Consider the following 72,089-nt stretch of genomic DNA (forward strand, 5'->3'; position numbering starts at 1 on the left):
TGACAATTTGGTAGCAGTGCTAGGTGTAGCTCTAATCACCATTAAAACTAGGGGCAATTTAATGTCCCAGTCTTTACCAGACTCCTTAACATACTTCTTCAGAATATTAACAATAGACTGGTTATATCGCAGCGCGGTATGCAATATGTAGCTTTTGTTTAACACCTAGAATGTTCCACATCCTAGCCACTACTTCGCTGGTAAAATGACTACCTCTGTCTGACTCAATTCTTTGAGGCAGACCGAACCTGGAAAAGACATGGTTAATCAACAAAGTGGCGCACACGGTACTCGTGTTCTCTTTACAAGGCAAACACTCTATCCACTTTGTGTACATACATGTAACGGTTAACATGTATTTGTTACCTCTTGAAGATCTTGTTACAGGACCTATAAAGTCAATTTGAATATCAGACCAGGGTAATGACACCCCCCTCTTCTGAAGTGGTGCACGATGGGTTGGACCATGGGGTTGATATTGCGGACAAATCAAGCATCCCTGACAGTATGCCTTAACATCTCTTAACATGTGTGGCCAATATGCATAATCACGCAATATCTTATATGTGATCTTATCACCACGATGCCCAGATGTAGGTGCATCATGTGTGTGTTGGAGCATTAACCCTCGGTATACAGTTCGGACTACCCATTGTTGAATACCATGTTTAGAAGTTCTGACCAGCAACCCATCCATGATACTAAATTGGACTTTATATCTCATCAAGATTCGTAAATCTTCATTATCTTTGCAATCATCATCTGTGATGGGATTGGCAGTAGGGTCTTCTATATGATCCCATGACGGGATCGTTCTTATAACTGGTAATCAGGTCCTCACTAGGAGCTTCTTGACTCCATTGCACGACATTTATCGGCATTATCTCTAGCTTGTCATCTAGTGATGGCTTCAACATGAATTGAACCCATAAGATCATCAATGTTTAGGGTTTCACGATTGATGGCTGCTTGTTTTGCCAGTGAATCGGCTAAGTCATTACCATCCTTGTCAATACCTTCTATTTTAGAATGGCCTTTGGTTTTCTTCCAATATATGGTTAAACCATTTTCCTTAACCAGTTCATCGATTTTAGAAAACAATTTCCCATGTTTAACAGGTTTGTTATTGCTTTTCAGCATTTGGTTAAGTTTCCAGCTAGGCAGATATTCGACAAAACTGTTGCGAACATAGTTGGAATCAGTTAAGATAACAAATTCTGTGATACCATATTCTATTGCCATTTGAACGGTCTTATATACTGCACAGAGTTCGGCTATCTGACTGCTTTTGGGACCAATATTGTATCCTATAGATTACTAATCTGTTTGTGACTAAGTGGCTACTAAAAAAGACTGGACATACCCCATTTGCAATACCTTGGGTTGTCTACTATTGCAAATGGTATGCCATCATAGGGGTAATTTTCATTCTTGGACTACCATAGGGTCTCAAAGGCAACGTAACCAATCTGGCGAATTTTAATGTGAAGAAAATGAAACACAAACCTTATATTTGACGCTGTAACTTTTGAAAACACCATAAAACCTGTACATGACGGGTACTGTTGTACTCGGGAGACTTCGCTGAACACGAATATTTGTGTTTCAAAACAGTAAAAAGTATCACAGCAATAATATTGTCCGTGTAAGTGCTGTTTGTGCGTGAAAAATGCAAAAAACTTCACTTTTACTGGCGATCTCATCGTTGTAATACATTTTACTGTTTTGAAACACTAATATTTGTGTTCAGTGAAGTCTCCCGGGTAAAACAGTACCCCCCATGTACAGGTTTTATGGTGTCTTGGAAAGTTATAGGGTTAAATATAGTGCTAGCAAATTAAATTCCCTATACTTTCGGCATGGGTTGTCAGGCAGGTCCCGCTAATTGTAATTAATTAAGATACCTAATTATGTAAAAATATTACATAAATATATATGTAGAAATAATATATGTATATATATACATATGTGTATATATATGTTTATATATATATATATATATATAAAATTTTTTTCAATATTTTTATTTATGTATACGTATATATATAGTGATATATATACGTATATATTTATGTATATAGATATATATATTATTTCGTTCTACGTGTATTTTGATATAAATATATATATATTAATATCACAATACAGTTAGAACGAAATAGCACACATCTATATATTTTTTAATTATTTATTTTTAATTATTTTTTTTATTTTATTTTTTAACATATTTACATTTTTTTATATATTACATATAGCAATAATTATATATATATATATATATATTTAATCAGTATCAGTCTATGTGTAATTTTATATTAATATATATATATATATATATATATATATATAATTATATATATATTAATAGTAAAATACACCTAGACAGTGTATGTGTGTATATATACTTAGATCATATATATATAATATATATGATTTAAGTATATAATTTTTTTTTTACACTTATTTTTACTTCATTTTTATTTTATTTCCAGCCAGCAGGGGCACTAACTGTCATTACAGGCAGTCCCCCTGCTGGCAATGCAGTAGCCAGCTAACCCGGCCATGTGATTGTGAGGTCCTCGCAAGGACCTCACTCTCACATGGCCGGGGGGTGGGGGGGGCGCAGGAGGAAGGATCTGCCGCAGGGGATTGGGAGTCCCCCCAACCGCGATTGCCAGCGTGGGATCGCCGGCGACCGGGTAAGTAAAAAAAAAAACGGAGGGCGTACTATTACGCCCTGCGGCGTTTAGAACCGCTTAGAATAGGGCGTAATAGTACGCCCTCCGGTTTTAAGGGGTTAAACCTGATGATCTCAGACAATCCAATGCTTTCCCATAGGATATCATTGAGAGGCTACTGTGCATGTGTAGCAAAAAGCTGTACGGCCAATCAGCATCTCCATGGTCAGCGTTCAGCGCCTCACTGCAGACTCAATCTAACACACTGCCACCTCCCCGCCTTCTAATACACTGCCCACAAATCCAATACATTGTCCCCAAATCCAATACACTGCCCCCCTCCCTCCACTCTAATACACTGCCCCCTCCACCCAATCTAATACACTGCCCCTTAATCTAATAAACTGCCCCTCCTTCGTCCACTCTAGTTGAATACATTGCCCTTTCTCCCAGCACTCTAATATAATACACTGCCCTCCCTCAGTTTAATACACTGCTGCCCTCCCCCCAATTTAATACACTGCCCTCCCCCAATTTAACATGCTGCCCGCCTCCCAACACTCTAATACACTGCCCCTCCCTTCCCCAAATGAATACACTGCCCTCCCCCCAATTTAACACACTGACCACCTTTCCCCCACTGTAGCACACTGACCCCCTTTCCCCCACTCTAGCACACTGCCCCCTCCCACCACTCTAACACACTGCCCCCTCTCCCTTCCCCAAATTAATACACTGCCCTCCCCCCAACTTATCACACTGCCTCCTCCCACCACTCTAATACACTGCCTTCCCCTCCCACCACTCTAATTCACTGCCCCCACTCCCCAATTTAATATGCCGGCCCACTACCTCTCCCAAATTAATTCAGTGCCCCCTCCCTAAAATTAATACACTGCCCACTCCCTCCCCCATTTAATGCACTGCCCCCCACCCCCTCAAATTAATACAATGCCCTCCTCCCCAATTTAATACACTGCACAGGAAGGTCCCCAAAGCCCCTATTCCCCTACCTTAAGATGAGCTGCCTGTCCTCCAGTTCCAGACCTGCTTTTCTTTGCTCAAGCACGCCAGTACTCCCCTGGCACTGTGAGTAGGAGGGAAGCAGGAGTGACTGGCCTGCAGGAGCACACGATCGGCCAAGGGAGGGAAGACAAGAATCATACAGGAAATATTTTTCCTGTCTTGCAGCTGGTCACAGTCAAACCACAAAGTGGACCCAGGCAGGGACGTGTGTATCGTGAGGCAAACAAGGCATCTGCTTTGGACAGCACTTTGCAGGGGGCGGCAAAAAAAGCCGTCCCCAAACGCCCAGGCAGATCCCTTGCTTGCCTCGTGTCCTGGGGGGCTCAAGAGCTGGCCGGCTGGCCACTTTTGAACCCCCCCAGAGGCTGGCAGCGGGCAGTGAGGGAGCATACTTACCTGAGCTCTTCCTGCTCAGCTCCCTCCGCGCCGCTTAATGAAGCCGGGAGCTGGAATATGACATCATACCGGCTCTCGGCTTTAGTAAGTGCCTCCTACTTAGCCTGTGCGCCCCCTGCCTGCCCGACCAGCAGTCCTACTAAACTGCAGGTAACAATCTCTCTTCCAGGGAGTCTGGGTGTATTTAAAATAAAATAAAATAAATATTAGTTTGTGAGTGTTGGAGGAAATGTCTGTGTGTGTGTGTCTGTGAGTGTGTATGTCTAAGTGAATGTGTGTGTGTGTGTGTGTCTGTGAGTGAATGTGTATGTGTGTCTGTAATTGTATGTGTGCATGTTTCTGTAATTGTCTGTATGTGTTTGTGTCTGTAAGTATGTCTGCAAGTGTCTGTAAGTGAATGTGTGTGTGTGTCTGTAAGTGTTTATGTGTGTGTCGGCCAGTGAGTTTGTATGTGTCGGTCAGTGAGTGTGTATGTGTCGGTCAGTGAGAGTGTGCGTCTGTCAGTGAGAGTGTGCGTCTGTCAGTGAGTGCGTGCGTCTGTCAGTTAGAGAGTGCATCTGTCAGTGAGTGCGTGCATCTGTCAGTGAGTGTGTGTGTCTGTCAGTGTGTGTCCAAGTAATAGTGTGTGTGTGTATGTAATTGTTTGTCAGTGTATATGAGAGTGTGCGTCTGTCAGTGAGTGAGCGTCTGTCAGTCAAAGTGCGGCCTTGACAGGAAGGGGTGGGGGAAATTTAAATTAGGGGGGAGGTGAGGGGGGGGGGTGCCCGAGCACCGTCCTGCCTAGGGCAGTACAAATCCTAAATACACCACTGGACCCAGGGCAGGTGGGCCGCAAATATATCCGTTATGCGGCCCGTGGGTGGCAAGTTTGACGTGCTTGCTCTAGAAGTTCCTTGTCAGTTCACCAAAGTAAATACTATTGAAGAATTTCCTGAAATGAATAATGCATTGAAGGTAGGTGAAAGAAACAAATATACCTCCGCTGCACTTCTGCATTTAGGGAAACTTTGCCACCCTGTAAGGCCACAGGTGCTATCATGCACTGCATGGGTTAATTAAATGAACATGCCATGCCAAGACAGCCAAGCATGCCTTATTAATTACAAATTAAAACAACTAAGAATTTTTGTAAAATAGGGAAACATTTAGCTAACTATTGGGATGTGCAGAAATTTTAGTAATGAAAGAGACTTTCTCATTAGTGAATTCAAAGGTGGCACTCTTAGACACCAGAACCAGCTAAATGTAGTGCTTCTGCGGCAAATAGCCTGTCCCTGCAGGATCACCATACTGCTTTTTATGAGAACATTGCTGTCTTTTGCCATTTATATTTACATTGCTGCCTTTTATCATTCAGAAATACACAATAAGGTCTTTCTGAATGCTGCTCTGCAAGAATTGCAGAACCAAAATGTGTCGTCTCCATGCAGAGCATGGAGGCTGAATGCTCCTCATAGTGATGCTAGTGCACAAGCCTACAAATGTTTCCCTATGGGGAAGAATTGGATTGGCAGAGATCATCATTAGTGATGGTTGGGCAAGATGCCAACCAAGTGAATGAAAGAAAGGACATTTATGAATACATAGGGGGAGTAATAATCTAAATAAAGTTATAATATCACTCTAGTGTTAGGAATACGTTTGTATCCCTAATGCTATATTGTTCATTTAAAGGAACAATATGCTTACCAGAACCACTACAGCTTATTGAAGTTGTTCTTGTGTCTATAGCATGTCCCTGCAGATTTTTTAAGGTAAACTGGAAAACCTCCAGTGGCAATCCATCAGATGGCTACAAAAGGTGCTTCCTAGGTCAGTGCTGCACATTATGCAGCACTAGCATTCAATGTATCCACACATTGCTATGAGGCGCTCAACGTTCCCCATAGAGATGCATTTATTCACCGCATTTCTATGCTGAGATGATGATAGGCACAGCGTGGAATGGGAAAACATTCAATTGGCTGAGCTAATCGTATTTTATGATTTCAGCCATGGAAATGCAGTGGTGAGACTGGCACGGTGTGGGAGAAAAGGTAAGTTTAAACACCTTTTTACTACACAGAAAGGGTGTTCCTTTAAGCATTATATAAATGTAACACATAATACATCCGTACATTGCTTATGTGACAGATATATGGATTGATATTTGAAAATAAAATAAATATATGTATGCCACATAAAATCTATTACAGAACGTACAATTGCATGTTCTGCAATATCCCTGAGTACTAAAATATTTGATAATTTATAGACCCTATTGTAGTCTACTTATCATAGCTGTTTTTTTTTTTTTATTTTTTTTTTTTACTCATCTCCACTCTTGGTTTGCTGTTCGTAGCAGATCCTGGTCATAGACTTCCCAGCCCATTTCTTGTCAGTGCCCTCCCCTTGTATCAAAGTCACCGACATCACAGAGCATCATGTTGCCACCACCCGTGAATCTGAATTGGCGAAGGAGCTGAGGAACAGCCCATTTCCCCGCCTCTTCTAAAGGGCAGAGACTCACGAAGTTAGAATCCCTCTTCCGCCCTGAATCCTGCACTGTCCTGTGTGGAGGCTGCTGTGGGTGAGTGGGTGGGTGCGGTTGGATGTCAGCTCTTGGGGTCAAAACGCATGTTCGCCTGGTGGAATTAGAATCATATAACTTCCGCAACTTTCATTCTCTCCCACAAAATTCTGTACTGCTGATGCCAGACTCAAAGTCATTTGCATTTTAGATCTTTTTTTAGGCGGGTGCAAGTTTATACATGCAAAGGTGCAATCCTTTAGTTTAGCCGTTCTTTCTGTGGATGTCTGACTATAGATTTGTTATTATTAATTTTGTTATATGAACATGTTTGATCCCAGCTGTGTTTCTACTAAGAATCTCCAATTCTCATGTTTCACTTTGTTTTTAATCAACCCTGCTCTAGATGCTGCCTCTTGTATATCAAGTAATCTGGCAGGTTAAAAACCCATCATAAACTATAAAAGTGAACGCCACTGTAGGTTGAATGTACGCAGAAGTCAAAATCTATTATGTGGTAAAACCAAATGAGCAGTTTGTAGAGGATACACAGCCCTCTGTAACTTGATACTTTAGTTTTACTATTGCAGGAAGTATAGTTTCTATAAGTTAGACCTAAATTGAACACTGAAACTAACTATATATATATATATATATATATATATATATATATATAACACTAAAACAATATAACAGAAAAATCCAGAAACATATCTAAAAATATATATATTTTAGAACAGTTGAACTGTTAATGCAATCAAACATTCTACAATGGTTAAAGTCCATCAGTTGTTCTCGTATAATTAACATAGTTGGTTCAGTTATGTTCTTATAACCCATTTCCATTAGGTAAAGGAAATTCCTGATTTATCGACAATGCTTAAAGACAGAGAAACGGCAAAACAGTGTCTACAAGATAAAGGCGTTTTACATGCGCAAATACATTTTTGTTCATGTCATGGGATGATATTGGCATTAACAGGAAGAGAGAGATATATTATAAAGAAGGATGTCGAGCAGAAATACCTTTGTTCTAATAAGTGCTTCACAATATGTGCTTCACAGCTGGTTAGGTTAGGTTAAAATACCAACAAATAGTGGATAGATTCCTTTATAGCTTTAGGTGACTGGAACTCCCAGTAAAGTAAAAAAAAAAAAAAAAAACATTAAAGGGACACTATTGTCACCTGAACAACTTCAGCTTAATGAGGTTGTTCAGGTGAGAACAATAGCTCCCTGCAGCCTTTCTCATGTAAACACAGTATTTTCTGAGAAGCTAGGAAGCTAGGAACACCCCCAGTGGCAGTTCCTCAGACAGCCACCAGAAGGACTTCCGAGTTCATGAATGCCTAATTCGCATTCATCACGTGTAATGGATCACCTGGCACCCCGACTGGGTACCTCCGTTCAAGGATGCTCCTAGCGCTTCCTGAGGACTCCAAGCACTGCAGCAGACACCACAACCACCGATCCGGAGAAGCATACGAATGCTCTCAAGCATATGAATGCTGTAAACAGCTGAACAGGAAAAGCATACAATCAGCTTACACTCCTGGCAATCAGCATACAATCCAATTCCCCCAATAACGGGACGACACTTCGTTTTGAGGTCAAGCAGAACTGACTGTACTGGCACAGCCTCTTTTATTTACAATCCACAAACATAGTACTGCTCACAGGGTTTCACAGAACAACCAATAACACGTACATTACAGAAAACACTCCCAGCAATTATACACAAAATCATCCCCTCTGCCTGTGATATAATTATGGTACACAATGGGTTAACATTAGTGATGTCCCGAACAGTTCGCTGGCGAACATAGCGTGATGTTTGGTCCGCCCCATATTCGTAATCATTGAGTAAACTTTGACCCTGTACCTCACAGTCAGCAGACACATTCCAGCCAATCAGCAGCAGACCCTCCCTCCCAGACCCTCCCACCTCCCACCTCACGACTGCAAACACGCTATGTTCGCCGGCGAACTGTTCGGGACATCACTAGTTAACATAATTATCACAAGCAGGAAAAATACAGTTTTTATACATGTACTATAACTTTAAAAATATACATCCATAAATATACATCTTCATAAGAATTACATATTCAGAATCAGCACACTTTAAACATAAACACTCTAAAAAATCAGACAAATCCATCCAGTAGATCAAAAGTTAGCTGGGAGTCCTTCATGACTATTTTACACAGAAAAATGACTAAGTCCCATTTGAATGCACGAACGGGGCCGTTCGTGAATTTAGCTTAGTATAGCAGTGAGTTCAAACTGCCGAACAGGACTTAGTCTCTGCAGCTGAAAACGGAGTGTAGGAGAAGGTAAGGGTCAGCGGTGTTCGTTGAAATGTGTAGCCGATTTTAGTTCCATGGATTTGGCTACACATACCGCTGACCTCGTTCGAATGAAAGATGGCCGCCGCCACGTGTTCCTTTGTCGAATGGCGGCCACTTCGACTACTTCGGCTGCATCCGAAGTGCCGATTTAAAGCTGCAGAACTGCTCCAATACAATTTAAAGGGGCAGCAAGTCTTTTAAAATCCAATCTGCTAAAATAGTCTTTAACAGGCAATATTTTCCAGGGGCCATATTCTTAAAGGGGCATTGTTCCCAAAAGTCACAGTATGTCCCCAGATGGTTCTTAAAGGGCCAGCAGCAGCATAATAAAATACAATATGCCCAAATACTGTATTTAAAGGGCCAAATCTCCAAGGGGCCATAGTCAGCAGGCAGGAGGCGGGCAAACCGGCTTCTCCAATGCCCAGTGGCGAGGTTGGTTTTGCCACATCACGTTTGACGTCTTCGCGCTTCACGGTGAAGAAACCAAACGTGCTATCAGGAGACAGGAGGCACTGTCCAAGAGAGTGTAGCAATATGCTCTTAAAAGAACAAGTGATTATAATCCCAGGGGAGTATAGTGATATAGCAATCCCCAGAGTAGATAAATCTGTTTCCCCCACACATGAGATGAGACTCTATGTTGAGGGTAAGCAGGAACACATTTATTGGCAGCCACAACTGGCCTTATGTGAAGGTCCCCATACAAGGGGCACTTCACCTGGACCTGAGAGTAGACTGCAGTAAAAACATACACACAATTACATTGGCTCTCAGGTCCAGGACACTCCCACATAAAACAAGATAATCCCTCCTCTGTGCCTGGGAGATAATTGAGTCAGGCACTGTATTAAACTCAGTTATCTCCAGGCACAGAAAACATAAATTTTTACAAAAAACAAAACAAATACCTTTAACCCCTTAAGGACACATGACATGTGTGACTTGTCATGATTCCCTTTTATTCCAGAAGTTTGGTCCTTAAGGGGTTAAACACACAACACCCACAAAAGTTACATCCCTTGATAGCCCCGATCTGGCTGACCAACATATTAAAAAATCACCCAGATCGGTTCAGGGGTTATGGAATTTCCTGGAAGTCATAATTTGACCGACCGCACGCATGGTCCCATGCCCAAAACAGTTCCAGAGAATCAGGGAGATCTAGTTCGGTAGTTTAAAAACTGAACAAACTACCGAACATAGTCAATGTTCTTACCCTGGAGCTTGTTCATCTTATTCGTGGAACGGTTCCACCGAACAGTGCCCTTCTAAGTTGTGTAGAACCGAACGCAGGCGATCCTGGAAGTCCAGCGGTGTTTGGGAGTTTCAGTGTCCGAAAACAGTTCCATAAACTCAACTACCAAACACCACTACCTGCGTTCGCGGGGACAAGATGGCCGCTTATGTTCATGGTCGTTCATGCGAACACTTAGAAAACTGTGGTAGAAAGTGTTACAAACTGTCAATTAGGCTTAAAAAGCTCCCGGGTGGTCTTTGGTTTGTGCGCCTGTTCGGTTCCTGAACCAATTATAAAATCCCATGAACCAAATCTGTTCACATAGTTTTTAAGGGGCCCATAGACCTTTGGCAGGAGTCTGGCAAGCAGGCCCCTCCAAGATCACAAGGCAGAGGCATTTCTGCCACAGTCTTTTCTTACTTTTCCTCTTTCAACTATCAAGTAGATAGATTTCCTAATTTGGTATCCTGATGTGGGTTTTCCCTACTTAGGATGCCAAATCTGGGCACTTTTTAGTAGATGGTGTGAAAAGTGCTGCTCATGGTGAAAACCGCAGCATTATTTATTATCTTTAAGCACATCAGTTTGCTTGCTTGGTTTTATTATTAGTTTTTTTGAAAAAGAAAAATCTTTTATACTGTTGTGCAGGACGTGAGAAGTGCAACTCTGTGGCTTTGAAAACCACTCTATCACCGTGGCAGCATTTGTGAAACCCTGCACAAACCTTTTCTAAATTATTTTGGTTTTTTTTGGAACTTTGTTTATGTGGTTGTGCAGGTTCGGATCTGACGTCGGCAGGAGGAGGAGAGTTCCCGGCGCTGGAGAAAGGTAAATGGCTGAAGGGGTTTAGCCCCTTCAGCCCAGCGGGAGTGGGATCCTGAGGTTGGGGGGGACCTAAAGACTCTATAGTGCCAGGAAAACGGGTTTGTTTTCCTGCCACTATAGTGGTCCTTTAATAATAAGCATTTAAAAACAACTTGTCCTACAAAGGTAAAAAAGAATCCGCATGCAAAATGTAGCGAAGTTAGCAAACAGTGTTGCGAGCGGGCAGAAATAAAAAAATATAGTATAAGTTGGTAAATGGGTATCAACATGAAATAAGCTAAAGTTGGATGCCCTCAATATGTGTATACTGCGGTATACTTTGTTACTGTTTGCAGGCTTATAAGAAGCTGGACTGGTCTGATATAGGTACACACCACCATGTGGCAGAATGAGGCACACACTTCTGTGGGTGTAATAGAATCTAAGACTGCACTTATGATCGGGTCTGATCAACTGAGAATATGTAGTTAAGCAAAATAGAAACAGGCACTGCTGTCTGCCTCCCACCTGGGCTGCTTTTCAACTGTTGTAGGTGTAATAAATCCCAGCTGAATAAACACGTTTATTCCACATTGTAGGGCTTATAAGAAGTAAAATAGCTCAGTTTAATAACCGTAAAAAGAATGGCCTGTTCTCCTGGTCTACATGTTTCGTCCATGTCATCGACTTTCTCAAGACCAAATCATTCTAAAGGCGACTTTCCTGGAAGTATCCTTATAAGAAACGATCCATCTCCCAATTAAAAAGAAATTGGGTTTCTTAAAGAAAAATAGCCACAAGAGAAGAGAAAATATTAAAAGGAAACCAACATACAAGTGAAGTATCAAATGAACAAATTAAAATCAAAGTGAAAGAACCATAATCAATATATATAAATATATTGTGTTTTAAAAATAATTACACTGAACAAATTGAATCAATAATTTTGTATTTCTTTATTGCTCTTATTTTCACTTTCATTAAAAAAAGATTTATAAAGAAAACAAAACAAAAGACCCCCAAAAATCTTATCAACAGGTAGTTAAATTGAGTTGCAAGACATTATATTATATAATTCTTAATTTAATCCTTTAGTTAGGTTATTATGCTCAGCAATCTCCTAATTTTATGTTGGGTACCAGAATCCTCTCCCTCCACACCATCAATAAGTAGAACCTCCAATCCTTTGGAGTCCAAATTATGCATGTGCTAAAAGTGCCAAGACAGGGATGTGTGGACTTAACACTTATCACCAAACTTCTATGTACCCTAAACCAGGACTTCAAGGGATCTCAATGTTTGTCCAACATACTGAGTCACCCAAGGGCATTTCAGCAATTATACAACATATGTACTTTCACATGTGAATCTTCATTGCATGTGGAATTAAGAGCCATTGCTTTGGGAAATAAATATGATACTGCCATGTTTATAATATTGTCAGGTTATACACCTGGTGTTTCCACATTTAAAACTGGTCACAGGATAAATTGCAATACTTCTTTCATAGTTTATTTACAGAGATGTTCATGTGGGTTGCAGTATGTTGGGAACGCCACCTAGCTATTTTGCGCAATGATAGAAAATCATCTGTCACGTATCATTTTAGACTAGCGCATAGCTGTGATCCCAAAAGATTACTGTTGAAGTGATGCATCTAGTGTTATAAACATTATCTTTACTTAACCCCTAAGGCCCAAACTTCTGGAATAAAAGGGAATCATGACATGTCACACATGTCATGTGTCCTTAAGGTGTTAAACTAGGTCTTAATCTCATGGAAGCCAATGTATTTTTAAGATTCATGGCTCTGGTGATTGTAACTTTTTGGGTTGTTGACTAACGCATAGCTGTGATCCAAAAAAAGATTATTGGTTGAAGTGATGCATTTAGTGTTATAAACATTATCTTTAACTTTTGGGATTGTTGTTAACATATATATATATATATATATATATATATATATATATATATATATATACAGCAAGGTTGTACAAAAGAGTAACAGCATTTTTACCAAGCTTGTTGCATTACAATGTTGGTCTTCATCATATAAGGAAGGTATACAGTGGATTCTTGTACAACATTGACACATTGCATATTAGTACACAATAAAGTTTAGTATGCTGGTACAATGTGCACCCATTTTAGTGGATTAGGTCCAGAGGGAGTAACTGGGGGGTGAACAAAATGGGTAAGTGGGAAGGACAGGTGGGAGGGAGGGGGCGAGGGAGGAGTGCGCTATGTAACATGTGTGCATTCTTTAACGGCATAGCTTATGCTTATTTGTTATTTTCACTCAGTAATCTGGGTTGACACACCACAATCTCCCTGCAACCTGGTCTATCCATACCTACGCTGCCTCTGGTGATCATGAAGGAGTGGTTTACTAACCAATGTGACTTGGTGGTATAGGCTATGGCACACCGTTGAGAGCTATCCCACCTACCTCATGATGTGTGACCCTGGTGGTCCTGGGGGCGATGCAATCTCCGTAGATCATATTTGTCAGACATTAGTGGATTCACTTTTTTGGGTGGGTGGGGTGGCATGAGTGCTCCGGGTCTGTTCTCCAGGTTGTTAGGATGGGGCCTCAGACCTATGTTGTCAATGCCCGTCCTGGAGAAGTCTGCTTGGGCATATCAGTTTGCCGTTTCAGCCAACACTTAAATGTAGTGATCATTTCACGTCTATGCCAACATCCCATTCCCAGCAGTTGATAGACACAGCAATTTGATGGGCGCAGCTGCCGGACTCGGTCGATGTATAATGTGATGTTCAAGAATGTGGTATCAGTACCTCATGCACCATTGAGTGGCTATCTTAGGGTAGAATAGACGTGGGAGTCCAAAGGTCCCAAGCCTCTTTACAAAAATGTTTGAGTGGTTTGGCTTTCCTGGCCATGACTTCATATAGCTTTGACGTATTGACAATCTGGGTGCATGTTGTAATATTGGGGGTGTTATTCTCCAACCAGGCTTTGCTAAAGGTGGTTAGGGCTGCTATGAGAATGTGGTAGATCAAGTATTGTTTGTATTTTGGCATATCATTTGGGATGAGTTGCAGCAAATATATCTCTGGGTCTTTTGGTACGTTTACCTGTGTAGAATTCAAAATTAGTGCTGCAACCTTGTCCCAATACGGTTTAAGCTTAAGACACGTCCACCACATATGGTATATTGTGCAAGACTGCGTCAGGCATCTCCAACATGTGCTGGACGAGTACCGTCCCATATGTTTCAATCTGGCGGGCACAAGGTACCAGCGAAATAGGATTTTCCTGGATAATTTGATCTGTGATGTGCATAAAGTGAACATTTTGTTTGCCAGGAAAACTGTTCTCACACGCATTTACCCTTAAACAGTGCTTTTTTTGATAAAGATTATCCTCCAACATCCATAAAGCAAGCATATACTAGGGCAAGTGAGATGAATAGAAATTACATAATACACCCACCTGGGGTAGAGGATACTGATGTTTTTTCAGTCAGTGGTCATTCACTCACATTTTTGGGCCTGTTGGTATCATCCCAGAGGGGAATCAAATCCAGGTATCATATTAGTACTAGGAATCTACTACATATGTGTAGTATAGTATATCTACTATATATGTCCGATATGTGACATGCTTTAATTGTTGTTTTGATAAGATTATTGATATCCTTCTTAAGCATTTTAAAACTTGATTCCTGGCTTGGTTTTAGTATTCTTGAAAGCCCTAGGGTTACTTTTAAAAGAAGTAGGAATTTTTAAAAGATTCTAAATTAATTAAATAAAAATTCCTATCTCTTGGTGTTATCAAAATTGGGAATGTTCATTGTGGAGGTACTCTTTGTCTTACATGTCTCATGGTTACATAGCTGAAAAGAGACATGCGTCCATCAAGTTCAGCCTTTCTCACATTTGTTTTTGCTGTTGATCCAAACAAAGGAAATAAAAAAAAAAAGTTTGAAGCGCATCCAATTTTGCAATACACTATGAAAAAATTTCTTCTTGACCCCAGAATGGCAGTCAGATATCTCCTTGGATCAAGAAGCGATTACCCCACTAATTAAATATTATATCCATGTATATTTTGTTTTTGCAAGTATTTATTCAATTGCTCTTTAAACATCTGTATAAACTCTGATGAAACCAACTCTTCAGACAGAGAATTCCACATCCTTGTTCTTACTATAAAAACCCTTTCCTTTGCCTTAGACTAAATCTTTTTTTTTTCTAGCCTACATGTGTAACCTTGTGTCCCATGTATAGTCATATTTATAAACAAATTTCTAGAGAATGTTTTGTATTGGCCCCAAATATATTTGTATAATGCTATCATATCCCCTCTAAGGTGCCATTTTTCCAAACTAATTTAAACTTGTTTATCTTTATTCAACTGCTCCATTCCTTTGATCAATTTTGTAGTCTGCCTCTGTACTTTTTCTAGTGCCATAATATCCTTCTTTAGAACAAGTTCCTCAAAATTGCAAAGCATATTCAAGGTGTAGTTTCATTTGCCATGGGAATGTGTGCATTGGACCTTTAGTAGAGGATGCCATATATGCTGCAGCCCACAGGATAAATGTTGGCAAAGCCATCTAGCTATTTTTCGCAATAGATTGAAAATAATCTGTCACGTATCATTTTAGGCTAGCGCATTGCTGTGATCCCTTTTCCATTTTGGTTATGGGTATTGAGTGGAACCCCCCAAAAGGGGATATAGCTAAAAAAACAAAAAAAAACAGAACCATGTATGCTGCAGAATCCAGTTGGATCATTAAATTAAATAAATACACTCATTACCAATGGCCTTAAAGAAGAGGAGATGGATACAATGTATGTATACCAGGGGTTCCCAATTATTTTTAACCCACCCCCCTAAAAAAATTTGTGCCGTGACACAAACCTTTTACACCCCCGACCCCCCCCCCCCCCCCCCCCCACAAATTTAGTTTTTTGGTATATATACAATTATTTCTACAGATAGCAAACAGATTGTAGTACTTAGGAGCAAGTGTGCTTTTGTGTGTAGAGTTGGTGTTTGTATGCATTTGCGTGTAGGTGTGATTGGATTTAGTGTTAGCTTTTAAATGCATGTGTGTAATATTGGTGATTGAGTGAAGGGTGCGTTTGTATATAATGTTCGGGATCGTGCACTGAGACCTACACCCATGTGGAAAAGAGTCAGCCTTCTTATCTATGTTTGAATAACCCCATCGGGTAAAGTGTGCATGAGGCTGATTAATTCATACAGTTCAAATGGAATCCACTGGGGTTTAATAACTCTTAATGTTCTGTGGCTATGCCGGCTCAGAGAGGGACATAAACCTTGAGATGGTTTGTAACTAAGAAGCAATATAGTGCCTATTTGTAATGATGCTACATCTGGTCTCTATGTAGCTAGTGCACGGATTGCTAAAGTTACTTATTATATGCAGTAAAGATAACGTGGATTCAACCACACTCATAGAATGAAATCAACCCTTTTATCTGTGCTTAAATAACCCCATCGGGTGAAGTATACAGATAGCTGGTTACCTCCTGTGTGGTTCGGGGAAATCCACTTAAACTTGAACTTAGTAACCCTTAATATCCTATAGCTAAAACAGCCCAGATTGGACCCAAAAGACACCCTGCAGTGGACCCTAAAGACATTCTCCAAAATCCCTCAGTAATCCTCAATGCTAATCCCTAAGACTCCTGTTAACACCTTAAAAGCATACTAAAAAGCATACATGTTCTAAACTAAAGCTCACTCTTAAAAAGCATAACTGTCTCTCTCAGTCCCAATTGTCATAACCAACTAACGAAAATATAAATCAAAATTAAGCAATAAGGGACGGGTCTAAATACCCATCTTGTGCTTAAGTAGTGCTCTGTGATAAACAAGGTGAAAAAATTAAAATTAAATTATGGAAGTTCTTAACATGTCTGGAGATTGGAGTCTCTATATGTCTTACAGTTTTTACAGAATTTACATGTTCCAATATTCTTCTCCTGAAGGGACGAAATGTTTTCGCCACATACAGCATCATGCATTGACAGGTAATCAAATAGACTACGGTAATCCCTTGGAGCTGCATTTAAAGAAGGAATGAGTGTCAAAAGTCAAACAGTTTGAGCTATTTTTGAAAATTTTGGACAATTTTTTTTGAATAAATCACAGGCTTTGCATCTACCACACCTGTAGGTTCCTTTCAGACTATTTGATAACCAGTGGGTAGGTGCTGTGGTTCTTTAGAAATGATTGTGTACAAGGGAATCCTTAAGATTCCTTCCTCTTCTGGCTACTAAGCATGCCTTTGACAGTATAATGTCTTTTAATTGTTCATCCTGTTTTAACAGGGGCCAGAACCTGTTCATAATGGATCTAACTCATACATAGTTACATAGCTGTTACATAGCATCAAGTTCAGCCTTCCTCACATATGTTTTTGCTGTTGAGCCAAAAGAAGGCAAAAAACCCAGTCTGAAGTGCCTCCAATTTTGCAACAAACTAGGAAAAAATTCCTTCTTGACCCCAAAATAGCAGTCATATGTCTCCTTGGATCAACCAGCTATTACCCCACTAATTAGAAATTATATCCCTGTATGTTATGTTTTTGCAAGTATTTAGCTAATTTCAGTTTAAACATCTGTATAGACTCTGACAAAACCACCTCTTCGGGCAAAGAATTCCATATCCTTATTGCTCTTACTGTAAAAAAAAACTTTTCTTTGCCTTAGATGAAATCTCATTTCTTCCAGCCTAAATGTGTGACCTCGTGTTCTATGTATAGCCCTGTTTATGAATAGATTTCCAGATAATGGTTTGTACTGGCCCCGAATATATTTGTATAATGTTATCATATCCCCTCTCAGGTGCAGTTTTTTCAAACTAAAATTTTTTAACCTTTCTTCATAACTAAAATGCTCCATTCCTTTTATCAATTTTGTAGCTCGTCTCTGCACTTTTTCTAGTGCCATGATATCTTTCTTTAGAATAGGTGCCCAAAATTGCACAGCATATTCAAGGTGTGGTCTTACCAGCGATTTATAAAGAGGCAAAATTATATTTTCATCACGAGAATTTATGCCCCTATTTATACATGACAAAACCTTACTGGCCTTAGCAACGGCAGATTGACATTGCATATTGCTGCCTAATTTGTTGTCTATAACAATTCTCAAATCCTTCTCATGTGTGGTTATCCCTAGTTCACTACCATTTAGGGTGTAAATTGCTTGTGCATTCTTAACCTCGAAGTGCATAACTTTGCATTTCTCTACGTTAAATTTAATCTGCCATTTTAGTGCCCAGTCCCCCAATCTATCCAAATCCCTCTTCAGCAAGGCAATATCCTGCTCACATTTTATTACTTTACAAAGTTTTGTGTCATCTGCAAACACTGATACATGGCTTTCAATGCCCATTTCAAGATCATTTATAAATATGTTAAATAGAAACTGTCCCAAAACAGAACCCTTAAGGACACCACTTACCACTTTTGTCCAGCTTGAAAATTTACCATTAATGACAACTTGTTGTACTCTATCCTTAAGCCAATGTTCTACCCAAGAACAAGAATATTCATCTAGACCAATTTATTTTAGTTTGAAGACTAACCTATTGTGAGGAACCGTATCAAGTGCCTTGACAAAATCCAAGTAGATCACATCCACTGCAACACCCTGATCTATACTTCTACTTACTTTTTCATAGAATGCAATTAGGTTAGTTTGACATGACCTGTTTCATAACTCCATGCTGATTATTGCTAATAACACAGTTCTTCCCAATGAATTCCTGAATATTATCCTTTTTTTTTAATTCCTTTTTATTGAGTTTTTCTTATTTTTACAAAACATTAAGTATTAACAATTATACTTAATCAATAAAACATGATTCTGTTATGAATCCAACATGCATTACATTACCATACAATTATAACCTAGCCATATAATTTTTTCATCTATATACACAAAAAGAGACTATAAGAGAAAATATTGAAAAAAATAAGTTATTGCTAATTATATTTGTTGTCTCTTAACTATGGTTAGTTTATCTACATTCATACCAACCAGCATATATTTAAATATCTTAATATCTCCCATGTAGAATGGGTAATCTCTATTTCATTATGACAATGGACCACGTCTATTCTATTCGTGTTATGTCTGTTATGAGAGAGTTATATGTTTCTCTTAGTAGGTTTTGTTTTTTGTTATCGTTATACCAGGTTGTTCCTTTTTCCATCTCTAGTTGGTTCAGAATTTGTTCTTTTATATGTTGTAGGTCAGGGATATCCGTATTTTTCCATAATCTTGCAATCAACAGCTTTAGAGCCATAAAACAGTGAATGACTAATATTTAATTTTTTTTGTTTAATTCGTTATTATATATATATGTAGTAAGGCAGTTTCTGGTGTAAAGTTTAACTGTATATTACTTATCTGTGTTATTATATTATATATAAGCTCCCATATTGGTTGAATTCTTGGGCAGCTCCACCATATATGTAGCATAGAGCCGTCTAAATTAAAGCATCTCCAACAATTTGGAGGGTTAGTATGGCAGATTTTGTTTAGTCTCTTTGGAACCATGTACCATCTATAGCAGACTTTTATAAAGTTTTCCAATATGTTTAGGGAATGGAGATTTTTTTTAATTTTTTGGAAAGCTTTGCACCATGAAATAAAGTCAATTTTGCTATTCAATTCTCTTTCCCATTTTTTGAAGATCACAGGAATATTTGGTTGATTTATGAGATTAAGTAGCTCTATTATTGTGGAGTATTTTTTATTCGTGGTGTCTTTAGTTAAGATCTTTCTAGTTAATTTTCCTATATCCCCATTGTATTTTATCAGGTGCTTCTTTAAGAAGCTTTTGATGCGTAAATAGCTAAAAATTTCCCTAGATGGTAGGTCTAATCTTGTTTTTATGGTCGGGTAATCTTCTATCTGATCATTTCTATATAAATCCTTAATACATATGTCGAAATTTTTATACCAGTTTTCCATATTTATATCCTCCATAATATTTTCTACCATATTTATAGATATAGTGTCTGGGATTTGATCCGCTATTCCCAATTTTTTTTTTATTATATACCATTCATTTATTGTTTGTGAAATAATTTTACTTTTGGTTTCTGGTAAGCATACCCTTTTGTTTATGTTGGCCCAAAGTAATGTTTCTAAATTTGTAACCTCCTCTCTGTATACTTCTATTTTGTACCATGCTTGTTCTTTGCAATCTATAGCTTGTAAATTTAGGGCATGTGTTGTCATAATTGCATGATAGGTATTAATTATTAATGGGTACCCCAGGCCCCCCCGATGAGTTTTGTTCGCTAATGTTAATGAATTAATTCTGGGTTTCTTGCCCCTCCATATGAAGTCTGTGAAGCATTTTTGTATTATATTTAGCCAATGAATTGAGATCTTGAGAGGTATCATACGGAACAGGTAAATCTATTTTGGGACTATATAGGCTCTAATCGTGTTTATCCGGCCCCACCATGAGATTTCGTAGCGTCTCCATTCCCTCAAAAGTCTATTCATTTCTTTTAATTGATTCATAAAATTAATTTCCATTAAACTGTCTACGTCTGATGTTAACAGAATACCTAAATATGGTAACTTTGTAATTGACCAGTTAAACTGATAGTTTTGTCTTAATCTTTGTAACTGTGTTTTATTTATGTTTGTGGTTAGAGCTGAGGTTTTATTGATGTTCATTTTAAAATTAGAGACCTCTCCATATTGCGTTATCTCATATAACAACTGTGGTAACGAGTTTTCTGGGTCTGTAATGGTCAGTATTACGTCGTCTGCGTAGAGACATATTTTGAGTTGTTCATCGGGAATTTTAATTCCTATTATGCCTGTATTTTGTCTAATACTGCATGCCAGGGGTTCCACAGAAATGACGTATAGCAGCGGAGAGAGTGGACAGCCCTGTCTCGTGCCGTTGAGAATTGTAAACCATTCTGATCTTAAGTCTCTACCTACAATTCTGGCAGACGGCACTGAGTACAGGGCCTCCACTGCCCCCGTAAACCAGCCTTCAAAACCCATTTTATGCATAGTTTGTTTTAGGAAATCCCAGCTGACCCTGTCAAACGCTTTTTCGGCGTCAATAGACAGGGTCAGCTGGGGCATCCCACTATTCTGAGCCCAGTCCAGTATCTCTATCATTCTTCTGGTGTTATTATTAGATTGTCTTCCGGCCACAAAGCCTATCTGGTCTTTGTGTATAATTTCTGGCATTACTAGTTGAAGTCTCTTCGCCAAAATTGCTGAGTAGAGTTTTACGTCAGCGTTTATTAATGATATTGGGCGGTAATTTGATATTTCTGTCGGGGATTTACCCGGTTTTAGTATTGGAGTAATATGTGCTCTCAAGAAATCAATAGAAGCTTGGCCTTTGTTTGATATTTCATTGAATGTGTCTGTTAGCACTGGAATGATTTGAGATTTGAATTTCTTATAAAATTGATTAGTGTATCCGTCCGGGCCAGGGGCCTTATTTTTTGCTAAGTTCTTTATTGCCCATTCTAATTCTTCTGTGGAAAATGGTTTATTTAACTTCCTTTTTTGGTCTATAGTAATTTTTGGCATTTTTATCTTTGCTAGGTATCTTTCCATATCTTTTATTGGAGGATTTAAATGTAGATTATATAATTTGCCATAGAATTTCTTAAAAGCCTCGGCTATGTCCTCCGGTTTTATAATATTCTCATCTCCTACTATTAACTTATAGATTTTTCTTTCTAGTTTTTGTTTTTTTAGTCTATTTGTTAGTATGGAATCTACTTTATTATTTTTGTAATAAAATTTTATTTTCAATTTTTTAAGATTTCGTTGAATTCTGACCTCGATTACCGTATATACTCGAGTATAAGCCGACCCGAATATAAGCCGAGGCCCCTAATTTTATCCCAAAAAACTGGGAAAACTTATTGACTCGAGTATAAGACTAGGGTGGGAAATGCAGCAGCTACTGGTAAATTTCTAAATAAAATTAGATCCTAAAAAAAATATATTAATTGAATATTTATTTACAGTGTGTGTATAATGAATGCAGTGTGTGCGTGTGTGTGTGTATGAGTGCAGTGTGTGTGTGCGTGTGTATGAATGCAGTGTGTGAATGCAGTGTGTGCAGGGCCGGTGCAAGGATATTTGCCGCCGTAGGCAAAACATTTTTTGCCGCCCCCTCCCCCCCATATGTCCTGACTTCCCCTCCTCCTCCCTCAGTGGTCCTTACCTCCCCACCCCCGTGTTCCTTCACCCCCCCCCCCCCAGTGGTCCTGACTCACCCCTCCCCTAGTGGTCCTTACCCTCCCCTCCCCTAGTGGTCCTTACTTCCCCCTCCCCTCCCATAGTGGTCCTTATCCCACCCCCTCACTCCCATAGTGGTCCTTATCCCCCTTCTCCCTCCCATAGTGTTCCTTATCCCCCCCATGCCTCCCATAGTGGTCCATATACCCCCCCTCCCTCCCATAGTGGTCCATATACCCCCCTCCCTCCCATAGTGGTCCTTATCCCACCCCCTCCCACCCATAGTGGTCCTTATCCCACCCCCTCCCACCCATAGTGGTCCTTATCCCCCCCCCTCCCTCCCATAGTGGTCCTTATCCCCCCCCTCCCTCCCATAGTGGTCCTTATCCCCCCCTCCCTCCCATAGTGGTCCTTATCCCCCCCCTCCCTCCCATAGTGGTCCTTATCCCCCCCCTCCCTCCCATAGTGGTCCTTATCCCCCCTCCCTCCCATAGTGGTCCTTATCCCCCCCTCCCTCCCATAGTGGTCCTTATCCCCCCCTCCCTCCCATAGTGGTCCTTATCCCCCCCTCCCTCCCATAGTGGTCCTTATCCCCCCCCTCCCTCCCATAGTGGTCCTTAACCCACCCCCACCCTCCCATAGTGGTCCTTATACCCCCCCCCCCCCTCCCATAATGGTCCTTATATCCCCCCCCTCCCATAGTGGTCCTTATACCCCTTTTTTTTTTTTATTACTATTTTTTTTATTATTATTTATTTCTTCTTATTTTATTTATATTTTTTTTTTTTCGTCCCCCCTCCCTGCTTGATACATGGCAGGGAGGGGGGCTCTCCTTCCCTGGTGGTCCAGTGGCAGTTCAGTGGGGGGGAGAGGGGGGCTGGCAGAGCTGTAACTTACCTGTTCTGCAGCTCCTGTCAGCTCTCTCCTCCTCTGCGCCGTCCGTTCTGCTCTTCTGTCAGCTCACATTGTAAGTCTCGCGAGAGCCGCGGCTCTCGCGAGACTTACACTGGGAGCTGACCGAGGTGCTGACCGGACGGCGCAGAGGAGGAGAGAGCTGACAGGAGCTGCAGGAAAGGTAAGTTACAGCTCTGCCAGCCCCCCTCTCCCCCCAGTCTGTATTATGGCAATGTAAATTGCCATAATACAGACTCTGACTCGAGTATAAGCCGAGTTGGGGTTTTTCAGCCCAAAAAATGGGCTGAAAAACTCGGCTTATACTCGAGTATATACGGTAACTTGTTTATATTTGCTTCGCAGGTCTTGATCATTTTTTGTCTTTCTATTGAAAAATTATTTTTATTCAAAGTTACTAAGTTGTAATATTCAATGTACATATCTGATATATTTGCCTCTCTGTTTTTTGTTGACTTGCCAGCTTAATCCAGTACCCTCTTATTACCGCTTTAAAGGTACACCAAAGACAATCTTTGGTGGTCTCTACCATTGTGTTTTCTTTAAAGAAAAATTCCATCATATTACTCATATAATCTATATTTTTCTTTTCTTCCAAGAGACTATTGTAACGGATCGCCTGGCACTCCGACTGAGTACCTCCGTTAATGGATGCTCCTAGTGCTTCCTGAGGACTCCAAGCACTCTGGCAGACACCACAATCACCGAATCCGAGAAACCTTTAAATCCACCCAAGCATATGAATGCTGTAGACCATTGAATAGGAACCATACGAATAGGCTTGTACTCCTAGCAGTCAACTGGAACAGCATGCAATAAATCCTTCCCCCAATAATGAGACGACACATCACTTTGAGGGTAAAACAGGAACTCTGGACTGGCTCATCCAGCCTGGCTTTTATTTCCAACTCACACATACAGGCCCCACCCAGGGGGAGGCATAAAAGAACCAATGACATAGATGTTACCTCCCACACCCCCCCCTCTTAGTGTGACACATAATCCCATTATGCATACAGTGTAAAATATACTTTTACACAACTTTCATAACTTTAAAACCATACATCACATTCACATAAAAATACATATCCACAATCAATCCATTCAGGGGAACAACATATTAAAAAAATGGCATGAATCCGACCAGGGGTTCAAAAGTTACTAAAAGTATCTTTTGTTCCTTTCTGGCTGGCAGAAAAACATCCCCACAATGCACCCTGGTTTCCTCCCTTCTGCCCTGGAGTTAATTGGAGAAGTAATCCAATTACCCAGGACTAAAGGCAGACTCCATTAACCACATGGTTGCAAAACAACATAAAACACTTTAAAATACATAAAGTCACATTTACACATAACACACAGACATTTCACATTTCACCTATCCCCAGATAGCTGGGATCTGCACGCACAAAACTACCGAATAGCGCGCAGATCCTACTCACACAGTACAATTGCCATGGAGCTAAAGGCTTTCCCATAGTCTTTCATTATATGAATAGGCTCCATGGTATGGCTATCTGGGGTATCACATTCCCATAAAGTCTGGTCCATAGTCCAAAGGCAAGAGGCGGGCAATCGGCCCCCTCCAAGGACACGTGGCGAGGTCGATTTCGCCACACTTCTCCCCTTTACCCCCCAGACTAACAGGGTACTTGACCTCCTGCCGGTCAGTGCCCTTGTTAGTCCAGCAGCCCACCCACAAGACAGAAACAGCAGAGCAGCCCACCCACAATAAACAGTTACTACACCTGGGTGAGGGAGAATCTTGTCCAGGTTCAGGTGCCTCACCACGGCTGTGTGGGGGACTGGTAGGCTGCCTTGGTAGGTTGCTGAGGGGGCAGAGACCAGCGGTACTCTGTCCTGTTGCCAGCACTACCACGGGAGTAGTCTGGTTGGAGCCTGGTTGCTGGAGACCGACTGTCTCCCCTTTAAATACACCGCTCTGCTGCTGGAGACCGACTGTCTCCCCTTTAAATACACCGCTCTGCTGCTGGAGACCGACTGTCTCCCCTTGAGTTACACCGCTCTGCTGCTGGAGACCGACTGTCTCCCCTTGAGTTACACAGCTCTGCTGCTGGAGACCGACTGTCTCCCCTTTAGTTACACAGCTCTGCTGCTGGAGACAGACTGTCTCCCCTTTAAATACACCACTCTGCTGCTGGAGACCGACTGTCTCCCCTTGAGTTACACCGCTCTGCTGCTGGAGACCGACTGTCTCCCCTTGAGTTACACCGCTCTGCTGCTGGAGACCGACTGTCTCCCCTTGAGTTACACCGCTCTGCTGCTGGAGACCGACTGTCTCCCCTTGAGTTACACAACTCTGCTGCTGGAGACAGACTGTCTCCCCTTTGGCTAAACAGCCCTGTTGTGGGGGGGCAGGACCGACCGTCCCTACCCCCTGTGCTGGAAGTGCAGAGACCACGGTCCCATCTGCACAGGTGTGGGGCTTACAGTCTCCCCCTGGTACATTTCGCTGCTGCTGGGGAGAGGTGGTAACCAGCTCCTCTCCCATTAGAACACTCTGCCGCTGGGGAATGGAGACTGGGCTCTCTATTCCCTGTACATTAATGATCCGCCGCTGGGGAGAGGTGGTAACAATCTCCTCTCTCTGAACTGTAACCTGCCGCTGGGGATCTGGGCCGACTGCCCAGCATCCCTGTAGGGCCGGTAGAGAGACCTCGATCCCATCTCCACCTGCCATCTGTGGGTCTCTCCAGGACCAGTCTATGAGGTCCCCTACTTCTGCAACTGGTAGTGAAGCAGGGGGTACCTCTGCCGCGTTTTCCCAGCTATAGGCTAGCAGGTCTGGGTCTGCCACCCAGTTTTCCCGGTCTGCGTCCCTGCTCTGCGGCTGGCAGGAATAGTTCTACATAGTCCATCTCCAGCTCTCGTTCCATGGCAGCGAAACGGCGGAGGTCTTCTCCCAGTCCAATAGATCTCGGGCCCTGTATCATCTCACCTCGGTAATGAAAGATAGCCCAGTACCGTGACTCTGCTGGACTGCCGAAGTCGACATCCTCCACTAAGGCTTTCCACAACAGGCCAGGGCTCGTGTAGTTCTCCCCCTCTGGCTGGATGCCCTCTGCCCTCCACGTCTCTGGCTGGACAGTGCACCACCACAGTGCCCGGTATGAGGCGTCCAGGCTCAGTTCCCTTTCCACGAGGTACTCGAGTTGTCTTACCTGCTGCCCTCCAGGTTGGTCTCCCAGAAGCGGCATCTGCCAGGCCATTTGTTCCTCCAACTGGTATGCGACACCAGGAAGGCGCTGCTGCCGTTGACGTACTGTGTCTCCGAGCTGCTTTACCTCGCACTAGGACGCCATCCCACCGCTGCCACCAATGTAACGGATCACCTGGCACTCCGACTGAGTACCTCCGTTAATGGATGCTCCTAGTGCTTCCTGAGGACTCCAAGCACTCTGGCAGACACCACAATCACCGAATCCGAGAAACCTTTAAATCCACCCAAGCATATGAATGCTGTAGACCATTGAATAGGAACCATACGAATAGGCTTGTACTCCTAGCAGTCAACTGGAACAGCATGCAATAAATCCTTCCCCCAATAATGAGACGACACATCACTTTGAGGGTAAAACAGGAACTCTGGACTGGCTCATCCAGCCTGGCTTTTATTTCCAACTCACACATACAGGCCCCACCCAGGGGGAGGCATAAAAGAACCAATGACATAGATGTTACCTCCCACACATCCCCCCCCCCCCCCTTAGTGTGACACATAATCCCATTATGCATACAGTGTAAAATATACTTTTACACAACTTTCATAACTTTAAAACCATACATCACATTCACATAAAAATACATATCCACAATCAATCCATTCAGGGGAACAACATATTAAAAAATGGCATGAATCCGACCAGGGGTTCAAAAGTTACTAAAAGTATCTTTTGTTCCTTTCTGGCTGGCAGAAAAACATCCCCACAATGCACCCTGGTTTCCTCCCTTCTGCCCTGGAGTTAATTGGAGAAGTAATCCAATTACCCAGGACTAAAGGCAGACTCCATTAACCACATGATTGCAAAACAACATAAAACACTTTAAAATACATAAAGTCACATTTACACATAACACACAGACATTTCACCTATCCCCAGATAGCTGGGATCTGCACGCACAAAACTACCGAATAGCGCGCAGATCCTACTCACACAGTACAATTGCCATGGAGCTAAAGTCTTTCCCATAGTCTTTCATTATATGAATAGGCTCCATGGTATGGCTATCTGGGGTATCACATTCCCATGAAGTCTGGTCCATAGTCCAAAGGCAAGAGGCGGGCAATCAGCCCCCTCCAAGGACACGTGGCGAGGTCGGTTTCGCCACAACTATCATCTAATCTCCACAGTGGGGGAATTCTTTTTATGTCTTCCGCCACTTCGGCTATTATTAAATCATGATCTGACCATGTGTTACCTAGTATCTTAACTGAGGTCAATAATTTAGAAAAATTTAGGTTTCCAAGTATTAAATCAATTCTTGCAGCTGATCCATGGGGGGCAGACCTGTGAGTATAGTTTTTATCTTTGGGATGCATCAATCTCCAGCAATCAATTAAATCATATTTATTTACTGTTTTGTTCATTTCTTTGGCCTGTTTTACTAAGTTTTGGTTAATTTTTTGATTTCCACTCAGTTGTTTATCCATAGAGGGGTCAAGTATGCAGTTGAAATCCCCAGCCACTATTACTTTTCCTTTTTTTACCTGTTCCACCAGTCTCAAGATCTCAATTAATTTTCTAGTTGGATGTTTATTTGGCAAATATACATTCACGAGTGTATACATCACCCCATTAAGCAAACCGATCAGTATTATAAATCTTCCTTCTAAGTCGGCCTTTTGGTATTGGGGCTCAAATATTGTATCTTTGGAAAAAATTATAGAAACACCACTTTTTTTTATCCTTTGTTGGGATGCATTATATAGTATTGGAAATTTTTTATAGTGCCATAAGCCTTTATTTTTTGCTAGCCAGTGCGTCTCCTGGATAAATCCCACATTAGCTTTCTCTCTAATCAATGTGTCATATAGAAAACCTCTTTTAACATGGGAGTTTAGACCTTGAGCATTTATTGAGATTAGTCTAACCATGATTCCTTTAGAGTTTTGGAACAACCTGAGAGTTTTACCCCATTTTTTAAGACATATGCTGAATACACAAAAACATTTATTCCATTCATTACCCCATACTCATTCATCCATCTCTTGGATAACCGTGCGTGATCCAAGGTCTGGGTACTATCCTTCAGTACCCTGTGGGGGGAGACAACTCAGCCCGCAGAGAAGAGGAGAGAAAAGTAAGAAAAGATAACAGAGACTGCACTGCCTCTCTCTTGAGTTAATTATTTGTTCTGTGTCTAGTCAGGGGTTGGGGGAAGGAAGTTGCTAGGAGTTATTATTTTCTCTGCTGTTTTATCAATTTTCAATTGTCTAGGTTCCCTATCTTTTAGCCTATATTTTATTGGGAGCAAGAGGGGACTGTGTTTATTTACTGCTTCTATCAGTGTTCTATGTTTGTATAACTTATTATTAGGTGTTTTTCTTCATTTATTTCCCTAGCTTAGGAGTTTAGGGATATCAGCCTTTATAGTGTGGAATTGCGAATTTAAAATATATAAACCTTTAGTTGGTTAGTACATACATTTGACAAATACCATGGCTTGTTCCCATAGCCATTTCATCCCTATTGCCCATTGGGCTTCCTTTATACCTGTTTAATTTCTTTAGAATTCCAAAATTGTTGTGCAAATTCATTACCTATTTTTAGCATATACAGTTACCAATACTATTTATATTGAAAGCCTATGTTATCTGTGTATTAACCAAACTTGTCTGAATATCTTATGTACCTCCTGTGCCTGTTCTATTGCACAATTCTTGTATTATTTTAGTGCCTAGTATTATCCCTCGTTATAGCCAATACTTCAATTCCCATATGGTTCTGGGCCACTTTATCCCCATTTTGCCTCCTTTCTTTCCTTTTCTTTTTTCTCTTTCCTCCCCCTCCCCTTCTATTTCCATATTGATTTAAACTTAACAAATTTCCGTGTATTCAATTACTTATCATCGTGACTACCACAGGACCTCGTATGTTATTATGTATATACATTACTTATACAACTGTTTGTGCCAAATAAGGGAGAAGAAAGGAAAAAAAAAATATATATATCTATACCTTTAAATAATTAATACATACATTAACATATACCATAACTTATTCCCATACCGATGCATCCCACTTGACTGTTTGGGATTTCATTCTATCCATTTAGTTACTTTATTTCCCTAAGTTATTGTGCAGATTCGGTGCATGCTATCAACAATTCCCATTACTAATATTATTTAGGTTGAGTGCCTATGTTATCTGTGTGTTCACTGAATTTATCTGAATATCATGTGTACATCCTGTGCCTATTCACTTTCACATTCTTGTGTCGATTTAATGCCTACTATTATCAAATATTATAACCAGCACTGCATTTCCTATTTCATTTTAGGCCTCTATACCCCCCTTGTTTTTCCCTCCATTGTTTTGAACTTATCAAATTTCCGTGCTATATATTTGATTATCCTCTTGTTTACCACAACTCGCGTGCGTTATTATATATATACATAACTTATACAACTATTCGTGTCTAATGTGAGAAAGAAAAGATAAAAAACAAAAAAAGAGTCCTTTGCAACTCCACATTGTCTCTCTTGTTCCCTTTATCTCTCTCTTCTTTCACTCCTTTTCTTTTTGCTTTTACTCCTCTCTTCCTTCTCCTTCCCTACTTTCACAATTTCTCTTTCTTCCTCCTTTACATCAGATCGTTAGAGCCAAGCCATTCTAGTGCCAGTTCCAATGAATTAAATCCTCTCCATTCTTCTTTATATAAAATTGAGAGTTTGGATTGGGGATTCCATTTGAATTTTAAGTGATGTTTTTTCAGAATAGTAAAGATTGGTGTGAAGACAGCTCTTCTAGATCTTGTAGTGGCTGACAGATCATTCAGAATTCTTAAGTTTTTGAATTTTTCATCTGTAATTGAGGTTTTTTTTGCCGTGTAGAATATCTGTAGTTTGAGATCTTGTGAGTATAAGGCAACTATCACATCTCTTGGATAGTTGTGATCTTGTTTTTTTTTTTTGCATTAATCTGTGTATCCTTATAACTTGTAGCTCTGTTTGTCTCCTCTGTATTCCTATATGCTCCATAAAAGCTTGAATATTATCCTTTAATAGCCGTTCAAATAATTTCCCAGCCACAGAAGTTAAGCTCACAGGTCTATAATTTCCAGGCAATGATTTTGAACCATTTTTAAATATAGGAACAACATCTGCCTTCCTCCAATCCTCCGGTACAATACCTGAAACAAAACAATCTTGAAAAATTAAATACAGAGGTTCACTTACTTTCCCACTTAGCTCCTTAAGTACTCGTGGGTGGATACCGTCAGGCCCCGGAGCTTTATTTACATTAATTTTCTTTAATAGCTGTAGCACCTTGTCTCGAGTTATCCAATCACAAGTTATCTGCAAGTTTGTTGCAGCAATCATTTGCTTATCTCTTGCCATAGGATCCTCATTACTATATACTGAAGAAAAATAGTTACCGTATTTATCGGCGTATAACACGCACCGGCGTATAACACGCACCTCATTTTCAGAAGGAAATTCCAGGAAATTTCCCCCCTCCCATAGTATTTCCCCCCCCCCCCTCATCCCATAGTGTTCCCCCCCTTTCCATAGTATTCTCCACCCCCTCCCATAGTATTCTCCACCCCCTCCCATAGTATTCTCCACCCCCTCCCATAGTGTTCCCCCCCCTTTCCATAGTGTGTTCCCCCCCTCCCATAGTGTTCCCCCCTCATCCCATAGTGTTCCCCCCTTTCCATAGTGTGTTCCCCCCCTCATCCCATAGTGTTCCCCCCTTTCCATAGTATTCTCCACCCCCTCCCATAGTGTTCACCCCCTCATCCCATAGTGTTCCCCCCTTTCCATAGTGTGTTCCCCCCCTCATCCCATAGTGTTCCCCCCTTTCCATAGTATTCTCCACCCCCTCCCATAGTATTCTCCACCCCCTCCCATAGTGTTCCCCCCTTTCCATAGTATTCTTCCCCCCTCCCATAGTGTTCCCCCCTCATCCCATAGTGTTCCCCCCTCCCATAGTATTCTCCACCCCCTCCCATAGTATTCTCCACCCCCTCCCATAGTGTTCCACCCCCTCCCATAGTGTTCCACCCCCTCCCATAGTGTTCCACCCCCTCCCATAGTGTTCCACCCCCTCCCATAGTGTTCCACCCCCTCCCATAGTGTTCCACCCCCTCCCATAGTGTTCCACCCCCTCCCATAGTGTTCCCCCCCTCATCCCATAGTGTTCCCCTCATCCATAGTATTCTCCCCCCTCCCATAGTCTTCCCCCCTCATCCCATAGTGTCCCCCCTTTCCATAGTATTCTTCCCCCCCTCCCATAGTATTCTCCACCCCCTCCCATAGTGTTCCCACCCTCATCCCATAGTGTTCCCCCCCTTTCCATAGTGTTCCCCCCCCCTTTCCATAGTATTCTCCCCCCCCCCCATAGTATTCTCCACCCCCTCCCATAGTATTCTCCACCCCCTCCCATAGTGTTCCCCCCTCATCCCATAGTGTCCCCCCCTTTCTATAGTGTGCACACTTCCTTTCAGTCCCGACGGAAACTGGAACCTGAAATTGAAGTTCCAGTACCGCGGTGCGCGCTGAACACCGGCCCACGCTTCAAGACAGGTAAGTAAATATGGGATATCGGCGTATAACACGCACCCATCATTTTCCCCCTATTTTCAGGGAGAAAAAGTGCGTGTTATACGCCGATAAATACGGTATTTCAAATGTCTGCCTTTTCCTGGTCTTCATTTACTAACAGACCCATCTCTGTTTTCAGTGTACCTACACTTTCATTTTTTTGTTTTTTTTAGAATTGATGTAGTTGAAAATGTAGTTGAAAATCAGTTTCTCATTTTCTAGTTTAGCCACTTTAATTGCCTTTTTTCAAGTATTATTGGCTTCCTTATATCTTATATAGGATGCCTCTGATTTGTCCGATTTAAATGCTTTAAATGCCGTTTTCTTATTTTTAATCTTCTCTACTAAGCCACATTGGTTTTAATTTGTTTCTTTTATATTTATTACCAAATGGTACATACTGTGAAATGTACCTTTCTAATATTTGTTTGAATAGTTTCCATTTTTCCTCAGTGTTTTTATCACTAAGGAGTTTATGCCAGTCGATATGTTGTAGAGCTGCCCTAATCTTATTAAAATTGGCTTTTTTTAAATTATACGTTTTAAAATAGTGCTTTTGCTTTTTTGAGTTTATTTCAAAAGTTACCATATTGTGATCACTATTTCCCAAATGCTCCCCTACTTGAATGTTGGTTAAAAGATCAACATTGTTTGTTATAACGAGATCCAGACACGCATTCTTTCTAGTTGGGGCTTGTACCAGTTGTGACATAAAGGTGTCATTTAACACATTTAAAAAACGGATTCCCCTTGCTGAAGTACTAGTCCCTCTATCCCAATTTATGTCCGGGTAATTAAAATCTCCAATAATTAACGTGTTGCCCCGATTTGCAGCTTTTCCAATTTGCTCTAACAGCAGTTCTTCCTCATTAATATTTACAATTGGTGGTTTATAACATATCCCAACCAATAATATATTTCCCTTTGTTTGCCGCAAGCAGATATCTACCCATAAAGCTTCCACATTTCCCTCATCATACTCCACATGCCTAAGATTTGACTTTAACTCATGGCTGACATACAAACATACCCCACCACCCTTCTTGTTTTTCCTATCCTTCCTAAATAACTCGATCCCAGCCTGCGTCAAATGTGGCGACGCATCTAAGTTGTTTCTGTTCCGACCCCTTAATTTTCAGGGAAGATGAATTATCTTCCCTTATAAGATTCTCTCTCTCGGTAAGGAGTGCTCTATGATAAGCTCTCTTAAGACATTTGTTTGGGTATCCTTTCGATCTAAACATCAACCGTAGCTCTCTAGCCTTAGACTTGAAGTCCTCAATGTCTGAACAATTTCGCCTACGGCGTAGATATTGGCCAATGGGAATTCCCTTTTTCTGTGCAGTTGGATGGTGACTCCCCCAATTTAATAGACTATTGGTAGCTGTACTTTTCCTAAATAGGTTGGTCTTTATTGTTCCATTGGAATTTGGAGACAAGGTGAGGTCCAGGAAGGTAAAGGAGGGAGTACCCACTTCAGCTGTTTAAGTCATTGATGTTCAGTGTCTGTACAAAGTTGGAAAATTGTTCCCCTGTGCCTGTCCATATAATCACAATGTCATCTATGTACCTTTTCCAATAGTAGATGAATCGGGTGAAGACATTATTGGGATCCGCAAAAACTATTTGCTCCTCCCACCACCCCAGGTGCAGGTTGGCGTAAGAAGGTGCACAAGATGTCCCCATCACCGTTCCCTGCACCTGGTGGTAATACACTCCATCGAACAGAAAAAAATTGTGTCAAGACAAACCTGAGAAAATCTATTATAAAGTCACTATGTTTACCTATCTAAGTGGGTGCCTCTTTTCCTTAAAAAATGGCTAGAATGTTTAAGGCATAAGGAATGAGGAATTGAGCTGTAAAGGAACTCAACGTCCAGGCTACAAAGTATAGATTGATCAGGCATCTGAATTTAAGTTAGTTCCGCCAGTGTTTGCTTTGTATCTCTTAGATAGGAAGGTAATTGAGATACTAGAGGTTTATGGATATAGTCGAGGTATATACTTGCATTTTGTGTCAAGTTATTATTTCCAGAGACTATAGGTCTCACAGTTAGTGTGCTATACTGGTTATGTATCTTTGGCAGGCTATAGAATGTTGAAATTTGTGGGTTATTATCTAGTATGAAATCATATTAATTTCTAGAAATCAATTTTTCGTCCAGGCTCTTTTGTAGAATTTCTTTTAACTCCTTCAGGAACCTTTTGGTGGGGTCTTGTTTGATGACTTTGTAGGTATGATGATCCGTTGTCATTTCAACATATTTAGAGGTGTCCATAATCACGATATTTCCCCCTTTATTGCAGGGTTTAATCGTAATTTCTTTATTCTCTTTCAAAGAATTCAAAGCCTTCGTCTCCGCTGTAGTCAAGTTGGAATTGGGTTTCAAATTTAACTCTGATATTGTGACTTTCTCAATTTCATTACACACTAACTCTACAAACGTCTCAACATATTTAGAGTCCCCGAGTTTGGGACAGTACTGACTTTTTTTCTTTAAGTCAGTGAGAGGGTACATTACTCCTCCACTGTTGTCATTTTCTTCTAACAATTCTGCAAGTATCATAGTCATTTGATAGTCCTTAGGTTCCAAACCTAGCGCCTTAGCTTTTTTCTCTTCAATGAGAAGATGATTTTTGTGTAATAAGAGTTTCCGTGCATACAAATGGATATAGTAAAAGTAAACTTGTCGAAACGTGGGATGGGTATAAACGAAAGACCTTTACCCAATATTCCCAATTCAGTTCTTAAATGTCAGGGCATAGAACTGGTGAGACAGGACCAGAGAAGGGGCAACTGGCACCAGTGTCTAAGAAGGAGGGAGTGTTATTGGATTTACCGGCTGCAAACACTGTCCCCAAAGGGTTTGAACGAGGGCTTCTCTTATTCCCCATTTATTACATAATCTAAAATAATATATATATATATATATATATATATATATATATATATATATATATAACATGTAAATATTGGAATGCACTGTAAATATTGACACTCATTTATAGAATGTAGCAATCAGAAGAAATTGATGTAAATAATTTGAACAGCAATACTTACCTCCAAGTCCACAGAATATAAGCTTAACATATAAAATACTAGGATACTAATTATTGATGATACTGTCCCCTTAAGAGTTTTTCATAATAGTGTATAGCGACAGTATTAACATTGGACATATCCTGCTCATCATAATAAGCATGTTGGAACAGTGTCAAATAATCCCCCCACTACATTAGGGGAAGTGGATTATGTTACAATATGTATAAATATATCCTGCCCATTAAAGTTGGAATACAAGGTGGCTTCCCAAGATCGTTTAGACAATCACAGCTTCTGCCCTCATCCTTCATTACTTGCTAATGAAATGTACCAATAAATCTAGGTACAAATCTATTGTTGGGCGGTTAGAACTGTCCGCCCTGTCAATCAGATAACGTCAGTGTGAAACACCGCCCCCTGGTACCACACGTCATCAATGACGCAAGGGAAATCTACGCGTCACTAATGACGAGAGAGAGACTTACACCTGATTGGCTGTAACTCGTTTAAAAGTCCTGGGCTTTTAGGAGGTAAGCTTATCCCCTGACGAAGGTGTAATGCTACTCCGAAACGCACGTCGGGTTTCTTTTTAATTTAAGTTTTTTCACCTTGTTTATCACAGAGCACTACTTAAGCACAAGATGGGTATTTAGACCCGTCCCTTATTGCTTAATTTTGATTTATATTTTCGTTAGTTGGTTATGACAATTGGGACTGAGAGTGACAGCTATGTTTTTTAAGAGTGAGCTTTAGTTTAGAACATGTATGCTTTTTAGTATGCTTTTTAAGAGTGAGCTTTTTAGTATGCTTTTAAGGTGTTAACAGGAGTCTTAGGGATTAGCATTGAGGATTACTGAGGGGTTTTGGAGAATGTCTTTAGGGTCCACTGCAGGGTGTCTTTTGGGTCCACTCTGGGCTGTTATAGCTATAGGATATTAAGGGTTACTAAGTTCAAGTTTAAGTGGATTTCCCCAAACCACACAGGAGGTAACCAGCTATCTGTATACTTCACCCGATGGGGTTATTAAGCACAGATAAAAGGGCTGACTTAATTCTATGTGTGTGGTTGAATCCACGTTATCTTTACTGCATATAATAAGTAACTTTAGCAATCCGTGCACTAGCTACATAGAGACCAGATGTAGCATCATTACAAATAGGCACTATATTGCTACTTAGTTACCAACCATCTCAAGGATTATGTCCCTCTCTGAGCTGGCATAGCCACAGAACATTAAGAGTTATTAAACCCCAGTGGATTCCTTTTGAACTGTATGAATTAATCAGCCTCATGCACACTTTACCCGATGGGGTTATTCAAACATAGATAAGAAGGCTGACACTATTCCACATGGATGTAGGTCTCAGTGCACGATCCCCTCACTTGGTTACTTTTTGCGCTCACTACTTTACTTAAAAAGTTACTTTGCAATCTTCTCTTTACATATATCCCTGAATGTTTAGAGGACAATTTTGCGATCTTAACTCCACAGACGGCATTTTTTTCTAAGTATATATTACGTTGCATTTGATCACTAAGGCGATTATTAAGCAGATAATTTATCACTATATCATGATATTCGCTATATTGAGACTAATGCAACATTATTAAAAGCAGACTTAATATTGCTAGTCTACTATTAGCCAGTCTAAGGTTTGTGCTCCTCCTTTTTCACAGTGTACGGTTGAAGTCGAAGGACTAATAAAGCTATATATGCACATTTTTTTGTTTAAAGGGCACATGTGATGATAATTGGAATAATTGCTTTTTACTTTCCCTCGTGTATATACCTACCATAACCAAATTAGAGACAATTGTCATCATTCCAATAGTGTTTTTTTACGTATTATTGTTACCAGCATTAAGATCTCCCTAGTTGGAGATTATTTATCATCTTTTTTTAGTAATGCAATTCAAACACTACAATACATGCCAATTCCTTAATCCATTGAGACTTGCCTCCCACCGAGTGTTTTCGTGTTTTTTAAAGCAGGCATTTAGGCAACATGAGGAGCCCTTTCTTTTCCAAGACTAATCTAGCCCATGTGCTTCCTTGTTCCTCCAACAGTTTGATCATGCCTGGTAAAACAAAAAAACATAATTCTCTTGAAAACCAAGGGAAGGAACAAAAAAGAAGATGAGAAAGAAAAGATATGAAATTCTAAGAGAAACAAGAAAAAGAAGATATAGCGTCAGGAAAAGATGAGCAAACAAGAAGAGTGGGGGGAAAGGGCGGAGGGCCCCCCTATTTACAGTGCGATAACTATATCCTCCGTGAGGAGGGGTCTTCTATTGCTAGTTCGGGTCTGCTATCCTATCCGTTCCCTGTCAGTCTCCGCTCAGACCCACTGAGCCATGGTTCCCATAGTCTCTGGAATGCCGCCGTTGTCCCCTTTACCCTTGCTGTCAGGTGGTCCATAATTCTACCTTCTCTTACCCTAAAATCACCCTTGGGAACTCTGGAGCCATGCGGTTGCTATTGCTCGGCGTGCACTTAGAATCATCTTATGTACTAATTTCTGCTCTCTCCTAGTCCACCCGTCCAGTGATCTATTTAACAGGTAGATCCACGGGTCCATATCCAGGGGCCTGTCAAATGACTGTTTCAGCAAATCCTCCACAGACTTCCAAAAGCTGCGTATCTTCGGGCATTTCCACCATATGTGGATGTATGTTCCACGGCTCCCCAACCCCTCCAACATTCGCCCGTGTCTATTTTATGCATTTTATATAGTTTCACGGTTGTGGTATACCATCTGAGCATGGTTTTCCACGTCTGCTCCTGGAGTGTGACACATATAGAAGCATTTTTGTTCGCTTCCCATATCTCCTGCCACTCAATTCCCTCCAATACCTCCCCTTGGTCCGCCTCCCATTGATCGGTGTATGTCAGTCTTCCCCATTCTCTATTTTCTGCGCTGAGGTGGGCATATAGAAGCGTGATCATACCCTTGGGAGCCGCACCGTCCAGGCATAATCTCTTGTAAAAGGTCAGCCTTCCTTGAGCTGATGTTCTAATATGTAGTCTCCTAGCAAAGTCCCGTATCTGAATATATCTAAAAAAAATCTGCTGGGGTTAAGTGATTGCCTTGTTGGAGTTCTTCAAATTGGACGACCTCTCCATTTCGATATAGCTGGTGGATACGTTGTAGTCCGGTTCTTTCTGAATTCATCTATTCAGTGTAATTTCCATATTTTGAAGCAAAATATATATTGTAACATCTAGCTGATTATTTAATATGTATGATTGGTGCTTGATTTCTGATCTGCTCATTTTCTAGTTTTACTTTCTTTGTACCGTGCATATGCGTGCGCACTGGCACACCCTAATCAAGCCTCAAAATTGAGGCTCTGTGCTGCATTGCTAGGGACTCGGATTTTTCACATTACCTGCTGTCTCCCTGCAGTCAGCCAGAACAGAGCAGCCAGGGAAGTCGGCCGGCCCCTCCTGATGATGTCAAGAGGAGGGGGCGTGAAGTCCACAAGGTACACGCTGCGCACGCCTATGGTACCATGTACATTATATGGGGGTAAATAAGACATCTCAGAATACCTTACACCCATGTCTTGATAAAGTCTTTTGATGAGAGGAAACGCATAGACTATGGATGTACAGACTGTGCTTACACACATATGTTTGTGGGCTTTTCCCTTTAATTTGATATTACTATTTTGGAAATTGATGTGTTATATAAATATATGGATACTTTTGACACAATGTTTTGTCAGTTGAGACATATTCTCACAAGGTTATAAATGTGCAATGATTTTGAGTTATTGGGACACTATTGACACCCAAACCACTTTATCTCAATTCAGTTTTTCTGAAACTGCAATGTTACCTTGCAATGCTAAGGAGGACTTGGACACTGCACCTAGACCACCACTGCACCTAGACCACTTCAAAGAGATGAAGTGGTCTAGGTGCCCATAGTGTCCCTTTAAGTTTAGTTATTTGGTTATGTGCATTGTTTGTTTTTCTTGAATGATGTTGTGTGGGATCAGCATTGTCACTATGGAATAGTTCTATTCTGTTAGTAGTCATGTTTTTTTTCATTAATTTTGCTAATTGCTGACTGCTTGCATGCACTTTTTTTTTGTCTATGACAGTGCGAGTCTCCATATAAAATGCGTCAGTTGGTGGTGGATACTTGGATTTTTGTCTTTTTGTTGGAAAATATTTTTATACTGGAATAATTATTAATTTCTACTTCAGACATTTCTACTTCAGCTGATTATTTACTTTTAATACTGTGGAGGTGGCATACAAGTGTTTTTAAGTACGCTACAGAACAAGCTCTCCGGTTACAGCAATTATGAGCTCAGCGGTCTCACTAAATAGTGCGTTCTCCTATAGTGAAGGTCTCACCTAATAGTGCGTTCTGCTAGCAGTTGATGTTAAGTACTGCAATTTTTCTACTCCATACTCTACTCTACTTCCATAATGGACGAACTCAACGGTTTACCCAACCCTGTAGGATTGTGTAAAATTATGTTTGTACTCCAAGCTCGCAGATCAGAATAAATGCTTTTAGTACTCATCCTCCTAAGCTGAAGAAGCTCTTACTTGTCTCACAGTTATTAAGGATCTTGTGCAACAATTCCAATTTGTCCACTTATTCAGATGAGATTGAGGCTATGAAAAATTGCTTCTTCCAGCGTGGATACAGTATGCAGGCTCTCGACTGAGCACTGGGAATAGCCCAAATTGAATTTTCACAGACTGTGGACAAAAAAGAATCTAAGGTGCAAAGGACAGTATTTCCACAAACATGTAACATGACATCACATCAGATAGCTAGAGACAATTGGTAAATGTGCAGTAAGGACAATACATTACTGGGAATCTTTGCTCGCATGCCACTTGTCAGCTATAAACAGGGGAGAAGCTTTAGAGATATTTGTTCCACGCCGACCAGTTCAACCCCCAGTCCTCCATATCCTATTAAGTAAAATCCTAGTTGCTGTTTGGGGCGCACTGCTTGCAACATAATACAGGGCTCGACAAATCCCAGGTCGCCATAGCGTCTAGAAATTTTGCCCTGGCACCTTTAAGACGGATTTGAAGAAAAATAAAAATCTCAAGTTTTGTGTGTGTGTTTCTGTCTGTCAGTGTGTGTCTCTCTCTGTGTGTCTGACTGTGTGTGTTTGTCTGTCTGTGTCTTTGTCTGTGTGTGTGTCTCCGTGTGTGTCTGTCAATACGTGTGTGTGTCTGTCTGTCAGAGGTTGTGTTTGTGTGTCACAGGGTGTGTGTCTGTCAGAGGGTGTGTGAGTTTGTCTGTTTAGACACCTTTTTTCCCATGCTGTGTCCGTTTTGCCGTGGCTGGTCAGTCATAATGATCTCCTGTAAGGGAGAATATTGCGCATGTGCAGCAAAACAATGTGCCAGTTATCATCTCCTCCTAGAGATGCAGTGAATCAATGCGTCTCTATGGGGAGCATTCATCTGCCTTTGAAAAGGCAGTGTTTACATTGAAAGGTCTGCAGGTATAGGTTATAGACACCATAACTAACTACATTAGGCTGTAATGGTTCTGGTGTCTATATTGTACCTTATGAATTGCATTTTTCTTATTGAAAATTAAACTTCAATGTTGTTTTAAAAAACTGGCTCCTAATTTTTTTAGCTGGCTCCTAGATCCTAGACTAAACAAATATGTCAAGCCCTGACATAATATACCTGTCATGACCATCAGCATTTTAGCAAACATTACCAGATATACACTGTATGACAACATTTGGTGATTACCAGATGCTGTGCCCATGTGGTCTGGCCTATATTGATAAGACCAATAATAATTTGTAGGAACAAATCTGTGTCCATTAATCATCTATATATAATTAAGTGAATGACTTGATCCACACATTGGTGACAAAACATGTTCATGAGTTTGGCCATCCCTAGTCATTTTAGGTATTAATCATGCCTCCAAATCATTTTTTAATTTACACCACGGATACTCTTAAAAGAAAAAAAAAACGTTTGCATTGTTTCCTTAATGAACGATAAATATTGTTTTGTTTTCTTTTACTATGTATGCATATGGACATTCTGATTATATGGTGGTTAACATTAGCCAGGGTTTGATTTTCTGCTTTATAAAATAATTGCCTTAAAGAAATGCTTTATAATAAATGATTTTGCCATCATATCTAGTACTGTGCTCTACTTGAGTAGTCTGGAGATGCAGCTAATTTGTCTCTACATTGTTTCCTCACATGTATTCTTCAAGTATATTTGTGGCACTTAAAGCTTTATATCTGTACACTTATATTTTAATACACTTTTTTGCTTTCAGATGCTATAGTGTGTGTGTATGTATGTGTATGTATGTGTATGCATGTGTACAGTGGCATACACACAACCCATGGGGCCCCAGTGCAAAACTGATTCATGGGAGCCTCCCCCCTCTTCCTCCCACCCTATTCCCCCCCCTCCGACAGACACACACACCCACACACACACACACACACACATAGACACAGATACATACAGACAGACACACATACATCCAAACAGACAGGCAAAAATACATACACATACAGACAGACATACACACACACACATACACAAAGACACATACATACAGTCACATACAGACAGACACATACATACAAAGACACATACATGCAGGCACACATACATATAGACAGACAGACACATACAGACAGACACATACAGACAGACACATACAGACAGACACATACAGACAGACACATACAGACCGACACATACAGACCGACACATACAGACCGACACATACAGACCGACACATACAGACCGACACATACAGACCGACACATACAGACCGACACATACAGACAGACACATACAGACACATACATACAAAGACACATACATACAAAGACACATACATACAAAGACACATACATACAAAGACACATACATACAGGCAGGCACACATACATACAGGCAGGCACACATACATACAGACAGACAGACACACACATACAGACAGACACATAGACACAGACAGACACACACACACGACATACATACAAAGACACATAATACATACATATAAACAGACACACATACAGACAGGCACACATACATACAAACAAACACACACACACACACATATACAAAATGTTTAAGTCACCCTCCTGTTTCCTACCTTTTAGGTGCAGGAGGTTAACTTTCCCTGGGGTCCAGTGGTGGCTCAGGTTGATGGGAGTCAGAGTTCCCACCCTGACTCCCTCCTCTGCTTCCTCCCACGTGGCCTCTGTGTATGCTGGGAGGAGTGACTGGGGCAGTTAAAGCGCCGCAGCGTTGACCGGGCCCCTTGAAAATCCATCTCCATCGGGTGGCCCTAACAGCATGGGCCACCCAATGGACCCCTTGAACGGCGGCCCTGGCAAAACATGGTGGCTGGTACCTGGGCGCATGGGTCCGCAGGGCCTGGAGTGACGGGCCCGGTCGCAGCTGCAACCCCTGCAACCCCTATATGTATGCCACTGCATGTGTGTGTGTATATATTTGTTGTTGTCTGTTGTTTAATTGCCTTCGGGAAGGTTCTTTTCATTTGCTTTCACGTATCCTAGTGGTGCCGTTATTCCGTTGGCATTTTAACCCATGTCACTCATTCATGTCTGATGTTTGATCACCAGGGTATACCTGGATTTTGCATGTGTTCTAATACATCACTTACTTTATCATATTATCAAAGCTACTTTTACATAGTTACATAGCTGAAAAGAGACTTGCGTCCATCAAGTTCAGCCTTCCTCACATTTGTTTTTTGCTGTTGATCCAAAAGGCAAAAAAAAAAAAAAACCCAGTTTGAAGCACAATTTTGCAACAAGCTAGGATTAATAATTTTACACATTATTCTGAACATCGTTTTGGTTCTTTCCTATCTATTTAAATGTTGCTTGGTTATTGGCACAGTTATCTTGGAAAAAAAGTCCTTGAATTGGGCGGAAACATCTCTGCGTGTTTACCTGCGGTTACATGATCTATGATTTTTGATTGCCACATTCTTAGGACTCACAACCTATTCTACCAATGTCAGTGCAAGTATGTCAGTATTGTCAAAACCCTGCTATTTATGTAAAAACATATGTACGTGATTGAAAGTGATAGGATTGAGTGTTTTCTAAATCAATAAATATGGCATCAGGAATTACGTAAAATATGCAACGAGTAGAACATAGTCAGAATCTGAGTTGGGCAAAACGAGTTCTATGTAGTTTATTTGTTGAAAATGTACAACCATTTTATATAAAACTTAATTACATAACTTTTCCTTTACAGATAGTGAACTCACTTACCATGGCATCTGGTGGCAGGGATGAGCCAGATGAAAGAGCTAATCATGTTGAAGGTAAATCAGCTTGGACATGACATGAACTTTAGAATCTATTTTCCTAGCGCACACTTGAATGCAAAATGTCATCATAGGATTATTAAATAAGTTGAACTAGGAGAACTATATTTTTAATTAGTCCATAATAACACATATTATGTTAGCTGATAAGCTACCTTAAACTTTTAACATTACAATGTGTATTGTGCAGCTCCAGATTCCACACATTGGGCCTATGATTATTGGTATACCATGCTAACTTCTGTATGATGTCTCCTCCACCCACATCCTCTATATATATTTATACGCCCACATATTGTGTGCATTACTGTACAAAGATATATATACATTTTTACTATCCATGACCAGTAATTTACCAGTTTTCCATTAGTAACCAAACACTGAACTATTGGTCTGAATTGTTACATTCACTGTGTTTAGTGTGTGCCACACTTATAAATGAATAATGCGTCACTATTTGGTCAAGTCCTTGTACTCTGTAGTAGTAACACTTTGAACATGTACAAACAGACCTCTAATTCTCAAATCATTGTGTGTTGGTTAAGCAGTGCCCCTGTATACAAGAAGGATATCCTTGATGAGAAGTTACTCAACATTAGAGGAAGGGTCCATTTCCAATGCATACCCAGGATCCAAAAATGGTGAACAGCCTTGCATTTTACCCAGAGACAAATATCTGTCAATTGACAGGTAATAGAAGAATAAAATGCAACTAAACCTTTAAAACAAGGAGGAGAGAGGAAACAAGCAAGTTATAATTCACACATTAAATTAATACTTATTTTTTATTATACTTTATATTATGTTGACTTCTACTTGGCTTTGCCTGATCTGTGTCATCTTTTTTACCTTATGCCATTATGCCCTCTTAACTACGTTTTTTTTCAAAAATTGATACCAACAACATGAAGACGTGGTTTATACACTCTGGTTTGGTTTGGTTTTGATTTTGCTTTTTTTTCTCACAGAGGAGGAGCTGAGGAATGAAACAGAAATAGTTTTCATGAGTTATTCATTTCATTTGTCTGGAATTGAAAGTAATGAAAATGAGGATACTGTCCCCATACAAAGAGAAACCATGGAGGCCACACAACTAAACAGGTAACAATTGATAATCACGTAAAGGACAATTAAAAGATACCAGCCATGCATGAGCACTTGAATTAAATATAATATATAACTGATTTATATAACAACATGAGGTGTGCTGTAAAAGTGTAAACAAATAAAGTTGTGCTCAAAAGTTTGCATATCCCGGCACAAATTATGAAAGTTTGGCATTGATTTTGAAAATGTGACTGATCATACAATAAATGTATTTTATTAAAGGATAGTGATCACACACACACACAGTTACAGGCAGTCACACACACATACACACTTACCTCTTGCCACTATGGGCTGGAATTATTTATTTATTTATTTATTATTGCTATTTATAAAGCGCACACAGATTCCGCAGCGCTGGATTTTGGAATGAGGAGGAAACAGCAGTTTCGGGTACCTGGTAGTTGATGAAGCAGGGACTGCTTTCCACTTCTTGTGCAGAGGTTAAGGGCAGCTTCTAGCCCAGCCCCCGCTGCCCTTAAAGCCCCGCCTCTGTACAGCATTATGCTCTGCCCCACTGCTTGTGAAGCTCCGCCCTGCTGCCTTCTTATGGTTTATTTTTTCCCAGGTGTCCCAGGTGGAGAATAATAAAGTTCTCCACCCAGGTGAGCATACCTGCAGTATAGGGGTGCTCTATATATGCCCTCACTCCTGTCACCTGGGTCATGTGCGAGCTATGTCGGCAGCATGGCGCCCCCTGCAGGCATGGTGCCCTGTGCTGCCGCACAGCTCTCACACCCATAAGGCCGGCCCTGCTCCTTTTTAAATCTTAATGATAACATAATGGTAACATAAATCACCCAAATGGCCCTGATAAGAAGTTTATATAGCCTTGAAAGTTTGGCCTTGTTACAGACACGCACAGGTTAAAATGGCAATTAAAAGTTCATTCCTTACACCTTTTTGATTTGCAATTAATGTCTGCATGTAAACAGTCAATGAGTTTGTAAGCTCTCACGTGGATGCACTGAGCAGGCTAGATACTGAGCCATGGGGAGCAGAAAAGAACTGTCAAAAGACCTGCGTAACAAGGTAATTAAACTGTGTAAAGATGGAAAAGGATATACAAAGATATCCAAAGCCTTAAATGCCAGTCAGTACGGTTCAATCACTTTGTTTGAAGTGGAAAATTCAAGGATCTTTTAATGCCAAGCCAAGGTCAGGTAGACCAAGAAATATTTCAACCACAACTGCCAGAAGTATTGTTTGGGATACAAATAAAAACCCACAGGCAACCTCAGGAGAAAGACAGGCTGCTCTGGAAAAAGATGGTGTGGTTGTTTCAAGGAGCACAATACGATGATACTTGTACAAAAATTAGCTGCATGGTCGAGTTGCCAGAAAGAAGCCTCTACCCACCAATGCCACAACAAAGTCCGGGTACAATATGCTTGACAACACCCTGACATGCCTCACAGCTTCTGGCACACTGTAATTTGGAGTAACTAGAACAAAATAGAGCTTTATGGACACAACCATAAGCGCTATGTTTGGAGAGGGGTCAACAAGGCATACAGTGAAAAGAATACCATCCCCACTGTGAAGCATGGTGGTGGCTCACTGACATTTTGGAGGTATGTGAGCTCTAAGGGCACAGGGAATCTAGTAAAAAATGGTTGTGCCATTCTGTTATAACCTACAACCTAACTTCCCTGCTCACTCATGTTTTCTTTAAAAATAGTAAATATATTACCAATTCAACAAGAGTATGCAAACTCTTGTGCACAACTGTATACTGTGCCCTTAAGTTGCAGCAAATAGTGACACAAGGTGCACAATACTTTTAAACTGCAAAACAACCAACAAATAAAGTGTATTTAAACTGCATAGAACAACAGTGTCAAGTCTATAAAAATATTTTTAAGTGCACTATCTATTTGATAAAGTGCAATAATCAACTGTGCACAACCAGTATATAAAATGATATATACAGGTTTTGCTAAAAAAAAAGACATTGTTGAAAATAAGACCGAGCTTTATTTTTAGGGGATGCTCGTAAACCCTGCTCGAAAATAAGCCCTAGTTCGCTAATCTATGATCGGGAAAAGATTTGCGGGATTCCATGCACTAGTCAGCTTATCTATGTTCTTGGAAGTTTTCATGAACATAGATTCACAGGATTCCATGCATTAGTAAACTAATATAAATTTAAGACCGGAACTCTAAGAATCTAAAGTGATAGGGCAATAGAGGGAGTAAATAAAACAAAATACAGGTAGCGCCAAAGAGAAAAAGCAGGATAAAAACACACACAAAAAAGTAGTCCTTGATATAGTCCAACAGTAAAAGAATAAAAAAATACCAGGTAGCAAGACACAGTCTTAAAAGTAGTAACATTCCATCTTCCAATATTCATAAAGTGCTAGTGGGACAACTTCGGTCAATAGCAGCATATGAAATATAATAAGTAACACACGTCTAAAAATGCCAACTCACATCTGGTAGAGCTATGACCAGCTCTGGATAAAACAGCATGCAGTGGCGAACCTAGTAACATATTTCCGTTCTATTGATGGTGTGTTTTTTTTTATTTTGAATGGCCCAGAAAGCTCTCAATGTGTCTTTAAATTATCTAAATTCAAATGATAGGGTTATCATTTTAAAGGGACACCCCAGGAACCCAGACCACTTTGGCGCAGGTTCCCAGGAAAACAGGTTTGTGTTCCTGGCACTGGAGAGTCCATTTAACTCACAAAAATAGTAAAGATGAAATACATTTTTTAGATTTTCAGATTTGTATTAAGGATGGCAACATCAACACCAGAACCTTTTTAAAAAAAGTATGTACAAATACCGTTATATATCAGACCAGCTGTCACTATGCTCCCTGGCTGGAAAGTGTATTTTGTTTTACTTGCCAAGTTCTTTTTAGGGTTTTAGAAGGAATCCCCTATGTTCAGGTGTGCTGCCTCTTCTATCTATTGTTTAGCTATTCAGCGCTGCTCCATCCCCCTTGTTTGCAATAGAGGAAGTAACCCTAAGTAGAAAGAACTAAGATAAGAAAAATTCTGATTAGACAATTCATTACTTTCCCCGAAACATAGATTCACGGGATTCCATACACTGGTAAACTAATCTATGTTAAGAATCCAATGTGATAGGGCAAAAGAGGGGGTAATCGTAAGTAGAAAGTACTAAGAGTAGAAAAATTCTAATTAGAAAATTCATAGATTTGCAGGATCTTGCGCTAGTGAACTGGTCTACGTTCAGGGAAATTCCGCAGACCTGCTTCCTTGCACATGCTAGCTAGTGCACTTCCATGCACTAGTGAACTGGTCTATGTTTGGGGAATTTTCCCCAAACGTAGAACTGCTTTCTTGCTGCTACTTGCTAGTGTATCCTCACTTACCGACGACCATTTCGTAAGAACGGAACTCGGTCGGTAAGTGAGGACTATATATAAATATATAAGACATCTCCTGAAAATAAGCCCTAGTGCGTTTTTTTTTTTGTTTTTTTGCAATAAATAATATAAGGTCTTATTTTCCGGGAAAAATGGCAGTATAAAATGCATTCACAACATTAAATTGTTCAGGGAGAGTACAAGGCAACTTCATTCAATAAATATGCAATAAAGCAAAAAAACAAAGCAAGAAAAAAGGCACAGAGGGTAGTACTGTGCATAGAAACTCATATGTATATGAATGATTGATCATGAAGCAGGTGAAGACTTCTCAGGCTATTGGTGCTCTTCAATGATCACTGGAAGTGCTCCTCTCCAGGAAGGATCCAGTTTCACAAGCAGCAGCTGAATCAGAAATGTGTGTTCTTCCACAAATTAAAATACATATACAAGGGGTATACAAACACCATTATACAATAACATCTCTCATATAAAAACGCTGTCCGAATCCTTAATGTAATCGTAAGCTCCATATCACAAATTTGAAATGTGACATAATCCTTAATTAATGAATGAATAAGCAAGAACATAATCATGGTCCCACTTGGTTTAAAAGCGAAGACCAAATGCGCACTGTAAAGGGGATTAAATATTTCTTCTTACCTCCACAGTGCACTAGACAGAGTCGGGAGGCAATTAGCAATTATTGGAGATGATATTAATGACCGCTATGAGGCTGACTTCAACAACATGCTGCGTAACCTAAATCCCAATCTGGATAATGCTTATGACTATTTCAAGAAGATTGCATCCAGGTAATATATTTTTTTAATCCTTTTTTTCTTCAGTGCAGGTAACTACAGACAAGCTTGTCATGTCACGACAGCATCGACAGGCGTTCAGTATCATACATGTTGGTACATAAGCATGACATGTAAATACATTGCATTATTTTAAAGTAAAATAAGGTGATTTTAAACAAGATATTTCAGACAGATCTAGAATTAACTCTAAAACAAAATCAAATAAACTGCAGGTTATGCACAAGCAGGCATTGAAACTAGAATACATGTAATTGGCAAAAGGCAGAAGTCTGCACTGATAGATCAGAGCTAGACTGAGTATAACGACTTACGTAGGTTAGATTATGCAAAGTTAGATAACAAGGCTTGTATAAAACCACGACATCTATGATTGCATTCAGGTAATAATTAGCAATATTGAATTGATCATGCTGGCAGAAGAGTGCAGGATCATATCAATTCTTATAATACATCACTACGAAATGTACAAAAAGAAGGGCAACTGTTTTTTTTTTCCTTTCTATTAATATTAAGAAAGGTTTGGACAGTATTAGAATGAAATTTGCATTAAGGCTTATGTTGATTAAAACTTCTACTTCTTCAATAAAACTCAATGCAAAGGGGGCAAGAAAACTTTTTGGAAGTACATATAATAAAATAAAGTCAGAGCATTTGAATAATACAAATTAATACTCAGCTTTATTAACACATAGAATAGACAGCAATGCAGTAACATGCAAATTGGGTGTGGGCAGTCCAGCCGAAATAATAGCATGCTCAGCCAGATTTATGTTTCAAATAATTTTTTGTGCTTTATTTCCCTAAAGCGGCACTGTAATGCCGGACTTACCTTTCTTTAATCGATTCCTTTTCTCTCCCTCTCTCAGGATCTGTTCTTCATTTCTTCCTGCCTGCTCTAGTTTTCCTTAAAACATAAGACAAAGTAGGGACTATTTGTCTTATGGAGGTTTCCTGACCCTCTCTGACCAGCAGAGGAGCAAAGTGTGCTTCATTTCCGGTGGTCAGAGAAATTTTCCCACAATTCTTAGCTTTCCTCCCTGTTCCCGCGATGCTTCCTTTCACTTTTCCCTTAGACAGAACGCCGGCAAAACTACTGAATTGCATCCTAACAGAATGAGAACAGTTTGTTCATTCATGTTAGGACGCAATTCAGGACTTTGTTTGTTTTGGATTCGAATGAATGAAACTCACCTTGGGGGGCAATTTTCATTTAGGGCCCCCACCCGCCGCTCAGGGGTTTGGGCCGGGGAGGGGGGACACAATAGGTCCCCCCATCTTATCCTTAAGGGCCCCCACCTGGCGCTCGGGAGTGGGGGGAGGACAATAGGTGTCCCCGTCCCCCCCACTATCCTTTAGGGCCCCCACCCGCCGCTCAGGTGGGGAGTGGAGGGGGGGGTCGGGGAAGAGGACAATAGGTTCCCCCCTCCTTCTCCTTTAGGGCCCCCACACGCCGCTCAGAGGTGGGGGGCGGGGGGAGGACAATAGGCCCCCACCCATATTCTTATTTAGGGCCCCCACCCGCCAGTCCCCCCTTCAGTTTAATAGCCCCCACTCGCGGGGTACTAGTTTATTTATTTTTTTTAACAGTGGCTGCTCACTGTTTAGTAGACATGCCCCTACTCGCGGCATAGCGAATAGAGGCATTCGGGAGATTTCCATCTCCCATATGCTATTAAGGGACGCTTCTATTTTTACATTTTACAAGGAGGGAACTGCGCGCCGGTAGCTCCCTCCTTGTAATAAACTGAACGAACAAGCACAGATAGTCAGTGTTTGTTTGTTCGTGTGACATTTCTATTCATTCATTCATCTTTCTGACGAATTAATGAATAGATGAAATTCCCGTTCGCATGCCCAAGATTTTAACTGGGCATGTGCGGGAATTTCACAGCACTATCTAGTGTGGGCATATGACGTGTCCCACAGGGACTTCATCTACCCACACAAAGATGGGGGCGCCCAGGACCTAGGTCCAGGCAGAAAATAAAGATAAAAAAGTAGGTAATATGGGGGGCTTAGGGGCATTTGGGGGTTACTTGGGGGGTCAATTAGTAGTAGTGGAGGCGGGAGGGGGGTTAAAAAAATGGGATTCGGCCATGACAGAGCCGCTTTAGTAGTGGTATCGATGTATCAGTTCACACAGTAACTTTCATCAGAATAAAATTAAGTAATTAGTCATCCTGCAGAATATACATTATACATACTGCAGGGCATACATATTTTCATTAACATGATTACATTTATGTGCTGGAAAATATGGTACGTACCCCTTTTTTTTTTTTTTTTTTTTTTTTTTTTTTTTTAAGAATGGGGAGCTGCTAATGATTGTCTCAGAGCGTCAGCTGAACGGCTCTTTCTGAAACTCTGTTGAAAAAACTGGATGCACAGGGAGATCCAATGCTGGAGTGCAACCTTTGGGGTTAAACCTTTTCGAAAATCGTTTAACTGCTTCAGATTAGAAAGCACCAGGGATCTCTTGGCACCATAATAACGTAATTTTTATTATGTTGTTATGGTGCCCATACAGTTCCTTTAAATCTTAGGTAAACAAGTGGTGTAAGTAGTAATTTAAGGCAATTCTGTCTTAAAGCTTTTTTGCTTGCATTTTCCTTTCACTTGATCCACACGGACAACACATACTACAAATACATGAAAATATTCCACACTGTACAATAATTTTTGATTGTGTTGTCCTGTGCGAAGGCCTTGTGCTTATTCAGTAAGTGGAGTTTTTGTTTGTTTTTTATTTATTTTTTCAATTTGACAATTTTTATTGAGTCAACGAAAAGGCAGTTGGGTACAGAAAATAAAAAAGGGAAGGGCGGGTACATAACCAAGAGGGTACGTTTCATTCTTGTGCGACAATACATACATGTTTTCAATCCTTATGCTATGCGTAACTTTAGTGGGGTGCATATCGACTCGGGCTTAATGGGGCGGGGTGGCTTGTCTGTACAAGTGGTGTCATGTAGGGTTTGGTCTCAGGCCTTGTGCCTCTGATCATGACAGCGTTGAGCCTTGTCTTGCTGCACCGCCCTTGTTTTTTTTTATACACTTTATGTGCTTCAACAGTTGTGTGTCATAAGTATGTTGTGTTTAGGGATACCATGTAACTCTCTGTATTCTTTCCTCCTATTATTTGCCATCCTTACGGCCAGGTCTCAAGCTTTAGCCTAAGGTAATTTCACTCATTTAACTACTAAGGGTTACCAGTATTTATTTATTATTATTATTATTATTCCTAAAGTCTTTAGTCCTTTCCTTAATTCTTAGTACAACTTACATTGATTATTTACCGTTTGTCAGAATTATGTTGCTTTGGGTTTTTTTTCTAGTTGTTTAGCCACACAAACTCATTTTCCTATTGTTAATAATGTATATTTTAACAGTAAACTTTGTGCTTGCCCATTTTTGTGCTTAATTTGGGTATATTTTTTCTGCTTCTCTCATCTGCTATAATCTCCCATTACCAGTGGTTCTCAAATGTTTTTTTTTTTTTTTACTGTAGTGTCTCTGAACAGGGTGGCCATTAGAAAAATACATTAACACAAATATTTATTGCTGTTTTTATCCAGTATAGATTGTGGCAGATTTGCTTGTGTGCTTGCTACACTTGAAATCTGCTTCAACGTGCAGTTTGTATAAACTAGTTTTCAGTCGTCTTCATGGTGTATTCCTTGGGTTTTTCAGGCAATCCTATCATTCGAGAACTCTGCTTACCATAGAACAGCCTTAAAGGTTTTTAAAAGTGATGGTGGTGTGAACGTCTAAAGCTTACCGTATATACTCGAGTATAAGTCGAGTTTTTCAGCACATTTTTTGTGCTGAAAAACCCCAACTCGACTTATACTCGAGTCAATGTCTGTATTATGTCAACTTACATTGCCATAATACAGACAATGGGGCTGTGTAGGAGGGGGGCTGGCAGGGAGCTCTTACTTACCTCTCCTGCAGCTCCTGTCAGCTCCCTTCTCCTCCGCGTCGGTCCGGTCAGCTCTCCTGTCAACTCCCAGTGTAAGTCTCGTGAGGGACGCGGGGTCATAGTGCGGCCGCGAGACTTACACTATGAGCTGACAGAGGGAGCTGACCAGACCGGCGCGGAGGAGAAGGGAGCTGACAGGAGCTGCAGGAGAGGTAAGCGCTCTCTGCCAGCCCCCTCCACTGAACTGTCAATGCCACTGGACCACCAGGGAGTGAGAGCCCCCCTCCCTGCCATGTATCAAGCAGGGAGGGGGGACAAAAAAAAATCTAAATAATAATAATAAAAAATAATATAAAAAAAAAATAATAATAATAATATAACAAAAAAAATTAAAATAATAATAAAAATGCCCACCCCCCACCAAGGCTCTGCAACACATACACAAACACACACTGCACTCATAAACACTGCATTCATAAACACTGCAACACATACACACACTGCACTCATACACACACTGCACGCATACACACACTGCACTCATATACACACACTGCATTCATTATATACACACACCGCATTCATTATATGCACACACTGTAAATAAATATTCAATTAATATAATTTTTTTTAGGATCTAATTTTATTTAGAAATTTACCAGTAGCTGCTGCATTTCCCACCCTAGTCTTATACTCGAGTCAATACGTTTTTTGGGGTAAAATTAGGCGCCTCGGCTTATATTCGGGTCGGCTTATACTTGAGTATATACGGTAACTACTGTATGTAACCTTGTTCAATTTCTCTTAACCTCATAAAAAAGTAAATAAAATCCAACTACAAATTTAAAGGAAAGTTTACAATAAACAACTATCCTGTGTATGTGGTATTTGATGTGTCTCACAGCTATGATGGGTTTTTTTCAGGTGCCAACTTCTTTGTTTAGACAACACTTGTCTTAGATCAGAGCTGGCTAGACCACTTGTATAATGAGAGATTGTTTGAGCAGCTTAAGGTTAGAAAAGTTTATTCTCTTTTATTGTTTAATTTATGATTTACTTGTTATAATAGTGTTAAAAAGACAAAACTAAATAAAAATACTGTGTCACAAATAACTGCCTAATTTTTTTTCTTTCTCTCTAAGTATTTTTGAAACTGGCGTAAACTGGGGTCGTATTTTTGCTCTCCTCGGCTTTGGGTACAGGATGGCTGTTTATGTTTTCCGCAATGGACATCATGGCTTTTTCAGAACAGTCGGTCAATATATGGCTAGATATGTGATTGAGAGCAGCATTGGTCGTTGGCTAGTGAGAGAAGGAGGCTGGGTAAGTAAATGTAAAAATAGCAATGAAAAGCCAATTCTGTAATAGTGACAACAAATGCAAAATGCTGAAACATTGGGATAACAAAAAGTTACGCTTTATCAAAAAGCATTGAGAAAGGGGATAGATTAAAAGGAAAGTTATTACTGGCATTTATAAAGCACCAATGAAAGTATAATATACATAAACCAAAAACAAAAGATAAAGAGGGCGCTGCCCATATGCTGAGATTAAATATAAATACTGGATTGAAAACCATGTAAAATGTTGACAGAAATATATTGTCAAATATAAAAATAATTTTGAAACTCAATATATTCAGATGGTCTTTTCAATAAACATACTTTTTTTTCTTCACTTAGGCTGCAGTTCTTAAATTAACAAACAACAGCATCAAATATGTTCTCATGGCACTGGGGACTGTTCTGATCTTGCAGTTCTTGTTTCGACATACCTCCTGACCTTTCCCATGGAAATTTCCAGCCTACAAGAAAAATAGGGAAACTTTGCAATATCTGGCCATTTGGAATAAATGTCACAGCCCGTGACCTTGAAGAGTTTGCCCTTAGAGGAATGACCTTGTTTGTCCACATGCCATATTACATGTGTTTTACTTAATCCCTGAATTATTAAATAATTGTATACCTGCTTAAAGAAACACTTAAAGGAACAACCCATCACCCTATTAAGAAACAATTTGTTTAAACTCATGTTTTCTCCCACGCTGCGCTGAATTTGGCAAAAATGCAGAGCTGCGCCAGTCAGCATCTCCTAATAGAGATGTATTGAGTAAATGCATCTCTATGGGGAATGTTCAGCACCTCCATGCAGAGCATGAAGCACCTCTAGAGGCCATCTGAGTGAGTACAACTAGAGGTGTTCCTAGGCACCAATGTAAACACTTCCTTTTCTCTGGAAAGGAAAGGTTTATATTAAAAAGCCTGCGGGGACATTAAGTTCTAGTGGTTCTGGTGACCATAGTGTTCGTTTACGGAATCAGATTCTAGTATACCACTGAAAATTCTCAATCTTTTAAACTTTTAAAGGGCATTGTAAGTCAAATCCGCAATGTGACTGCTTTTAATTCACCAGTCTCAGGAAGAAAATGATTAATTGTGAAAGGATGTCAATGGAGTGTCTCAGCACATCACTCTCGGCACATTACTGGTACACATACTGCAATAAATATGAAATTCCTTTTTTACAAATTCATGTCTAATGCCTGTCTTTATTTATCTGTTTTTCTATTTGTTTTTACTCCCTGTATCTATGTTCCTTTTCCTGTGCCACTTAAAGGGTTACAATAACCACCACGATCACTTCAGTGATTTGAGGAGTGAAATGGAGTTATTTTTAATTGTGTGCTGAGCGCTAGTTTAACCCCCAGAACATGTGAATTAGGCAGCCCAGAACTCTAAGCCATCCTAATATCAACTCTGTGCAAATATTACATCTGCACTGAAAGCAGACGTAAAAAAAAAATTTGTGGGAGGAGTAAGTCCCCTACTTAAACTCCCAGCCCCTCTGCCGTTCAGCTGATTGTCTTGTCCCCATAGCAACCAGCACTTCCGGTCCAGCTTCCCGCCAGAATTTCTCCTGTTTCCAGCAGTCTGACATCCTGCAACAGCTCTCCGTCCGTTAGAGGCCCTCCTATCGGTTTTCCGGTCGCGAGACCGGCACGTACACGTGAGTTAGGCGAAGGAAATAGCGTTCTGCGATTTCCCGCCGTTCGGGCCTAAAAACGTGGGGGTAGGCTCCCTAAACCTACTCGTACTATTACATGCTCGTTTAAACGAATTCAGCGTTCGCACTAAACAGACGAACGCCCGGCACTTTCTCACCTCGTTTACATATTAGTACGTAATTTACCGAATTGGCATATACAGTTTATACACAATATTATGACCGGTATCCTCTTATTCCGTTCGGTCAACCAGGACCAATATATTTCGTATAAATTAAGCACGAACACTATGCTCTAACACATATTCGGTTAGATCTTATTAAAATAGGCTACAGTATGCACTTAGGCCTATCTTACACGAATTCTACCTGCTTTTATGTATATTCCCTGTTCGGTTACTACTGATACCTACTCATCAGTTTGGGGCTATATTTAACTTGTTTAAATACCAGCCTTTTGATTTTCTATCAATGTTAGCCAATTAAATTTATTTTACTAACCTTAAAAAACATCCACTACCATTATAAACATACGGTTTCTATAAATATATTTAACTAATAAATACATACTGTTATACGTCACATATACAAATAAATACTTTGTCTAAACATAATACCCGGTACATCAACATATGTACTAATCATTTCCCATATAATCACGCTGTCACATATTTTGGCTTTACAGAGTGCATCGGTTTCTCGCTTTTCTGTGCTAAAGTTGTTATTTCAAGGTCTTTTATTACAGGAACAGGTATGGTATTTTTATCACTTTGAGTCATCAAGGTCTAGGCCTAAAAATTCATTTAAACTATTAAGTTTTATTACATACCATCACATCTGTTGTTAACTATGAAATTTTCTTCGGTTAACCCTTAGCTCCAGTATTAACCTAGGCCAGGGGCGGGCTGGGGCAGGGAGGCAATTGCCCCCCAGGCCGCCCGAAATTATTTTAGGACCGGCCGCGGCGGGCCGGCCCTTTAAATGCTGCAGCCACCGAGCGCTCTGTAAAGAGCGCTCAGGCGGCTGCAGCTGCTTCTCCCTCCCCTCCCCTGTAGGTGGCCGAGCTGCACTCCGGTCCGCGGTCCCGGCCGGAGTGATGGGAAGGTGCACACTGACTGAGTGTGCACTTCCTGTCAGTCCGGCCGGGTACAGGAAACAGAAACTCCTGTTCCGCGCGGAACAGGAGTTTCTGTTTCCTGTACCCGGCCGGACTGACAGGAAGGTGCACACTGAGCACCTTCCTATCACTCCGGCCGGGACCGCGGACTGGAGTGCAGCTCGGCCACCTACAGGGGAGGGGGTAAGAAGAGGGGGGGGAGGGGGTAAGAAGAGGGGGGGGAGGGGGTAAAAAGAGTGGAGGGGAGGGGAGGGGAGGGGAGAGTAAAAAGAGGGGAGGGGGGGAGAGTAAAAAGAGGGTAGGGGGGAGAGTAAAAAGAGGGGAGGGGGGAGAGTAAAAAGAGGGTAGGGGGGAGAGTAAAAAGAGGGGAGGGGGGAGAGTAAAAAGAGGGGAGGGGGGAGAGTAAGGAGAGTAAGAAGAGGGGAGGGGGAGAAAGAAGAGGGAGGGGGGAGTAAGAAGAGGGGAGGGAGGGAGAGTAAGAAGAGGGGAGGGGGGAGTAAGAAGAGGGGAGGGGGGAGAGTAAGAAGGAGGGGGGAGTAAGAAGAGGGGAGGGGGGAGTAAGAAGAGGGGAGGGGGGATAATAAGAGGGGGGAGTAAGAAGAAGGAGGGGAGATAAGAAAAAGAGGGGGATAAGAAGAAGGGGGGAGTAAGAACAAGAGTGGGGAGTAATTAGAAGAAGGGGGTAAGAAGAAGAGGGGGTAAGAAGAAGAAGGGGGAGTAAGAAGAAGAAGGGGGAGTAAGAAGAAGAGAGGGGAGTAAGAAGAAGGGGGGTAAGAAGAAGAAGGGGGGTAAGAAGAAGAAGGGGGGTAAGAAGAAGAAGGGGGGTAAGAAGAAGGGGGGTAAGAAGAAGAAGGAAGGGGTAAGAAGAAGAAGGAAGGGGTAAGAAGAAGAAGGAAGGGGTAAGAAGAAGAAGGAGGGGGTAAGAAGAAGTAGGAGGGTTAAGAAGAAGAAGGGGGGAGTAATAAGAAGGGGGTAAGAAGAACAAGGGGGGGAGTAAGAAGAACACAGGGAGGAGGGGGGTAAGAAGAAGAATGGGGGTAAGAAGAAGAAGGAGGGGGTAAGAAGAAGTAGGAGGGTTAAGAAGAAGGGTGGAGTAATAAGAAGAAGGGGGTAAGAAGAACAAGGGGGGGAGTAAGAAGAACACAGGGAGGAGGGGGGTAAGAAGAACACAGGGGGGTGAGAACACACAGAGGGAGGAGTGAGAAGAATACAGGGAGGGTGGAGGGGGGATGAGAAGAGCACAGGGAGGGTGGGTGAGTGTGAGAAGAGACCGCTAGGGGAGGGTGGGGGAGAGGAGAGACCACTAAGGGGCAGGGGAGAGCTCTAAGGGACAGCTCTATAGGACAGGGGGCAAGACAGGGAGCTCTTTAACACTACGCGCACACACACACACACAATGCATCCCTATACACACACAGAAACACACAATGCACCCCTATACATACACAGAAACACACAATGCATCCCTATACATACACAGAAACACACAATGCATCCCTATACATACACAGAAACAGAACATGCTTCCCTTACACACAGAGAAACACACAATGCATCCATTACACACACACACAATGCAACCCTTACACACAAAGACAATGCATAATTTGCACACATACACAGAAACATACAATGCAAACCCTTACACACACATGCAAACACACACACTGTTTTTCTTACATACACACAGAAACACAATGCATCTCTTACACTCAATGCACACACATACAGACACACACCTTGCATCCCTTATGCATACAAACACAGATTCACACAATGCATCCCTCACACACAACCAGAAACACATAATACATCCCTTATACACAAATACACACTGCTTCCACTACACACAAACACACTGCATCACCTGCACAAACTGGTATCCCTATACACTACATACCATAAGCACACATATTAGATAACACATAACACATCCCCTCCACACTCCACTCCCTGTGAGCGAGCTCATGGGTGGGTGGAACATATAAGTGGACTTATGAGTGGGCCTTATGGGCATACTCACCGTCAGGCACTGGGGCCCAGACCTTGAGCTGTGTAAGAGGCCCCCAAAAAATGGAGCTGCTTCCAATTCTCCCAGAACGTTGAATTTTGTGACCACAGTTGCAAACAGCCTCCAGAGGTCCTGTTCTACACCAGACCAGTGGAGCCAAACTGCAGCCCATCATCATCCTCATCTAATTGTAAGTAGGCAATCTAGTATATTATTAGTGACACTAATCTATAATTTACCTCACATTAAAGGGACACTATAGCTTAATGAAGTGTCTATAGCTGGTCCCTGCAGGCTTTTTAACCCCTTCAGGACGGAGTCAATAGTGCACGTTCTGATCCAAACAAAACGTAAACAAAAACTGGAAATTGCGCTATATGTCTGTTCAACCGTAATTCACCGCTGTCACATTAAGTGCACCCACACTTATTATATATCATTTTGTTCAGGAGAAACGGGGCTTTAATTTATCAATAACTATTCATATATGAAACATAATTTATTATGAATAAAATTTTAAAAAATGTGAGAAAATAAGATTTTTTTTTTAAATTTGTATTTCCGTCTGCCATTTTAGCTGTGAATGTCATAATACTGTTAGGTTTTACTGCAACAAAATGCACATATTTGTAATCAGCGATGTCTCACGAGTACAACAGTGCCCCCCATTAACAGGTTTTATGGTGTTTTGGAAAGTTACAGGGTCAAATATAGAACGTTCCATTTTCAAATTGAAATTTGCCAGATTAGTAATGTTACGTTTGAGACGGTGTGGTAGCCCAGGAAAGAGAATTACCCCCATAATGGCATACCATTTGAAAAAGTAGACAAGCCAAGGTATTTCAATGTGAAAAAAATGAAATGCAAGCCTTATATGTGACTCTCTAACTTTCCAAAACACCATAAAACCTGTACATTGGGGGTACTGTTATTCTCGGGAGACTTCACTAAACACAAATATTAGTGTTTTAAAACAGTAAAACATATTACAACAATAATATAGTCCATAAAAGTGCAGTTCGTTTGTAAAAAATGCAAAAAACTTCACTTTTACTTAAAATATCATTGTTGTAATACAAGTTACCAGTTTGAAACACTAATATTTGAGTTTAGCGAAGTCTCCCGAGTAAAACAGTACCCCCTATGTACAGGTTTTATGGTGTCTTGGAGAGTTACAGGGTCAAATATAGTGCTTGCGAATTAAATTCTCTGCACTTTCTCCCTGTGTTGTCAGGCATGTCAATCAAATTTTAATTAATCACATAATTATGTTAAAAGATTACTTAAATATACATGTAGAATTTTAATATATATATATACATATATATGTAATTAAATTCTACGTGTATACTAATGTAATCTTTTATGTAATTATATGTATTTATCTATATATATATATATTTGCGGTTATTTGTTATTTTATATATAGATAGATATATATAGAATGTCATTCTAAGTGTATTTTGTTACCAATATATATATATTAATAACAAAATACAGTTAGAATGAAATTACATATGCATTTATAATTTATATTAAATTTTGTTTCAATATTTTATTTATTTATTTTATTATTTTATTTATTTATTATTTTAATTATACATATATATATGTAGATCTATTATATATAATATATATACATATTATATATATGTAACGTCATTCTAAGTGTATTTTAATACTAATATATATACTTATATTAATATTAAAATACATTACGTATGACGTTACATATATATAATATGTATATATATTATATATATATATAATATGTATATATATTATATATATAAAAATGCATTTAATTTATTTTATAATATGTTTAATAATTTTTATGACACTACCTACCAGCAGGGGGACTGTCTAATATTTTAGACAGTCCCCCTGCTGGCAGATCCATAGCCAGCTATAGGGGGCCATGTGATCGCTCTTTGAGAGCGATCACATGGCCCCCGGGGGCCTCATTTGCCGGAGGGGGGCTGCCTGGGCTCTCAGGCAGCCCCCCAGAAGAGGATCGCGGCGGAGGTGAGTAGTTGCTGGCTCCTGGGGGCTGCAGCCGTTACGGCGTTCCATGCCGCCGCAACGGCTTTAAAGCTCATTTAAAGCGCGACGGCATGGAACGCCGTAACGGCGTTAAGGGGTTAATGTGTCTATAGCTGGTCCCTGCAGGCTTTTTAATGTAAACACACACTGTGTGCAGCACTGGCGTTAGTTCATATGGCAGATCATATGGGTGGGGCATTGTGATGTCACATGGGGGGGCGGCAAATTTATATTTTGTCTAGGGCGGCAAAAATCCTTGCACCGGCTCTGATCCTGGGCAGGTGCACCAGTCTACTGGTGACCCACCGGAGGGGAGTGCACTGATTGCACTGCACTCTCCTCCTGCCCAGACCCGTCTTGACCGCAGTGCAAGTGCCCTCTGCCCCTAATTTACAGTGGCTCAAACTCACAACAAGCAGTGCCTGGAGCCCTTTGCAGAGACGGAAACAAAGAGGTTCTGCGGCAGCTGGCCGTCCTGCAAGCATTACATTAAACAGCTGTTCCCCATGCAGCCACAGGTGGCGTTGTGCTGAGAGACTGTGATTACTCTTCACTTCCTCCCAGCCTACAGAGCAGCGCATGGGGGAGAGAGGAGGAGGCATGATTTAATCTTGAATAAATCCTCTAAGCAAACCTTGATAAATTTGGGGGGATCAGCTCTGTTTCCACAGTTTACTCTCATCTCTGTATTAATATTGAGGGATGTCTAAGTAGTAACATCAGTGTGTGTCAGCAGGGCCAGCCGTTAGGGTGGGCAAGCTGTGCGGTCACGCAGGGTGCCATGACAACAGAGGCGCCCGGCGGCCAACACAGCTCACAAGTTGGGTACACCAGCATATTTAATTTAAACGATTCGCTGGTGGTCCACTGGTGCGCACCAGCAGTAGGTGCAGTCAGATCATATCCTCTCCCTCGTGGTTCCGGCGCTCAGTTAGTGAGTCAGAGCACAGGCTCAGAGATTCTCAGCCTGTGCTCTGACAACATTGAAAGTCAGAGCCGTGAAGGAGCGGGTATGGCAAAGAGCTACTGATTAGCATAACATCAATATCCGTTATAAAACCAGAAAAAGGTGGGCATGGATGGTGAACTGATTTGGTGGCGCAATGGGCCACTTGACTGGTTTTGCCCCCCAGGCCTAAGGCTGCCAGCCCTCCCCTGACCTAGGCTTCCACCGGTTCAACACTGTTAAAACCTTTAACACAATTTCTGTACGTCTAACCAAGGTATAGTTCTCTATTTCCACTTTCAACTGTTCATACAAAGACCTCACGTGCTCTCAATTTCTATTACTACTTTGTCAAAGGCTTACGCCCACGGTACGTTAACTCTTTACTATCTTCTACCCAGACATACGGTCTTATGGCCTTCAGGCTCTAGAAAAACACCAAATCCTGACCCGGTACTCAGCCATACCTTCAGGTACTTACGCCCTTCCCAAATACGTCCATTGTCCAAACCAAGGCCTCTTTCAGCCTTCTCTAAAAATATCTAATTCATCCCATTCACACACCCTAAACCTTCCAGATCCCTCAACGCAGGATCACACGTTGCGCCCCTAACAAAACACAAATCATACGCCACCACGATACGCATAAAAAACATCTGTCTTAAATCCCCAGGATTCTTCCTCGAGGACAACAACAAGACTCAACACATTAAATACTACCAAAGGTTCCAGAGACCATTTGCGACCAGTCAAGGTTAGTATCCACATACCACTCCAGTCCTCGCACTATACCCTTTCGTATACAGTCGAACTGGCTACAGGGTCTAGGCTAATGCCTTAGCTCACCCTATTAGGAAATCCAATCCCGCAAGGCCTTCCACCCCCACCCCACCTCAACACGGAGGTACGGCCCCACGCCCAAATCATAGTTAGAAGCCTTGCATGCCCTACTATAGGGCTCTGGTCAGGGCCTCACCTGTCACGGCCACACGTTTTGATCTCTCTTTACTGTCACTGAGAGGCCAACATCCCGCCACCACGTCTGTGGCAACTACGTCATAAGCCAAAACATAGGTAGAGCCTCTCACCGCCACTTGGCATTAGCAGGGCCTCACCTACCCAAACATTCAGCAGTTAAGTTTTTCGCTTCGGCATCAAGCATTACAGTCCAGTTCTTCCATATACTCCAACCCCCACACCCCTCCAACTTACCTTACTCCCTCACTAATATATCTTCACATAATAATTCCTTTTTAGAATGTCCCAAGAACCAACTCCAACCGAAGAACTGACAGAGGAGATACCGTTCACGCCAACCAGACCCGAGTCTCCAGGCGAATCACTCACCCTTTCAACCCCCACGTCCTTGAGAGCATGGACTATTCCCAAAATTACGGCCGAGCTTAGGCTCAGGGGAATCCCCTTTCTGGCCACAGACAGAAAGACTGAACTCTATAGGCTACTTACCCACCAAGCCCCCGAGCCTAGGCCAGGCACTAGCTCTCAAGGACAACCACCAAGCTACAACACGGCCACCCAGGATACCCTGGCAGAGATCTTGGCCAATCTACAGACCCTCAATAACAGGCTTTCTAAGGTGGAGAGCGCAGTCTCCTCCCCAGGTACTACCACGGTAGTCCCAGTCCCTATCACGGCCGTACCCGACATACCAACATGCCCTCCCATACCCTCCCCCCAGCACCAGGCACAGCCATTACACCATTTGAGTCACCAGCACACTCCGTCCCTGACTCTATCAAGAAAGATATCCTAGACGGGAAGGATGTGTGTCTGGTGTCTCTGCTCATAGCCTCTCAGGATGTACTTGAGAACAAGGCTTTCAACTATGGTGACATTTCTGTGGTGCTCAAGACAAGGGATGCCAGGCTTAATAAAAAATTGTCGATACCTCAGTTTGTGATAGCCTTAGGGATATACCGCGACGTTATTTGCACGGTGTATCCCCACAGGAGAGAAGAATTAGACCTTTATCTGCACAAGGTGGTGGATCTAGGCATCAAGTACGGGGGCTCCTCTTTCTATGACTACCACAAGTCAGTGTCAGCGAAGGCGGCGACCCATTTGAAGCAGTTCAATATTAAAATGAACTGGGGTCAGATGGACACAGAACTGTTCTGTCGCCACTTCGCTGGACTCAGGCCCCCGGCTTGTGCCATTTGCAATTCGACATCCTACAGGGCGGACTTATGTCCCGTCGAAGCAGATCCCACCACCCCCACTCCCTCCTCTCACTCCACTTTCACACCTCACTCCACTTTCACCCCCTACAACAAATCAGCGGGTGGTCTTCGGGATAAGCTAGGTAGGCCCATCTCCTTTTTAGGGAAGGCGCAGGTGTGCAATAATTTCAACCCAGGCTCCTGCAGTTTCAGCGCCTGTAGATTATTGCACATCTGCTCCATATGTTTCAGGGCACATACCAAGACCATGTGCCCAGCCAGGTCGTCACCAAACAAATGACTAACCGACATAAACATTGACAACCTGTTTTTTTATCTAAGGTCTCACCCTAGCAGGCATCTGGTGGATTATCTCACCACAGGGTTCACTGAAGGGTTTCTCACGGGTATAGTAGCCATTCCCCCAGGTACACTAGAATGCCCTAATCTCCAGTCAGCACGTTTAGACCCAGTCTCCACAGACACCCTCATTGCCTCGGAAATCACCAACGGTTTCATGATAGGCCCCTTCACCTCGTCACCATTTTCCTCCTGGCGCACTAACCCCATTGGTATTGCTATTCACAAATACTCTAATAAAAAACATCTAATTATTGATTTATCGGCACCGCACTCCTCTTTTGTTCCAAGCATAAACGCACTCATTCCAGCAGACGAATTTTCACTTCAGTACGTAACCATCGTCGACGCCATACAGTCCATCATATCATCTTGGCTTAGCAAAACGGACATTACAAACGCTTTTAAATTACTACCCATGCACCCCTCACTCTGGCACTTACACGGTGTTAAATGGCGTGGGAAATACTACTTTTCTACACGACTCACTTTCGGTTCTCGTAGCAGCCCCAAACTGTTCGACATTTTCGCAGAGTCACTATGCTGGCTGCTTCTGAACATCACCAGGTGTCACTCCGTTATCCACTACCTCGACGACTTTTTACTTATAGAGCCAGGGTCACCATCACCCACAGCAATCAGAAGCACTACTGCACCATTTGCCACTCTTGGAGTCCCTTTGTCCCCAGCCAAAACTATAGGCCCCACAACTAAATTGACCTTTCTGGGGATAGAACTGGACTCGGTTAACCTCAGAGCTAGCCTCCCTCACAACAAACTGGCACGTTTGAGAGGGGAGATAGACTTGTTCCTGCGGAATGATGTTTGCACTAGGAAGGAACTTCAGTCCCTTCTCGGATCCCTGAACTTCGCCATGCGCATCATTCCGCAGGGAAGATCTTTTATATCCAGACTTCTTTGCCTGATGCACGGAGTTCCGGACTCTGGCACAGTTTCTTTGGACCCCCACGCCAAGGCTGACTTAGCTATGTGGGGGAAGTTTTTGAAGGACTGGAATGGAATCTCCATGTTTATCCCCCCTCTCTCCACCTCTTCACCTATCATCCACACAGACGCGGCAGCCAATACCAGTTTTGCAGCCATTTTCAGGAACCACTGGTTCAGGGGCCATTGGCCCCCTGAGACGGATGCCTTGCCAGGATTCAGAGAGACCTCAGCACTATTTGAAATTTATCCCATTGTGGTCTGGCAAGGCAGTAAAATGCTACTCAGATAACTCGGCAGCTTGCGAAATCGTTAACAAAGGGCGATCATCTTCCCTGACCATCATGCGGCTGATTCGCAAGCTGACCTGGTTGGCAGCATCCGGCCAGTTTCACTTAGTTTGTTTTCACATCCCGGGTATTCACAACACGGCCGCTGACGCTCTTTCTCGTTCTCAATTTCAGGCATTCTCTCAGGCACTCCCAACGGCTCACCTACAACCATCCAGGACTCCACGGTTCCACGAACTAATCCTGGACTAAGCACACTCTTGAATCACGCTAGAGCACTCACTCACCAAGCATTATCACCCAACACGGCTATCACTTACAATAGGGCACTTAATATATTTAACAAATTCACTGCAGAATTCGGTCTACAAGGAGACTTCTCTATCCAAACCATGGTGTCTTTTGCCTCTTTTTGCCACCTACACCTTAAACTATCTCACAACACCATTAAACTTTATCTCACGGAGGTTCAGCACCACAGCCTCACATATTTTCCTAACAACACTCCTTTCCTGTCATCATACCCCATCAAAAATGTTTTGAAAGGTATATCAAAGGTTTCACCTCCACTCACCACCACTAGATTACCTATAGATGGGCCTATCTTCAGGTCACTTAGCAATCTCCTTGACACAGCCCTATTCGACATCGGCACAAATACGGTGATCAAATCTGCTATATATCTCGCTTTCTACGGTTTTCTCAGACCTAGAGAGTTCACCGTGATTTGTCAAGGAGATATTCAGCTAAGCCTTAAAATATCACACCTCACTAAAATAGAGGATCACTACCTACTTTCGATCCCTACAACAAAAACCAACCGGTCACTACACCCTACAATAATTCCTATCTTCCCCACTGATAATGCCTGGTGTCCGGTAAAAGTACTAGACCACCTACTGGCAACTCTGCACGGTCACCTACCAGACTCTCCGCTCTTTACATTACAAGGGCACCGGTTAACCACCGCAAAATTGATGGTACATATCAGAACTCTATTATCTAAACTCGGACACAACCCGACTGCATTCTCCGGGCACTCCTTCCGTATAGGAGCCGCCTCAGCAGCCTCTAGCACTAACACACCAGTCCATATCATCAAGAGACTGGGGCGGTGGAAATCCTCCATATATACTGCATATATCTCACAGCCGGAGAAAGAGCTTCGTCAAGCTTTCAGGAACTTGGTCTTGTAAAAATATGCAATAAAGTGTGTATTTATCGAAATTATCTTTTGCCCTCTTTTATTTACAGGCCCACTCGTACGTTGGTTTCGGCTCACCACAACCAACTTTGCTCACAGTTACAATCCATTACGTATTTAAATTCCGAGCACAAGTTAAAAGGCCTGAACTTGTGGAGGCCTGAATTTGTGGGAGGAGTAAGTCCCCTACTTAAACTCCCAGCCCCTACTCACCTCTGCCGTTCAGCTGATTGTCCCCTCCCACCTACACCCAGTTATAACTACATTCTCCTTGGTGGGCCCTCTTTTATTTACAGGCCCACTCGTACGTTGGTTTCGGCACACCACAACCAACTTTGCTCACAGTTACAGTCCATTACGTATTTAAATTCCGAGCACAAATATATATATATATATGCCTGCTACCTTCCCTCTCCTTCTCCATACACCCTTCTCGATCCCTCTCCCCTTGCTGGCTCAGATTGTGCACATGCACTCTGAGCCAGTGAAGCGGTGCAATCAGAGGCTTTTATATGAGAAGTCTGAGAAGTCTATGATTAGACCGTCTATCAGTGAATGTGTGTTTTTATGGCAGTGTTTGTTTGTGTGTGTCTGATTAGGTGACCGGCCTTCTCCGATCTCATGGCAAAGGTGTTTTTACTCACCTTTTTTTTCAATGCCGCGCCGTTCTCGCCATTTCGGGTCCCACCTCCATAGCTAAGATAATCAATCTTAATGATCTCATCCAAGCCAATGCTATTGTACATACGCTAATAAGCATCTTCTCATAGAGATGCATGGAATCATGTGGAAACACGGCAGGTATGGCTTTCTTGCTGCTGCACAATTAGCAGCATTCTCCACCGATAGTTTGATCTGCCGCCTTTGCGTCCTAAATGGAAGAAAGGCATAGTGGTAATTAGTTGTATTCCATAATTTCAAACGCCTAACTTACAGCCTTAACTAGTTCTACTTTCAATGGTGAAACAAAGATCAGTACATAGAGGCCATAGCTTCTCCGTATTCCACTACATTATCTCCTGTGGTCAGAATATTGTTGCAAGTCTGCTTTAAACTAGTAGTGGAGACATTGAGTAGATTTCAATGTTTTGTTCTCTCTCATTTTGTGTTTCCATACCTGACCTTGATCTTCCACTTATGTTGTAGTAGTAGTACTAGTGAACACTTTCTCTTGCTGTCTTCTTAGAATGAACCTTGGTGCTGGGAAAAGCAAAAAGCAGGTTATCATTGGGCTGAATGTAGAAGGAATTGTGTGAACTGTAGAGGTTAAAGGCAGTTAGTGAACAGTCTACTTAAAGGACCACTATAGGCACCCAGACCAATTCAGCTCAATGAAGTGGTCTGGGTGCCAGGTCCCCCTAGTTGTAACCCTGTAGTTGAAAACATTGAGGGTTACTCCATCCTCTAGTGGCCGCTTCCACGATCCTTAATGCGAAAATCGCATTGAACTCCCACTGGACGTCCATAGGAAAGCATTGAGTAATGCTTTCCTATGGTTGGTTTGAATGCACGCGTGGCTCTGGCGGAGAGCTCACCAGCGCCGAGGGAGTCCGGCGCTGGATTAAGGTAAGTGGCTAAAGGGGTTTTAACCTCTTCAGCCCAGCGGGAGGGGGGCTCCGAGGGAAGGACAGCACTGTATTCCCTCGGATATAGTGTTTTCCTGACACTATAGTGTTCCTTTAAACAATATATCGTGTTTTCCTGGCACTATAGTGTTCCTTTAAACAAAATACGGGAGGAACCAGTCTGATATGCTTCATATATGTTCTCTCTGTAATGACACAAGTAAGCAAAAACTATTTTGAGACCTGAGCGAGGATGTACCTAAGGGCAAGCTATTGAATCACTCTAAGCTTTTGCCCTCAGAGTTCTAATTCTTTATTTTTTAGCCTAGCTTTTAGTCTTAACTAATTCTACTTTCAATGATGAAACACAGGATCAGTACAGGGAGGCTTCTTCAGATTCCACTCCATTATCTCCTGTTGGTCATATTAGTGTTGCCCATCTGCTTTAAGAGGAGACATTGGCAGACTTTGATGTTTTGTTCTCTCTCATTTTGTGTTACAGTTTCCATACTGACCCTAATCTTCCGTAGTAGTGCTAATAAACACTTTCTCTTGGTGGTTGGAGTAACCCTTTAATTGCCTTCTACAAAGAAGTAAGTAGAAGTATAAATCAGATTGTAAGCTTGTTTGAGCAAGGTCCCCAACTACCTACTGTTACATTTTGTTATTGTCTCATTTGGTAAATTCCCCTCTTATTGTAAAGCACTACGGAATAAGCTGGCACTATATAAAAAACAAAGAAAAATAAAAGGTAAGCGCTAATTCACAAACAATATGTAGGTAGGCAGCAACCTTAACGAAGGGGATCCCTCCAACCATTCAAAGAACACAGAATAGTAAAAAGACAGGCAAGGCTGCACCAATAAAACAGTAAAAAAATAAATATAAGACAAACAGCGTTCCAATAATAAGGGTATAATCCACTGGAATAGATAGTCGGAAATAAAAGACAGATAAAAATCACCTTAAAAATAAAGTGTGTAACTCCAGGCAAATTGCAAAGGCAAGACACAGATCGCAGTCACCAGCAACAGTTCAACTTCCCAAGCAGGACCTTTGGTGACAGCAGTAACCGGCATCGCCTGTTTTGCACGTCTCCGGGAGTGAGGCTTCATTTCGGAACGTGCACTCAGAATCACGCCGTCCTCACCGGCAGCCGGAATACCAACTACTCACCAACAGTATCCAGATCCATCCTCTTATAATCCGAAGGTCCTTGCTGGCATTTGATTTAGTATAGCCTGGTAATGCACTTATGAACTGTTTCTGATCTATTTTTTAACTATCTTTTATATATTTTTAATGTTTAATAAACTGGACTCTTTTTGATTACATATCCAGTTTACTTTGCTTCAGTTCATCACGATCTATTGTACATAGTATCCGAGCCTTCAGTTCCATATACTGTATCGCTTAGCAGCTTGATATTGTTATTTTTTATCTTTGATACTACAAAGTATATCATTTTGAAATCGGTATCATCTACCTCATTGGGGATCGAGATACCTGTTTTGTTCAAGGAGTTTATTCCATCATCTTGTGGTTTACTTTTATACACATCTGTCTTTATTTATTATTTTATTTATTTATATCTATCTTTTACTTATATTTCATACCTGTATTCTCACCCACCCCTTCCCCTTTTCTATCACCCACTAACTTTCCATCTACCTCTATTGCTGCCCCTTTTTATCCCTTACCACATCGTTTTAGTACTTAGAGGTGCAGCACTTAATTTTTAATTTTATTTTTTTTTAAATTCTTTATTTTTCATTTCGGTGCATCAGTTTCACATTTTTATACATTTGTGCATTAAGGTTAGAGATAATTTCGTGTGATATTCGCACCATTTTGGGTCAAGCAGTAAACAGTTAGATAAAACAGTAACATTTTGAATTTTTTTTTAGCGATCTAGGAAAAGATGTTCGACTGTATTGTGTCATTAGGTTTCAGGTAAGGCATGGCTTGTGTTAACGATATGTATGTTCAGTAGGCTAGGTGATGATTGTAGAGGAGTTGGGCTGTTCGTGAGGGAACAGGTGTATAACACAGTCCAGCGCTGTGGGCTAGCCCTATGTGCTGAGTTATGTATGGGTGCCTGAATGCCTTAGTGAAATGGTGCTTGTTGTCTTGAGTGGTTATCAAGCTTTAGGGGGGGGGCGGGGGTTGTGGTGGTGTGGCGGACGCCAGGTGAGTTGGGGTTGCAGAGTGTATGCTCTGGTTACGTGGGTCCCTATGAGGTTGGGTTGGTCTTCCACTATCGTGTGTGTGTGTGTGTGTGCGTGTGTAGGACCTAAATAACGGGGAGAAACATAAGAGGAGAATGTAAGTTTGTACATGGAAACGCCTGTCTATAAGTGAGTAATCACTAGGAACTTAAAGGCATGAGTGTGCCACAGTTGTGTCGGCTAGTCTTGCGGCAGTTCACATCCTTCTTGGATCTGGATGTTGCAACCCGCCGGGTCCCGGTTCGGACTGGGTGGTGTTCTCAGGGTCCCGTGGTGCCTCGGGCGGGCTCCTTTGTGGTGTGGTCATTAGGTTAGACAGTCCCAGGGTGGTCAGGAGGGGAGATGCTTCTTCCACTGAGGTCAGGATATGGGTAGTTCCCTCATGGGGTACCTCTAGGGTTCCGTTGGCGCCCCATCTGTAGGTGATGCCTGCTGCTCGGAGTTGCGTGGTGAGCGGTCCATAAGATTTGCGCCATAGGAGAGTGGCTTTTGAGAGGTCTTGGAAGAACGTCAATGAAGAACCTTCGAACATTAGCGGTGTCTTTCCCTTTAGGCTCGTCAGTATGTGTAACTTGTCTTGCACTGTGACGCATCGGAGGATGACGTCTCTGGCTGCTTTGTTCGTTAGGTGAGGGGGTCCTGGCAGACGGTATACCCCATCGATGACAATTTTCTTTACCACTGTGTGTGGGAGCACTGTGCATAGTAGGCGCCTGATATATTGCGGCAGTTCTTCAGCTGATGTTGCCATGGGGATGCCTCGGATTTTTATGTGTGAACGGCGTTGCCTGTCTTCCATGGTTGACATTTTGATTGATAGGTAATTTTGTTGTTGTTGTAATTGTTTAATAGCTGCACCCATCGTGTTCATGTGAGTGTGGACTGACACCACCTCCTTCTCCGTGGCGCTCACCCTTTCCGTGACGTTGCGTAGTTCGGTCTTAAGGACTGCTGAGTCTGCCGCTAGGAGTTTGTGGATGTCAGCCAGGAGGATTTTTAAATCTCGTTTAGTGGTTGGAGCAGAATCATCTGCCGTTTCCATTAGTGGTGGCAGTTGTACTTGCGAGTGCCTGGGTGAGTCAGGTATGGGTTGCGCTGGGGAGCATTTTAATTTTAATTTTTATCTTTATTTCTATTTTCAACACCTTAGGCACAGTATCCACTTACTGCATTTCCGCTATATTATATACCTATTAGGCGTTTTCACCACATTTTTAGCCATTAGTTACTAGCCAGCTCCTGGAGTTACACACTTTATTTTTAAGGTGATTTTTATCTGTCTTTTATATAGGTTTTTAGTGAATCCCTATTGTTTCCAGATTGAGCAGCTTAGTGCTAGTCTGTCTCCCTCTTCCCTGTGTGTTACACTAGGTACACCAGAGCAGTTATTTTAGTTGGAAATAAAAGTCTCACTAAAATATCAGCATAGGGTGAGGGTGAAATCCTCAGGAGTTGATCCGTCCGGATGGTTAAAATATAATATGTGGAGAGACAAAGGGGAGATACAACGACTAATAGTGCAATATGCCAAAATCCAGGGATAAAAATGAATAAAGATAGGTAATACACTCACATTAGAAAGAGCTATACCAGCTCTGGGATGGAGGGCGTATAGCGGTATAATCCCCGCTTAGTGGATATACAGGAGTGGTACG

At 41.4% G+C, this 72,089-nt stretch overlaps 1 protein-coding gene across 4 annotated transcripts; it reads left to right on the forward strand.

Annotated features, from left to right (window-relative positions):
* Positions 1 to 6,617: 6,617 nt before the first annotated feature.
* On the forward strand, positions 6,618 to 54,708 carry BAK1 (BCL2 antagonist/killer 1). 4 transcript variants are annotated; one of them, XM_063453121.1, is made up of 6 exons: positions 6,618 to 6,669; positions 43,274 to 43,343; positions 44,315 to 44,447; positions 48,468 to 48,611; positions 53,685 to 53,865; positions 54,225 to 54,708. In XM_063453121.1, exons 2-6 carry the CDS (start codon positions 43,292 to 43,294, stop codon positions 54,321 to 54,323), a joined length of 609 nt encoding a protein of 202 aa, XP_063309191.1. In that variant the 5' UTR covers positions 6,618 to 6,669; positions 43,274 to 43,291; the 3' UTR covers positions 54,324 to 54,708. The 4 variants fall into 4 exon arrangements, with proteins under 4 accessions (XP_063309191.1, XP_063309182.1, XP_063309186.1 ...); XM_063453112.1 differs by lacking the exon at positions 6,618 to 6,669 and adding an exon at positions 42,996 to 43,036; XM_063453116.1 differs by lacking the exon at positions 6,618 to 6,669 and adding an exon at positions 43,892 to 44,036 and having other exon boundaries at positions 43,273 to 43,343.
* The last annotated feature ends 17,381 nt before the right edge of the window (positions 54,709 to 72,089 follow it).

The sequence above is a fragment of the Pelobates fuscus genome, chromosome 1, assembly GCF_036172605.1.
Source record: "Pelobates fuscus isolate aPelFus1 chromosome 1, aPelFus1.pri, whole genome shotgun sequence".
Classification (NCBI taxonomy): domain Eukaryota; kingdom Metazoa; phylum Chordata; class Amphibia; order Anura; family Pelobatidae; genus Pelobates; species Pelobates fuscus.

What these genes read in the sequence shown, in the direction of transcription:
- BAK1 (XM_063453112.1), top strand. An exon ending in TTCAAGAAGATTGCATCCAG is followed by an intron (nt 48,612 to 53,684) that starts GTAATATATTTT and finishes TTTCTCTCTAAG; the next exon opens with TATTTTTGAAACTGGCGTAA. An exon ending in TAGTGAGAGAAGGAGGCTGG is followed by an intron (nt 53,866 to 54,224) that starts GTAAGTAAATGT and finishes TTCTTCACTTAG; the next exon opens with GCTGCAGTTCTTAAATTAAC.